Source organism: Myotis myotis, unplaced genomic scaffold (genome assembly GCF_014108235.1).
Source record: "Myotis myotis isolate mMyoMyo1 unplaced genomic scaffold, mMyoMyo1.p scaffold_m19_p_21, whole genome shotgun sequence".
Taxonomy (NCBI): Eukaryota; Metazoa; Chordata; class Mammalia; order Chiroptera; family Vespertilionidae; genus Myotis; species Myotis myotis.
Window position 1 is genome coordinate 11,265,680 of NW_023416326.1, and position 72,089 is coordinate 11,337,768.

A 72,089-nucleotide genomic window follows, 5' to 3' on the forward strand; every position below is an offset into this window, starting at 1 on the left:
CACTGAGCCACGCTGGCTGGGCTGGAGCTTAGTTTGTATCTTCTCTGCTAAATTTCTGCTTGTAGGAATCCACATCTACTACTTCCTCAGGCAGACAAAATTGTATTATCTGTTTCAGGACGTCATCGTTGTAGGAAAAGTATTCTTTTTCAATAACAAACCTCTAATCAAGTATCTGGATCACCCAAGAACAATGAGAAGGACACTCTGAAATAGGCCCCCTAATTAAGAAATAGATCAGGGGTGGGGAACCTTTTTCCTGCCAAGGACCATTTGGATATTTATCACATCATTCTCGGGCCACACAAAATTATCAGCTTGAAGAACTACAGATTGTCAGAACCAAGATGGCGGCATAGGTTAACGCCGGAGTTTGCTGCTTTGAACAACTACTTCAAAAGTGAAACCAAAAAACGGAAGGGACATCACCCAGAACCACAGGAACGCTGGCTGAGTGGAAGTCCTACAACTAGGAGGAAAGAGAAACGCATACGGACACTCAGAGGAGGCGCAGTGCTGAAGTCAGATTCTGAGGTGCGGAGTGCGGGGAGCGGGCTGGCGGCGGAGGGCGCGGTTGGCGTTTTCAATCGGGAGGGAGTCGAAGACTCTGAGCTCCAGATCCCGGCGAGTCTTTAGGGACCCAGACTCAAACGGGAGAAGCGGGACTGTCTGGCTTCGGTCAGAGCGAGTGCAGCTTTCTCTCTGAGCTTTGCAGCGGGTGCTGGGACTCAGAGAGGCAGAGCCCCTGGGGACGGGACTGAGAGCCGCCATAACTGCTCTCTCCAACCCACCCTGTTGATCCTGTGCGACCCGCCCCGCCCAAGCCCTGCACACAGGCATTTGCCGGATAGCCTCAGGCAAAGGCTAGATTAGCACCTCCCTAGAGGACAGAAGTTCTCTCACTGCTGACACAGCTGATTCTCATAGCCACTTGGCCTGGAGGTCAAACCCTCCCTGGAATTAGCTACAACAATCAAGATTTAACTATAAGACTGCGAACAAAGACCACTAGGGGGTGCACCAAGGAAGCATAACAAAATGCGGAGACAAAGAAACAGGACAAAATTGTCAATGGAAGATATAGAGTTCAGAACCACACCTTTAAGGTCTCTCAAGAACTGTTTAGAAGCCGCCGATAAACTTAATGAGATCTACAAGAAAACTAATAAGACCCTCGATCTTATATTGGGGAACCAACTAGAAATTAAGCATACACGGACTGAAATAACGAATATTATACAGACTCCCGACAGCAGACCAGAGGAGCGCAAGAATCAAGTCAATGATTTGAAATGCGAGGAAGCAAAAAACACCCAACCGGAAAAGCAAAATGAAAAAAGAATCCAAAAATGCGAGGATAGTGTAAGGAGCCTCTGGGACAGCTTCAAGCGTACCAACATCAGAATTATAGGGGTGCCAGAAGATGAGAGAGAGCAAGATATTGAAAACCTATTTGAAGAAATAATGACAGAAAACTTCCCCCACCTGGTGAAAGAAATGGACTTACAGGTCCAAGAAGCGCGGAGAACCCCAAACAAAAGGAATCCAAAGAGGACCACACCAAGACACATCATCATTAAAATGCCAAGAGCAAAAGATAAAGAGAGAATCTTAAAAACAGCAAGAGAAAGAAACTCAGTTACCTACAAGGGAATACCCATACGACTGTCAGCTGATTTCTCAACAGAAACTTTGCAGGCCAGAAGGGAGTGGCAAGAAATATTCAAAGTGATGAATACCAAGAACCTACAACCAAGATTACTTTATCCAGCAAAGCTATCATTCAGAATTGAAGGTCAGATAAAGAGCTTCACAGATAAGGAAAAGCTAAAGGAGTTCATCACCACCAAACCAGGATTATATGAAATGCTGAAAGGTATCCTTTAAGAAGAGGAAGAGGAAGAAAAAGGTAAAGATACAAATTATGAACAACAAATATGCATCTATCAACAAGTGAATCTAAGAATCAAGTGAATAAATAATCTGATGAACAGAATGAACTGTTGATTATAATAGAATCAGGGACATAGAAAGGGAATGGACTGACTATTCCTGGGGGGGAAAGGGGTGTGGGAGATTCGGGAAGAGACTGGACAAAAATCGTGCACCTATGGATGAGGACAGTGGGTGGGGAGTGAGGGCGGAGGGTGGGGCGGGAACTGGGAGGAGGGGAGTTATGGGGGGGGGGGAAAAAGAGGAACAAATGTAATAATCTGAACAATAAAGATTTAATTTAAAAAAAAAATTATCAGCTTAAAAATTAGCCTGCTCTATTTGGTCAAACATTTAATGAATTCAGCCCTAATGCCTTGGCAGGGCCAGACCAAACGATTTCAAGGGCCTGTGATCCCAGACATTTCCCACCCCTGAAGTAGATGATGTCAAAGTTGCTTCGTGGCTTTAATGAGTATAAATTTTCAGGGGGAAAAACTAAATCGCATTAATATAACACATAATGAACCAGAACTCTACAATAAATAACAATAACTATTAGACAAGGATTTCTAAATATTTCATAAATATTAGACAAGTATTTCTAAATATCAGAGCTAATGATAACCCCCAAAGAGTACAACATGGAATGAAAGAATTATTGTCAAATAAATCACTGTAGGATTGGAGTTGGTGAAGCTATCTACACGTGAAGTTACGAAGTACTTTGAGTACAGTTCTATCTGTTCTTGGTTTACAGCTTCTGACAAAGAACTCTTACAAACAAGAAGAGCACGGAGTGCCTGAGGAATTTCAAATAGTTAGGGTGCCTAATAAAACATTTAAAAACGGATTCCTCCAAAAATGAATTCTTGATCTTCCTCCAAAACCCATCCCTCCCTAATTTTCCTCATCTATGGAAATAACCGTCGCTTCCTTCCAGGTCTCCCCTTTCCCCTTAGGTTTCACCTGCCTGAAATGTCTGCTCCTTCCTCTTTGCTTAAAAAATAAATAAATTCTTGTTCCTCCCTCAATATCCAGTTCAAATCTCACGCTGTTTTCCCAAAGTCCTCCGTGATCACCCCAGGGTAGAACACTATCCTCTTCACCTCTGAATTCCCACAGCAACCATGACCAGTGCAACCCAAGGGCCATAAACATTTAGACTGGACCCTTAGCATCTTCCCGAACTCCGCTCTTCCTGTCACATCCCACATGCGAGGCATCAGTCAACCTGCTCATCTCTTCCTTAGACACACATGCAGAATCCTGTCACTGCTCATCCTCTTCATTACTTTGATCCTCCCCCACCCCCCAAGCCACCATAGACAAGGGCAACAGATCTTCACTGGTATTCCAGCTTCTACCTGTCCACCCCACCACCTTCTCCAATACACATACGCGCGCGCGCGCACACACACACACACACACACACACAGTTTTTTTATTGCCAGAAAAGAAAGGGATATACAGTGTGCCATGAAGTAGGGCTGATGAAGGGAAAGATTAGGGGTTTAAAGTAGAAATTAGCAAAAACTTCACATTCATACAAAAACCTGCACGTGGGTGTTTGTGGCAGCTTTATTCAAAACTTGCCCAAATTTGGAAGCAACCAAGATGTCCTCAGTAGGTGCATGGATAAATCAACTGTGGTCCATCCAGACAGCGGGAGGTTACTCAGCACTGAAGATAAATGAGCCATCAAGCCACAAAGGGAAAGGAGGAAGCTCAAGTGCCTATTACTCAGTGAAAGAAGCCTTATCTGAACAGGCTGAATAGTGGATGATTCCAACTCTATCAGATTCTGCAAAAGGCAAAACTATGGAGATCTTAGAAGAAGATCAGTAGCTGCCAGGGGTTAGGGGAAAGAGGAGGTATGGATAGGTAGAGGATTTTCAGGGCAGTGAAAAAACTCTGTATGACACTATAATGGTGGACACATGTCATTATGCTACATTTGTCCAAAGCCATAGAATGTGTACCACCAGGAGTGAACCCTAACACAAACTGTGGACTTTGGGTGAGGGCTGCTGATAATGGAGGAGGCCGTGAATGTGTGGGGCAGGGGGTATATGGGAAATTTCTCTCCATTTTTCTGGGAACCTAAAATCACCCCCTCCCCCAAAAAAATTAAGTCTTTAAAAACAAAAAATAGTATTTTTGGATAAAAATTACTTCACAGAGTTGCTGTGGAGGTTGTATTAATCTCAATACCATCTCTAAGGTCTTGGATAAACTAGCCAGCCTATATAGCAAGCTTTCAAAATGTTCACAAACCCATTTCTTTTTCTATTACTTCATTTCTGTTTTCGGTAAATGGGGAAACACAGCTATCTGGAGAGCGTGTCCACTCTGTCCTGTAACCTGACAGGTAGGAAATGCAGTCATTCTTGGTCTTCAAATGGAAGAGAGGGCACAGGCCTGGGTTGCAGGCTCCATCCCCAGTGTGGGGCATGCAGGAGGCAGACAATCAATGATTCTCTCACATCATTGATGTTTCTATCTCTCTCCCCCTCTCCCTTCCTCTCTGAAATCAATAAAAATATATTTTAAAATAATCTATATCTGTATAAAAGCCTAATATGCAAATTTTCCCCACAGAAGTTTGACCAAGAGACCAATTGCTCACTATGATGTGTGCTGACCACCAGGGGGCGGCGCAGAATGAAGGAAGGCCCCAGCTGGAGAAGGGAGGCCCTGGCCAGCAGCCGGAAGGCCCCGATCAGCCTTGATCGCCAGCCAGGCCTAGGGACCCTACCTGTGCATGGATTTCATGCACTGGGCCTCTAGTAATCATAATAAAGCTACACCACAGGTTGTGTAGAACAAGCAAAACAACCTCCTAAAGACCCAGAATATTATGGTCCTCATTACATTATGGGCTGTCTTCTCCCCAATATCATACCTACACATGTCGAGGTGTCTGAAGGACCAAATTATTCCAGGATAATTCTATCTCAGTAAATATGCTCATGCAGGTAGTATTTATTTTACCTAATATTTCCTGGAAACTTTGATTGTTTAGAAAGAAATCAGTAGGTCCTGTGTCCAGAGCTCCAGCTAGTATCTTTTGCTTCCTAACATTTCAGGAACCTTTGAGCATTTACTGATTACAACTCAAATTAAATGCAAACAGTCCAGCAGCACACAGAGACCCCATTACCAGCTTTTCCTGCCAGCTGAGAGGATAAGGAATAGAACGAGACACGTTCATCATTTGCTCTCCGGCAGCTGTGATTGATTAGTTTTGACTGGTACATCTTGCTAATGTGATGCAGCACAGTAAATATTAGGGCTTGTTATTTTTCCCAGGGCAAGGAAACCGCGGTGTCTAATGACTTGCTTCATTTACAGCTTTTGCTGCGATCTGCCAAAGTGACTCTGGACCCAAGTTAATCTCTTTACCAAGTGAATTTCATCTCTCTCTCTCTCTAATGCACACACACATACACACACACACACTTCAGCTTCTGACTTAACAACATATAGAACCAAACACTATAAAGGCACTAAGAAATCCCAGCTACCACACTGATTTCTTTCTACTTATCATTTTAATATAATTTTAAAACACTTCTATAAACAACCCAGCTCCTTTTGTGAGTCCATGAAGGGTTGTTGTACCAGATCCAATATTAGGTTTTAAATCTCCAGGCTGAATAGGAGGCGTTTTGCATCACAGCCCTCTAGAAGAACTATTATTAGGGCCGTGTTTCTCACCTTTTAAAAAAATAAAATGTCCATTCCCCAAAGGAATCTTTCATATACTGACTAACAACCCCTGGAGCACCTATTCCTGACTGAGATATCTAAAATGCTCACTAATTGACCTTAGTAAATTAGCTTAACCAACAGCTTCTATGCTGTAGTATTTCAACAGGAAATGGCAGAATATAACGTCTAGCTTTATCTTCCTCTCGTCTTCAACTCATACATTCTTCTAGAATAGGGTTTCTCAACATTGGTCCTGCTGACATGCTGGACTAGATAATTCTCTGGTGTGGAGGCATGGCCTGTGCACTACAAGATGTGTAGTGCATCCTTGGTGTCACCCACCAGGTGCCTGTAGCACCCTCCTCCAGTTGTGATAATCTATGTTGTCTACAGATGTCACCAAAGGTCCCAGGCAGGGGGGCAACACCCTCACTGAGCACCACTGCTCTGAGCCACCCTTACCCCCAAAGCCATCCCCACCCACCAGGCTATGTTTCTTTACTTTACAGTGGTCCCCAGACTCAGAAGTTACCTTCCACACTCTCTAAGGTGACCTATCCTTTAAGATAAGGTAACTACAAGTGTCTGGCTGCTGTGGCTCAGTGGATTGAGCGTCATCCCATGGACACAGGAGCCTTGGGTTCGATTCCCAGTCAGGGCATGTGCCCAGGTTGCAGGCTTGAACCCCAGTAGGGGGCGTGCAGGAGGCAGCTGATCAATGATTCTCATCATTGATGTTTATATCTCCCTCTCTCCCGCTCTCTTCCTCTCTATCTAAAAATCAATAAAAATATTTTTTTAAAAAGGTAGCTACAAGCACCTGTGCTACCTGATGAAGCTCTCAGAAGTGATTTCTTTGGTCCACGTAAATAGAGTCCCCAGATCACCATAGTCCCCACAGCTCTGATTACCCTACAGTTTCCCATGCTTCCTACTGACTTTGGTCATGTTACCTGCCTGGCCCTGTAAGAACTTACTTTCAAACCTAGACCTTCATATTAAGCATCAATTAGTGCTCCATGACACTATCAACTCATCACACTCTGAAGCTAATAATAATAATAATAATAACAACAACAACAACAATAACAACAACACAATTCTGGTACCAAATGTCATGTAACTTAATTGGCTCCTGTTGACAGAGTAAAGTATTAAACCACAGGACACAAAGTCATTGACACTGTCGCTAAAAAGATCGTTCATCTGGGTTAGGAGCTGTCCTGAATTCTTAAAGGATAGAGGCTCACAGAGGACACAATTCCTAATAAAAATTCATGTGCAGATGCCCACTTGCATACCAATCTATGGAGCTGTTTGCATTAGGCAAAGGATACAGATAATAATTTTCTGTGAACTACTAGGTAAAACAAAAAATTTTTTAACTCTCTTTAGTTTCTAAAAATAAACCCTAGGTTATTACGTCAAAACCGTTACGTCAAAGCAAGTGTTGGCAAAATACACTTAGGGGAACAGTGGCTATTCTCAGCTGGTTGGAGAAAAATAGCAACAAACTAATAATTAATAAAAACCCTTGGAAAATGCAATAACCTATCTACGCATATGTTACAACTATAGGTTAAATCGTTTCAAAGTAGTTCTACCTGGATCCACTTTGCCATAGGTAAGGAAGATTTTACAATTTTCCCAAAAATACAAATGAGATTTATTTTTAATTGCCAACATTTTATTGAAATAGCTTATCTTCCTTTTTGTTTTATCTCAAAAGTCTTTAACAGAGTGAAAAAGACTTTCTCAAGCTGAAATAAACATCTTAATAAAACGCAAAGGTGTGTTAAGATCTTTGTGAACGATCTATTTTTGAAAAAGTTTTTTTTATTCATTTCAGAAAGGAAGGGAGAGGGCGACACAGATAGAAACATCAATGATAAGAGAGAATCATTGATCGGCTGCCTCCTGCACGCCCCACACTGGTGACAGAGCCCACAACTGTGCATGAGCCCTGACCAGGAATGGAACCGAGACCTCCTGGTTCATAGGTTGATGCTCAACCACTGAGCCACCTTGGCCAGGCTACTTTTTATAAATATAAATTATATCCATGGATTATCTTACTTCTTTCCTTTTCCAAGTGAAATCATCCACATCTTGTTTCTATTCTTCCATCCAGTGCTTTACACTGTCACAAACTCCCCTCCCCGCAGAAAAACCTCTTGTGGGATCCTCTGGCATTTGCTAATCCTCAGCCACAGAGGGAGGTCATTAAAGTCAGCTCATTGACAGGAACATGAAATCTCAGAGGATTTAAGAATATCATCTATAAGGGGGAGAGATCAACCAAAGGACTTGTATGCATGCTCATAAGCCTAACCAATGGACACAGACACCAAGGGGGTGAGGGCATGGGTGAGGGATACGGGGGGAGAGGGGGGACCATGGGAGGATAAGGACACATATGTAATACCTTAATCAATAAAGAAAAAAAGAAGAATATCATCTAACCTCTTAGTGGAAATGCAGAACCCAAACTCAGGTGTATCTGACTCTGAGTCTACGGTCTTTAAGCTGATGATCCACTTTTTGTCCGCTTTCTCACACTCTCAGCAAAGCAATCCTGACTGTGGTGGGTGGTCCACAGGGTCCACCCAGCTCAGTTATTGATACATAATCATCCTAAAGGGTTATTTTTTAATTTATTTTGGCATTTTATTAGATGACCAAAACTTTGAGAATGCAAAAAATTAATAATCCCAAGTATGAGCAACATATATATGAATATGTATGGGGATATCACTACATATTAGAATGAATTAAACAAATTATATAGTATCAATCATATGCATACGATCTATTATAAGTATTCAATGATAAAAAGGAGGGCCTGAATGGGACCGATTTCACACTTTAATATGGCTGAGAGAATAGTCTTTATTCTGGTCTTGATTTCTCTTTTTTTAGCATCTTCTTTTTGTGTGTGTGTTTTTAATGAACACTATTTTTGTGCCATTCTAGGCTATAAAACATCGAAAAAACATTGGATTATGGAGCATCAGGACCTTTCTTTCCAGTTTCTAATTTTTCACACGCTGAAAGTTCAAGTATAAGACCTATCAGTACATCCAAACAACATTTACTCATGATGATGACTCAGCATCTGCCAATCACGATGCTCAATATATTTATGATCTCATATGAAATTACAGAACCTTGCAAGGTAAATATTCGTCTTGCTTGCCCTTTATAGTCGAAGAAACTGGTACTGTGTGAAATCTCAAGTCATGCAGCCACAAAACAGTGGAAAGGGCGTCGGATGCAGCACGGATTCCAAGCTCTGTATCCAACCACCAGGCAGTGCGCGGAGGGGGGGGTGTTTCTCTAACAACCAGCTTTGCACCGTGTCGGCTTCATGCTTCACATGCTACCCCAGGCTTATTCTCTTCCTCTGTTTACGTGGCATTCTGGGCTCTGGGCGAGGCAACTCCTCCCCACGCCAAAGAAAAGAATGCTTTATGCTGTTCCCTCTGGAGGGAAGAGGCCTAATGTTGTTGTTGGAGGAAAGTACAACTTCCGGATTAATGATCAACTTGGGAATGGATCGTCCGTTGGGCAAACATTTCCTATCAGGCGGCACTAAATGTTCCTCGGTGGCACTGCTCCAGAGGTGCTCTGCCTTAATTCTATCGCAATGGAGGCGACATTTTCATCAGTTTATCAATTTTTCCCACTTATGCACTTTATACAAGTGATATATTTATGTTCCACAACTTACTTGGTTTTCAATGGATAATGTAAGACCATCTTAGCTGTATAAAGTAAGTTATGAAATGACAAAAGAACTTAATTTCACCCCAAGTCCGACTTTCCCTAGATTCAAGGATATCGAAGAGACTTCAGGTGCTTCAAGTGGAAATCTGAACTTCTAGTGGGCAATGCCATCATTCACATACTGAAGAAGGCCCTGTCATGTGCGAAGATGAACCTGTGTGTGACCTCTTCCAATACGCTACGCTGAGCTTCCCAAGAATCAAAAGTAGACCCAGAGACATAGAAGCAGGAACAGACTGTTGAACCTAATAGTGAAGACAGGGGAGGGTGGGTGGGAAGAGATCAACCAATGAACTTGTATGCGTACATGCATCACCTATGGACACAGGCAATGGGGTGGTGAGTCTGGGGGAAGTGAGGGGAACGAGAGCCAGCTGGAAGAGGTGAATGGAGGGAAAGGAGGACATATGTAATACTTTCAACGATATTGTTTTTAAAATAATTTTTTTTAAAAAAAGAGGAAGAAGGATTTCGCTAATCTGTCTCCACTTCTTACCAGGTTCCTACAGAAAGCAATGGCGGGCACTTCTAAAACTGCAATTCTACAATATTATGAGGCTAACTGGCCTCCCTGAGCTAGATTTATAAACTCCGTCTTCTTGACACCACGCTAAGCCAACGGAATGAGCTGGCTTCCTAAGAGAGAAAGATTTCCTCTGTGGGTCTAAATGCCTAGAGGAATTACTACCTAGTAATTGTTAGGGGTTTTTTTTTTTATCTTAATTAAATGTGGTTTTAAAATTTATACTGAGAAATCCATTTTGCAGTGGAAATTTACCCTCTGGGGATATACTGAAGTTTTTTCCCCCCTCAATATTTACAAAGCTAGAACTCACATTATGAGGAATCCATTATAGTACAACTTTTATAAGCATGTGGGCACCCTTCTGCCAAAACCCACATACTTGGCTGGGAATGAATGCGTCTACTATTTACAATTCAGTGTTTCCTGCACCTGGAGAGATTCCTGTCCTGGGAGGCTTTGTAGAATATAAAGTACATCCAGTTTAAAAATAGGTTGAGTGAATCTTCTAAATTCCTGTCCAGGAAGAAGAGAAATGCTAACTATAGATTGAGAAATGCAACCTTATTTGGGTGATTAAATCATACCTGTGTAAACACCTAAAGTCACAGAAACTTTCCACCACGACCCAGTCAATTGTTATATTTTCAAAATGCTATACTTGCTGTGCGTTAGCTTATACTGTACTTTGTAATCATTGTAGCCCTTCCCAACCAACCCCCAAGCCCCCCAAATATTGCTCTTTATATAAACCGATAAAGCTCACAAAAATTGCTTCACTCGCTGAAAAGGGTAGGCGTGGATTAACACACAAAACAGGATAAAAACAGGAACTCGGGGTATTCTAATAAAAAGAAATTAGCAAGTATTCTCACTAAAGTAAAAATACTAAATTCCATTATCCTACAGCAGTCATTCTAACACTCAATGCCCCCCTATAACATTACATCATCTTTCTCACACATGAACGTATTTGATCTTTACAGCCATTCCTTGAAGATACTATTATTATTTTTTATCTCCATTTTACAAATGAGTAACCGATAACTCAGAAAGCTGATGTGCTTCTTTATTTTATTTTTTTATGTTTGATGCTCTCTGCTCATTTGAGCATTTTGCTCTCAGGAACAGCCCAGAACTTAAGAAAAATGGCCCCACAGATCAGTAAAGGCATCCTTCTTCAGCCATCTGGAAGGCTGCGAAACAAGTGATTTTTCTTTTTTTGCTCTTTTTCTCAATCAAATGATTTCAACACAATCTACTAGCACAGTGATCGGCAAACTCATTAGTCCACAGAGCCAAATATCAACAGTACAACGATTGAAATTTCTTTTGAGAGCCAAATTTTTTTAACTTAAACTATATAGGTAGGTACACTGTTATTAACTTCATTAGGGTACTCCTAAGGCTTAGGAAGAGCCACACTCAAGGGGCCAAAGAGCCGCGTGTGGCTCGCGAGCTGCAGTTTGCCGACCATAGTACTAGCAGATGGCTTCTGTTTCTGAACAAATAATGATAGGAAGCCACGCCCGTCTATCCACAAAGGCATTGATAGAGAATAATCATGGCTCCATTTAAAGGGCAAAGCAACAAACAGCAGTGCCCTGAACTCTAAGACACACTATTCCATCTTTTTATGGATATTTTCTTGTATTTCCCAGGATTATTCAGAAAACAATATGTTCAGAGACAAATACGTGATGAATGCTGGCTCTATTTGTTTTTATAAATTCCTCGGGATTTATAAATTATTCAGACATATGGGAAGAATTCAATACCATCACCAAACAGGCCTTAGGAAATGTTCTGCTGCAGAGCATTTAAACACATGCATCAGTTGCTGTTACTCTGCATGCTCAATAGCAAAGTGAAATTTATATTAATAAGTGCAATTTGCAATTGCCTCACAAATTCCTTTCATGTGTCAAAGGATTTCCATCCCTCCTCTTTCCAAAAGAAGTGAAAACAGATTTTAACAGAAGCTACAACCTTTTTTCCTGCCCAACCCAATGCCATCCTGTCATTAGAGGGTGTGAGTGATTCTAGCCCACACTTATGCAAAAAATCCTCATTCTTAATATGCCTTTACTGGGAGAAAGATCTCAGCAGATTTTTCCACATAGTCTTTAAAAATAAACAGCAACTCTTTATAAAATACCCACTAGGACCATGGCATTTTAAAACGGAAATACTTTGACAAATATTTAAAGAAACAGAAGAAGTTCCTAGGAAAATCAGGCCCCTTACTCAATAGCTCAAAATCAATTAATCAATAGATGAACTTGGGCAACAAGTATTCATCCCCACCACTCCCACCCCTCACACACAGCCCTCCTTGAAGATCACTTTTGCATAGGGGAATAAATGGTGATGAACACACACTACAATATACAGATGATGTATTATAGAATTGCACACTACCTGAAATCTACATAACTGTTTTTTTTAACCAACGTCACCCCAATCAATCCAATAAAAAATAAAAATAAAAACAGGTCACTTCTGCCCAGCTGGTGTGGCTCAGTGGTTGAGCGTCGACCAATGCCAGGAGGTCACAGTTTGATTCCTGGACAAGGCACATGGCTTAATCCCCGGTGTGGGGCATGCAGGAGGCAGCCGATCCATGATTCTCTCTCATCACTGATGTTTCTATCTTCTCTCCCTCCCCCTTCCTCTCTGAAATCAATAAAAATACATTTTTTTTAAAAAAGGAATCAAGCTCTTTGTCCAAGTCATCCTCTCTGCCAGGTTTCCTCCCCCGGCTTTTCTCAGGTTCCTGCAGACACCAGGGACAGAAGGAAATCTCTCAGCGTCCTCGTCCTTTCCCACACGTGGGACAGAACTGTGTATGTGATGCTCATTTCTGAAAGACTCTTGCCTGTTGTAGGTTATTTGTTTGGTCTGGATTCCACGTCCAGATGCCTAAGTTAGACGGGCCTCATTCTTGGGCCTGACCACATGTTTTGGTTTTTAAGCTGCAGCTTAGAAAGCCACGTCCTTGGAGTCCTGCAGCTGAAACGCTGTGGCTTTTCATCACAAACTCTGAAGCGGAGTTTCCGTAAACAAGACCTACTCTAGATTCTGGTTAGAAGCTCGCTACAATCTGTTCAGCAGGTGGATGCATGTGTGTGCTTGTGTTGTTAATGGCGTTCTCAGGACTTTGGTTTTCACTGGAAAAATAATGTTTGCTCCCAAATAATTCCTGACGCTCCATAAGGAAGATACAGTTCTCATCTCGCACGTCCGACTTTAAGTGGAATGCTTTGTGCACAGAAGTGGTTCAGCTTTTAGAAATGAGTCAGTGAGTCAATGACGAGATGAATGGAAAAAGAGGTGAAGTCTCTCCAATCCTGCTAGTTACAGTTCAGAAGTTACTATGCAAAAAATAAGGGAGGCAAGAGGGCAGTTGGGCAGTGAGGGCAGCGCTCTAGGTTAGAGCAACTTTAGAACCAAATGCAATGAGTGGCACTTAATGGGCTCTTGTTTTTTGGGGGGGAGGAGGTGGTGGCTGTACAAAACAACACTGTATAACTGGGGAAACTGCCGATAATATAAGCCAATGATATTACTATATAATGGTATTATGGGTATGTAAAAAATATCCTTTCTTCTTTGATAGGTACAGTGAAGTATCTGGAATAAAGAGGATGTTTAGTATTTATTTTTTAATATCTTATTTAAAAAGAAGCAAAAATAGCAGAAGATTATGACCTATGTACATATGGGAAAGAAGCTACTGAAAACAAAGGCATGGCCCTAGCTGGTTTGGCTCAGTGGATAGAGTGTTGGCCTGCAGACTGAAGGGTCCTGAGTTCGATTCTGGTCAAGGACACATGCCCAGGTTATGGGTTTGATCCCTAGTGGGGGGCGTGTAGGAGGCAACTGATCAGTGATTCTCTCTCATCATTGATGTTTCTATCTCTCTGTCCCTCTCCTTTCCTCTCCAAAATCAATAAAAATATATTTAATTTTAAAAAGAAGGTGTTCATGTCCAGTAAGTAAATCCTCATTGAACATCATCAATAGGTTCTTAGAAACTGGAATATCTTTTAAAGAAATTAAGAGAATAAATATGTACATATGAATGTATGTATGACACACTATCAGGGGCTTAGGATAATTCATTCATCTTAACCCATATATTTATTCCGCACAATGACCTGTGAAATGTGTACTGTTATCAACCCATTTTACAGATGAGAAAACATAGTCACAGTTCAGTTGGCCTGAAGTCCCAGTAATATTAAGGGCTGTGGCTAAGTTTCATATGTAGGTCATCTCACTCTAGACTGAAGAACAACTTAAACTTGGGGTCTAAAATGCTTTCTGGAATTGAATCAAGACACACTGTATACCCCTATGAAGAAGATCATTCTCTATAGCTTTCTGAACTATAGATTGTCAGAAAAATGATATCCTGTATTATTCAGAAATTGGTTCTAAAATCAAAAGCATCTATATATATAAAAGCCTAAACGACCATTCGACCAGTAGCTATGACGTGCGCTGACCACCAAGGGGCAGACACTCAATGCACAGGCATGGAAACATGGAACAGACTGATGAATCACAGAGAGAAGCGGGGAGGGGGAAGAGGGAAAGGCAGGAAGAGATTAACCAAAGATCTTATATGCATACTAGAGGCCCGTGCACCAGTGGGGCCCCTCAGCCTGGCCTGTGGGGATCAGGCCGAAACTGGCCGTCCAACATCCCCCAAGGGGTCCTAGATTGCAAGAGGGCACAGGCCAGGCTGAGGAATCCCACTGGTGCATGAATCCATGCACTAGGCCTCTAGTTGTAAAACAGAATGTCTCAAGCTATTAATACATTGATATTAACATCAGTTGATAGACTTTAAAATTTTATAATTTACTCATTCAAACAAACATACTTTAAAACATCAGCTAAAAATTTGTGTTTTTAATTCTATCACAGGTAGAACTTTTTCAAAAATAGTTTTTATTTTAAACCCAAACGATATACTTTTACAAGAACTAAAACCTTTTTCCTTAATTAAGTGTATACCAAAAATAGCAATTTTTGCTTTCGTATCTACTCCTTGGAAACACAAGCACCGCCACCCTCACCGCCGTTACTCTCCATCATTCCTTTTCAAACTTGCTTTTTATCTGGAATTGCACAGTGACTTTTCAGTTGGATACTTAAATCCCACTGTTCATCATGAGTCACTGCACAAGGGACAGTAAAATTGGAAAGGGATTATTGTCATGTACTTAGCGATTTTAAAAATAAACTGTAGTCCTTCTCAGAAGGCTAATCTTAGGCAGTAACATGAAATCAACTTTTGGAAGAGGTAGTAATTTATGTAAATCAAGGACTAGGAAAGCAACAACCATCTTAAGGTAAGTTTAGCAGCTCCCCAAGGTGAATTAGTTGCCTCTTCCAGGTAACTATTTTCCTAACGTACACATAGCAACGATTTTCACCTGTAGATTCCCCGAAAGGGCATAGTCACCTTTACAGTCACCTTTTCCTTTGTTCGACCTAAGCCCACGAGGCAGAATGCTATCAAATAAATCACTTCTATAATTACCAAGTGCCTTTGACTTCCAATAAAAAAATGACTGAGGAAATTAATGAAAGAAACACAAAGGATTCTAACACCCATGGAAACTATGCGTTAAGCTTCTTGGCCCAGTAGGCTCCATTACAAAATTAAAATAGGCAATCCTTTGTGGAAACCAACGCTCATCATTTCTTACTAGAAGTCAATTCAAGTCAAATTAGGAAGGGCGTTTACTTCAGGGAAAGTAGCTCCAACTTTTCACTTGGGACACGGCATTTACAAAGCAAGATGGTGGATAAGACCTCCTTAATGCTTTTTTTATTGATTGATTTGAGAGAGAGAGAAACACTGATTTGTTGTTACACTTATTTATGCATTCATTGGTTGATTCTTGTATGTGCCCAGACCAGGGATCAAACCCACAACCTTGGTGTGTCGGATGATGCTCTAACCAACTGAGCTACCAGGTCAGGACTCATAAGACCTCCTTAAATTCTGAGTTGACTATTCCCACTTCATTCCCTGCTACATCTCTTTCATTCTTATAAAAGTAATTGCTTTTTTGAAAATCCAGCAACATATTAAAAAATAACATGTTAAGCATTTGAGGGTACTTTTCCCAGCCATTAAAAAAAAATCTAATTTAAAACCATTTTCAATGACAACATTTCATAAAAGAATCTTGAAAACAATCCCTCAAGCCAAATACCTTCCCGTTCCTAGGATGTCTTCGTCTCAAAGAGTTCTCAACTCATCTCCACTAGGCCCGAGCTGCTGATGTTAGTAAACATACACACACACATCAATTACTCCTCCCAGGAGGAACTGCATTTCAATAACAGACTGGAAGTGGAAGGTGGGTCCTTCTAGATTCAAAGACAGAAGCCTCATATCCAGGAAGCAGCCACTATGACTGAACCATGAGTGAGACATCTATTCTGACCAGAGGGTATTGCTCAGGACCTTCTCCAATCATACAATGTGGGTCACCCACTAATTATCGTCAGCTCATTATCCCATCCAGCATGGGACCTACTGGGGGAGTCAGATTTTGCTTTGGCTCTGTTTGTCGCTGTACTCTCACTCAAGGAGGAAGAGCGTGAGAGCTCTGAATATTTCTGAGATGTAACAGAAACAACAGGAGAGGAAACGGAGGAGCCGAGGAGCCAATGAAGGTTGAAACGGGGCACTAGGACACACTGCAAAAACAGAATAAACGGTCACACTGGAATTCCAATATCCCACAAATAAAACTTCCTCCACCGATCCGGTAAACAAAAGCCACATGGGCCAGCGTGTCACCAGCAGACTGCCAGATGTTCCATTTCTATCTCATCACATTTCAAGGGATATGTCAAGTGAAAAATGGAAGTCAGTACAGAAATGGACTTTTTAAAAAAATCTAACATGTTTAAAAAAAAAAACAACGATGCTGATAGCACTTCAGAATGTTTTCCCAACCATAAAAAATCTAATAAGAAACCTTCAATCCAACACTCATAAAAGAAACTTGAAAAGCCCCTTCAAACTGACTTAAAAACAGGAGTCAGTACAAAAATCTACCAGTGTGCTTCATAGAAACATATTTTACAGTCAACTCTACTGAAACAATTCTATTCTACAAAATAATATCTTTCTACCATATACCACATAGACTTTGATTACTGTTCTTTTACACACTCTGCCTCACTTCCAGATTTTTCTCAATGGAAAGGAAGATGGGCATTCAGAATCGTTGACATTGATCTAAGATTTGGATTACACAACTCACAGCTGAACAAATGGCAGCATAGTCTAGAATGGAGCATACAAAAACGCCAGATGAAGTCAGAACACAAGATGGAGTCCTTGCCAACTTCCTGCTGCGTCACCGGACTTCCCTCAGCTTTTGAATAGAATGACACTGACCTTACACACTGGATGCCTGAGGGCACCTGCAATTGCGTTCAAACCCTGAAAGATGGCCATTTAGCAGCAAAAGTCAGTTTGGGTGGGTTTTCTTTATAAAATTTTTTGAAGCTTTTCATTTGTGTTCTGTATCCAGTGAGGGGAAAATTCAAGGTTCTTCTCACTTCTTTCTTACCCAGGATGGCAAAGTCACTCACGCCAAAGCTATAAAATGTAAAAAGGTACCTGCCTGTCATAGTCCTGTCATCATCACACATTTTTGGTGAATTATCCTGGGATGGAATCTGATAGGCTGGGGCATGCAAATTTCAACTGTGATAAAAATGTTTAGCAAAATCTCTTGGAATAATCATCTAAAATTTTTGTAGAGTAACAACAAAAATTATAAATTTAATTCTCATGGATGCCACTCAAGTTCAAAGAATTGAAAATCCTATATAATAAAAGGCTAATCTGCAAATCAACCAAACAGTGGAATGACTGGTCACTATGATGTGCACTGACCACCAGGGGGCATACCCTCAATGCAGGAGCTGCCCCTGGTGGTCAGTGCGCTCCCACAAGGGGAGAGCCACTCACGGCTGGTGAGTGCAGCAGTGGTGGGGGGAGCTTCTCCTGCCTCTGTAGCAGTTGGACATCCCCTGAGGGGTCCCAGACTATGAGAGGGCACAGGCCAGGCTGAGGGACACCCCCACCCCAGAGTGCAAAATTTCATGCACCGGGCCTCTAGTATATGAATAATCTGAAAAGTCATTCTTCTACATGATTTAAGTAGCTCATCATGATGGCCCCCAATTTTTATTCTCAGTGAAGTTCAGTTAAAATAAAATCACAATTCACCAAAATATCAGTGAATCCTCCTTTTTGAAAATTGGTTTGAGTATAGATACCTAAGAAAATATGATTTTGAAATGTCGTTTAAAAGAGAACATTTGAACAACATATATCAGATTTCACTTTATTTGTGAACTCTACATTTTTGCTTTATCATGATGTCCTTTGAAAGGACAGAGGGCATTTTCATCATCAAGGAAAGATTCCCTCTAGTGTCTTCAATGAGGAAGTTTTTACTCATCCCAGCAGAGGACTAACAGTCACAATCTCCCATCTGGAGGTGAAAATGCAGAGAATACAGGAACCAGAGATCAAGTTCTGAGCTTAACCATATCCAGTGAGTGTAAAGGACCTCCATCTAGGTTCTCAGATTCCATAACTCCCTTCACTGCACTGTGTTTATCAATGTAACTCACATCCAGCCAGGTGAGGGTTATAGCCAGGTGATAGGCTAGTATTCACTTCTACAATGATTGGCAATGATGTGTATGACCTGGAAGTAATCCAATAAAAATCTCTGGCATTCGAGTAGGGAGTTAGTAAGTAGTCCATCTTGTGAATTAATGGTGTATCCACAAATTTAATGTATTACTATCCAGAAAACGTGTTCACCACAAGCTGTTATGTGAAAGTCTTTTAAGAGTCTGTCAAGTTTGTGTGTGTTTTTTTTTTATTCTGGAGCTGAAATTAAGAAATCAAGCATGTTGGTATACGAGTAGATAATCTTGCCATGGGAGCTTTTAGAAACTGATTCTTCCCAACCCCCCCCCCCCCCCACCTCCCTAACCCTCCTAAATAGTCTAAGACATTCATTCAATTTGCGTTTTGGCAAGTTCTTCTCACCCACCCAATTTACAACCAAGAACCAGGGTGAGTCAGTTCAGAAACCAGGCTCATACGGGAAAAATTCCTTTATCTGCCAAGGCAACGCTAATAAGCTTTTGTTTACACCCTTTTGCTGGTAGTTACCCTGGAACTCAAGAAGCTACCCTGGGTCTCTAAGGAAGAACGATAGGAGATAAGATTGGTCATGTGTGATGAAATGCTGAGTGGTCTTATAGAATCCATGAGTCATACCATAGATACATCCATCCTAACTTTCAGATATACAGCACTTGGCTCCAATAGTAATGATGAATAGTAAGACATTTTAAAGAAATGATGTAATAAGCTTGGTATCAAGATTTCATTTAGCAATGGGCACAAAAGATAGTAGGCACACAGATATTATCTCCATTTTCAATATCTTTGCCAGAGATGCACTGCTACAGTTTAAGGTCTTACTCATTTTTCCTTCCTTTTTTTTTTTTCTACTAGAAGAAAATTAAGACGTTTATTTTCTTTTTATGAAAAAACACAGGGGCCCTAACCGGTTTGGCTCAGTGGATAGAGCGTCGGCCTGCGGTCTGAAGGGTCCCAGGTTCGATTCCGGTCAAGGGCATGTATCTTGGCTGCGGGCCCATCCCCAGTGGGGGGGTGTGCAGGAGGCAGCTGATCGATGTTTCTCTCTCATCAATGTTTCTAACTCTCTATCCCTCTCCCTTCCTCTCTGTAAAAAATCAATAAAATATATTTTAAAAAACAAACACAGGGAATTTATAGTGTCTAGACATCTTTGATGTTCATCTCTTCTTTCTCATCACCTTCACTGTGCTCCCGCACAGACCCCTTCCACACCCAACACTAAAGGGACCAAATGCCAACCGTGGAGACTGAGCAAACATTCTAGGTACTGAAGGCTCCATGGACATTTCTTTCCCTTGCGCCGATGCCTAGTTCTCCATGGAAACCATTTCCTTTCCTTTTCTTCAGCAAACATTTTTTGGTGTACAAAACGTAGATTTCTGACAACAGATTTTCAAGAATCAAATCCAAGATGGCAATTAGAGTCACTGACCCCTGCAGAAGCATTTAGATGATCTAAACCATGCAACGTAGGTATGTGTCCTCCCTATCGCATTTCATTTCAGATGGATGTACAGGGCTCTGTGGGTTTCAAAGCAAAATGTAATGGTTAATCTATTTTTACCTCTCAAGGTCTCTGAAGTACAGGAGGGAACACAATAGTAAACAGAAATTACTTAATAAGTCAACTGCATGTCTACCCTTGAGAAAAATGTCTTCAGTATTACATCACTCTGATTACAAGCCAGCAACTCATCAGACCTGATTAATTAGATAAGCATACCATATTAAGTTTCATAATAGTACTTAAAATAATTTTAGGACATACCAAAGATTCCTATATATTTTATGTCTTCTGAAATATTAAAAATAGAAATGAATTAAGAGAACCTTTTCATTTTAAAATTCCAGAACTCTTAAAAGTATCAAATTCAAAACCTAATACGAACTACCATGTAATCTATCTATCTATCTATATATATATACTTATATATAGATAGATAGATAGATTTGTGATTAACTAAAAAAATATTAAAGCATGGCATATATGTCTTCAGTCATCATACTTAGATAAATGAGTGATTTTTGGTTTTGGAAGAAATTCCTCTCTTATCCTAAAATCAAAGTTTAATAATAAATGTGCAGAATTATCATGGATCCTCTCTGACCTGAGTTCATTGCTTTCTTTTTCCTTTAGTATAGATACGGTTCAGGACCACACTTAAAATTTTGATATGAAGCACATCTAAATTAGGTATAAGAAAGCACTTACCAACTTTTATCAAATAGCTTTCAACATCAGTGCCCAGTCTCTTGCAGTGGGAATTTTAACAGTAAAAGTTAGAACTGCCCAGAGTTAAAACCAGGCAGGAAATAGTCCTGGGTGTGGGTTCTTTTTTTAATATCTCTGACCCCCCGTGTCAGCCTCCTGAGAGAACAAAGCTGCCCTTTACAGGTTCCCAAACCCTTCACGCAAAGAGCTTTGTGCCCAGAAACCCTGGTTCTGCCGTTCTTTCCATCGGTCCTAGCAACGTCAGTCTCTGTGGATTAACTGAAGTCCATCTGATGGGTTAAATAACACTTCTCGGATTTCAAATGTATGATGATAACATAAGTCACACCTTGGGAGGATAAGGGGATAGGAAGATCCATATTTTAATAGGTATGTTTTCAGTCAAACGGCATTAACCATTAGAAAAATACTTTAATGGCCGAGTCCAAAAACTAGAAGGGAACTTGGGGAGAGGTGGTTTCTAGCACAGCCCCCCTCAAATCAAATCACTCGCTGACCCAGTCATTCACCAGGAATTCCTGAGATTCAAGGAACCCTATTCCCACCCCCAGTGACACTCCATGTCAAGGGTCAGAATCCCCAATTCCCCACCTCCATGCACAGACAAATGGTCCCCATAGGAAGGGCCTCTGTTCCCATTTAGTTCAGTTCTGCAGCATTTAAATAAAGTGCTATGTGAGTGGGGGAAGAGGCACCGGTTCTCACATTGACCTGCTGGTGTGACACAATGACGTGCTGCAATGGATCGTGGGAAACGGGTGGAGGTGCGATGAATAAAAAGGAATTGCTCACCTATGCAAGCTTATTTAGTTCTTCTTCATCTTGATGGCCCCAATTTTAGTCAAACCCTGGCACGTCTTGCGGGCAGGTACGTGGTGCTGTGCAGTGAAGGTTAAGGGCCGCAGATGGGCAAGGTGAGAGGGGGTCCAGACCCTCCTGAGTCCACAGCGACCCTTGCTCCCAATGTCTCTCCACCAGCCCTAGAGCCTGCCCTTCAGCCTCAGGAGCACTGGAATTTTGGAAGAAGCTGTAGCCTGGCAGAGGTCATCCCAATAGCTCTCATCTTACAATTTGTTGAAACCATTTTATCTGCAGAGATATATGCATCCCTATGTTCGCTGCAGCATTATTCATGGTGGCCAAGACGTGGAAACAACCAAAGTGTCCTTCCATAGAGGACTGGATAAAGAAGATGCAGTACATCTACACAATGGAATACTACTCGGCCGTCAGAAAAGATGAAATACTGCCATTTTTGACAACATGGATGGAACTTGAGAATAACATGCTCAGCGAAATAAGTCAGGCAGAAAAAGCTAGGAACCATATGATTTCACTCACAGACAAGATATAAAACTAAAAGCAATGAACAAAACTTGAAACACATACAACAGTATGGTGGTTACCAGAGGGGAAGGGAGCTATGCAATCAGAAATCTTTTGAGAGAGGAGCCTTTTAGAAGTGTTCATTGATTAGAAAGAATACAAAAGTGGTTCCAAAAGTTTAGTTAAATTCATCCACAGAAATGTGCATAGTTATAAAACCAATACTATTAATGTTCATAGTGTATTATACTGATCAAGTTGAATGAACATATTAACGGCCAAAAATATTTCTGAGACCTAGAGGGTCAGATTGGGGAGACAGAAAAAAGTGAGTTCTACTAGAGAATATCTCATTTAGACTCAAGGTTGACATCAGCCCCATTACCTTTCACTTTGACTTTGAAAATTCCATGAAAGAGAGTATATGAGCCATGTGTACCTACATCTACAGTTTGCTCAAAAGTTCAAAAGCATAAGTGTTCTAAGATTGATGCACTCATTTCAAAATGTTAAAATTCTAAGAATTCAGAGTATTCTCTTAAAGGTTGGGTACTGGGTAACTCAGAAAACCTCTAAGGTTATTTAACTCAAGAAATGCACCTGCAAAGACCTGAAGATAATTGATACTCAAGCCCTGTGACCCATCTCTAAACCGGTGGCCTCTTTTCCACTGAAACACTCTGAAATTCTCCACAATGGATTGTCTGGTTGTAGTCAAGACATTCTAGCAATGAAAGAAAGCTCAGCTTTCTATTAGCATCTGGTCTAGACGCACACCTAGTTTTAGGCTGCATTCCCGTATTTCCTTGAACAAATTAGTATTCTTTTTTTTTCTCTGCTGTTTGAAGTTCCCTGTGCTCAGAATTCTGGCCATAGCATACAAAGGTACAACTTAAGAACCACTCATATCTATCAAATTGGCTCTCAAAATCTTTCAAGTGAAAAAAAAAAAGTGCTTGATCTGGGAAAAAAAAAAAATCAACTCAATAACTTTCAATCCCCTGTCCATCAAATACCACATTCTATTTCAACGTCTTCCAAATATGTCAAACTATTTAAAATGAGAACAAGAGTGTCAAACCTGATCACTATCTCCACCTGTGCTACTAACTTTGCTTGCAAAGCTATTGCACAAACTCTGATAATGTATAATACCATGGAAGCTGGCACAAAAGAAATTGTCTTTAAGATTAAATAAATGATTATTTTTTTCTTTTCATTTGAGGCAAATAGACCCAGTTTTTATTGCTTCTAACATAATGAAAATTTTGTATCTTGATCTTGGCAGTAAAATGCCAAAAAGGCATATCTGTAGAGAGAGAGACACAAGACTGCCCACTTAAGACTTGAATTTCTTACTGTATGTTAATTATACCTCACTAAGAATATATGCAGTTCCTAGAACAAATGGATCTTTGCAAAATTAACCAGGGTCTCAGTTTCCACATATGCAAAATAGTGATAATAATGCTACTTTCATTTCCTGGTTATAGAATTTTTATGCCATGTGAATAGCTTATTTTCTGTACAATAAAAATCATGCTAACACCACGTGTCATTGGACTTGAACAAAGCTTAAAAGATTTTATTTTCAATCTCTTAGAAATGTCTGCATAGTTATGATTTCCTTTGCCTCCTTTCTTCTGCCCATGGTCATACATACAGGTGTTACCAACAATATATATACACTTCAAATAATTATTAATTCCAGTGCATTAAATCTGAAAAGAAACAGCAACTGAGCTATCTATCAGCTGTTAAAGTGTGTATACATTCGGGGGGACACCCTGTATTGCTCCCATCCACTCCGACACCTATTCAGCCAAGAGGAACTGTACCTGACATCTGTCAAACCCCTGAGATGTGAGGCTGCCGTGCCCCGGGTGGATGCCAGGCTCTGCCTCCTGGGCAGGGCACGGGAGAGCAGACCTTGTCTTCCTGAGCCTTCTTTTCAAGATAACAGGGGCCTGAAACAGAAAATCCTCTTATCAAGCTTTGTGTCCTAGATGATTCTCTGGGTCATTTCTCTTGTGTTCTCACTCCTTTGTCCAAAAGAGAAAGAGCTGGAAAGCTGAGCTGGAAGGCTTCCCTGGTGACAAAGCCTCTCCCCTTAATTTGGAAACTGGGGCCCACTGTGAGAGCAATTCCGTGCTGGCGGCAAAGGATTATGCTGGAGGCTCTAACATGGAGAGTGTAGTCACTTCCTGATGAGTAATATTCATAGCTATTTTTCTTGAGAATGCTCCCCTTGCTAGTCCTTTTTCCCTCCGCAACCCTCCAACAAAAAACTAACACATAATAGAACAAGATTTAAGGACAGTTATGCAATGCTTTCTCACAAAGAGCCGAACATTTTACACCAAATCAGCTTGTAAGATAAGGTACTCTCAGCACTTTCCTTTGAGCGAGATAAAGGTGTCTTCCCACGGCAGCAAAAGTCTTTAAAGAACTTGCACATCGGATGCTTAGCGATATTTTCAAAATGGTCTTCCCACATCTTCACTTGGATGTCTAAGAGGCATCCATCTCCACTTCCAAAGCCTTATCCCCTCCCCACAAACCCTTACATCACTATTGGTATCAACCCCAAAAATCTGGCATCATTCTTGAGGCCTGTTTGCCTGTTAGACCCCACACCCAAGCCACTGTTATCTTCCTCCGACAGCTGAAGACCTGAAGCCTACAGAAGCTCAGTGACTTGCCCAGGACTCTTAAACTCGCAAGTGAGGGACTGCTGAGAATCAAGCCCAGTCCTCTCCAGCACAAAAGCCCGTGACGGACAGTGAACATGTCTCCATCAGTTGAGCTTTAACCCTGGCCTGAGAATGAGTCATCCAGCCAACCACTAGAATAGGAAAGGTGGTATGGGACATGCACATACTCCCAAGATTGTTGGAGGTGATGGAATTGTGACTCTAATACATTGTCTAAATGCTGACAGAGAATTGAACCGGCGACCTCTTGGTACATGGGTCGACACTCAACCACAGTGCAACACCAGCCGGGCTGTTTTGCAGTTTTCTGATCACAGTGACATGAGGACAACTTATCAAAGACTTCATTGGGGCTCCTTCTCCTCTATGTCCCTAGATAAACTCAGGCACAAAACCTTCCTCGCCACATTGTCTAGAAGTCAGATGAGTGGATTTCCCAATGCTCTTACCAGAAACGACAGTCACAGACATCCTCCGGTCTGCCTTACCCTGACCCCGTCTCCTTTCATAGGACTTTCCAAGTGAGGCAACTGTCCTCAGATTTATGAAGCTGGGGGAAGATGCCAGTGACCCCGTTCCGTTCTTTCTTCCCTCCGAATCCTCAAACACAAGCATTGTTGAACTGTCTCAAAGATGCTATCTGTCTAAACTGTTTTGATTCGTGGCCCCCAGTGTTTTTATAACACATACTCTACATGATGTCAGGACCTATGGTTCCCTGAAAAGGGCTTAGGGAAGCCACTCAGTCCCTGAGCGTAAACATCGCTCACAAGCATTGTCGTAGGTCAGCACCTGTCACGGGCACTGCTTCCAGAGTATCTGGTGGCTGCCCTAAATCTTCTTAGTCTAATTTCCCGATATTTAGCTGCATGATCCTGTTAGGCTTTTGGGGGATAGTGGCCTACAACTTTTGTGGAACGGTTTGGCAGAATACGTTTAAAGAACAGTCATTTTCATGACTCAGAATTCTTCTACCATACTGCATGACAATGATTGGTAATGCTTTTGTGATGACTCTTAAATGTTCTGTCACCATTCCCCCACTAAAAGAAGCAGCCGTCTCTCCTCCTTCCTTGCTATGTTTTGATTTTGCTCACCTGTCCCCAGGAACAGGCCCTCTCAGTGAAAGCCACAGGTCTGGCTGCTATTCCTCACTTTCCTATGTGTGGGAGGAGTCCAATCCAGCAATTACTTAAAGCTGCTGCTAAGACAAAAACCAATTTTAAGAACTTCTGTCTGTACACTCTCTTCTTAAATGTCCCCATCACGAGTTGTATTGAATAGTGCCTATCACCATTCTCTCTCTCTCTCTCTCTCTCTCTCTCTCTCTCTCTCTCTCTCTCTCTCTCACTTGGGTTTGGTAAGCATAATATCTAAGGGAAATGACAAAGGCAAGAAAGAGTTTTGGTTAATCTATAGTCTAATAACTATAGAGATTCCTTTTCTTTTTTTATTTTCTTTTTTTTAATCCTCACCTGAGGATTTTTTTCATTGACTTTTAGAGAGAGTGGAAGAGAGAGGGGCAGACTGAGAGAAATATCATTGTGAGAGAAACACACCGATCAGTTGCCTCCTGCACGAGCCCTGACCAGGGCCCAGACCGGGAAGGAGCCTGCAACCAAGGTACGTGCCCTTGACCAGGTCAAATCGGGGACCCTTTGGTCTGCAGGCCAACACTCTATCCACTGAGCCAAACCAGGTAGGGTTAGAGATTCCATTTTCGTAAAATATAGCAAAATAAAGAGAATTCCTAAAGAAAAATACAATCGTCCACCTTTATCCACAGGGGCTATGTTCCAAGACCCCCAGGGTATGCCTGGAACTGCAGATAGCACCAAGCCCTGAATGCACACTGTGTTTGTTTGTACACACACACCGAAGATAATGTTTCATTTAGGAATAGAGCAAGTTCACAAAGAGAAAACTGGTTCTTACCATACATCTTAGCAACTTCCGCACAGGACTTTCTTCTTCCTCATCAAGTCGAGGACTTCACGGCTCCTCTTGGGCATATTGAGTCGCCAGCGTCACTCCTGAGTGCTGGGCCGTTACAAAGTAAAATGAGGGCGGCCTGAACGCAAGCACTGCGATACCCCAACCATCGACTTACTAACCAAGATGGCTCTGGAGTGACGTAGAGCGTCTGTGGCTGCGGACGCTGGTTCGCATCCCGGGAGGAACAGCAAAACAACGCTAGATTTCATCACGCCACTCAGAGTGCACTGCAATTTATAATGCGATTTGAAGCATATGGACTTGTTTACTTCTGGAATTTTCCATTTAAGATTTTCGAACCATGGCGGACCGTGGGTCACTGAAACTGCAGAAAGCAAAACTGTGGACAAGGAGCCATTCATGTAATTTAGAAAATGAAGTAAATAGAACAAGGAGCCTTGATGAATATCATGGGGTAACGATATAACAACAGTGGCACAGACTCGTCACCAAATACCAGTATGTGGGCACTTTTTTTTTATTGATTTTTTACAGAGAGGAAGGGAAAGGGATAGAGAGTCAGAAACATCGATGAGCTGCCTCCTGCACACCCGCTACTGGGGATGTGCCCGCAACCAAGCTACATGCCCTTGACCAGAATCAAACCTGGGACCCTTCAGTCCACAGGCCGATGCTTTATCCACTGAGCCAAACCGGTTAGGGCTGTGTGCACTTTTTGACGATCCCGGTCCCACTAACAATGGGCGTCTGGATTACTAAGTCTGGTTGTGAGCAGAAGTGACCTGAAAGTCCCAGAGGCCTGCGACACAGATTTTCATCTGCCGCCTCAATGAATGTGGAAAATTAGTGCTGAGATGACAAAGTCCAGAGGGAACCCAGAATCATGGCTTAAAGAAAGGTGCCACCCCGGCCAGTTTTGCTCAGTGGTTGGAGCGTCAACCCACAGACTGAAGGGTCCCAGTTCGATTCCGGTCAAGTGCACATACCTCGGTTGCAGGCTCTATCCATGGCCCTGGCCAGGGTGCTGTGGGAGGCAACCAATAAATGTGTCTCTCTCACATCGATATTTCTCTCTCTGTTTCTCCCCCTCCCTTCAACTTTCTCTAAAAATTGATGGGAATAAATGTGCTCACCCTAACTGGTTTGGCTCAGTGGATAGAGCATCGGCCTGCGGACCCAAGGGGCCCAGGTTCGATTCCGGTCAAGGGCATGTACCTTGGTTGCGGGCACATCCCCAGTGGGGAGTGTGCAGGAGGCAGCTGATCGATGTTTCTCTCTCATCGATGTTTCTGACTCTCTATCTCTCTCCCTTCCTCTCTGTAAAAAATTAATAAAACATATATATATTTTTTTTTTTATTTTTTTTTTAAATGTGCTCAGGTGAGGATTAACAACAACAAAAAAAGCTACAGCCCTCAGCTCCAAGAAGGATCCTGGATAAGGCAGAAGCGTATGGACTGCAATCTATAGAACAGGAAAAAATGTGAGCATGACTCCAACTGCCATCTCAGATCCCGGGGCTGCGTCTATAAATACAAATGTGTAAGTTAATTACTAGCACGCCTTCCTTCACTGAATGAGTCAGTATGATTGGAATCCAAGCCATCCAGCCCTGCACTGCCTCAGTGACAGTGGAAACACACTCTTCTGTCGCCCAGGACAACCAAAACATGTGCTCACCCACAGTCTTGCTGCATTCCTAGAGAAATACAAACCCAGCTGAACACAGCACTAAGGCCCAGGGAAACTTGGTGACAGGTATATTCAAATTTTTTTTATTGATTTCAGAGAGGAAGAGAGAAATAAAAACATCAATGATGAGAATCACTGATTGGCTGCCTCCTGCAGGTCCCCACTGGGGATCGAGCCCACAACCCAGACATATGCCCTTGACTGAACTGAACCCCGGACCCTTCAGTCCGCAGGCCGATGCTCGATCCACTGAACCAAACCGGCTAGGACCATATGTACGTAAGACTATGTTCTCCAGCTCAGCACCTGTGCACAACATAGATTCCTAAAGATCTGAATTACATGTGTTTTCCAGCACAGAAGGGTTGTGCTTACCTACGTGTGTAAGAACAGTGATTTTCAGGATGGAGTGGGGAATGAGATAGTAGAACATGAGAGGAGGCATAATAGTAAAATCATCAAGGGAGAAATTTCAAGCCAGCTCCCATACTCCCCCCCACCTCCCACCCCTGGCCCCCGCTCACCGCAGGGGCGGTTGGTGTGCTCTTAGAGTCTAAGGACCAGGTGGGGTTTGGGGAGGAGGGTGCAGGGCCTGGGGCCTCAGGGGTTCGGGGCCGTCCCCACGCCTTCCCCCACTGGGAACTCCTGAAGGGAAGGGAAGCGGGTTTGTGTTCCGGAGGATTGTTTTAAGAGGAGGACTCCTGGGGGAAAATACACGGACAGAATATTCAGCAGAAGAGTCTCAATGTTCCCGATGGAAATTGGACCAACTGTTTCCTGAGCATCGTTCCCCTTCGCACTCGCGTTACATCTCAGGAGAGAACAACGCGTCCAGACTTTCCCACCTGCCTCTCACCTTCTAGGTAAGAGCGGGCGCACCACACCGAACAGAACAAACCCTCACGGGGCGGGTGGGGGTGGGGGAGGGCAGTAGGGAGGGTTGGGAGGGAAGGACAGCTAAGAACAGTCACACCGAGCAAAGTGTCCTCAGGCACTGCCAGACATCCCCTGGGGACAAAATCAACCTCAGCCTGAGAAGCACCGCTGGAAAGTGGTGACTCTGCTCTCACCTATTAAGTACTCATTTCAGAATGTAACAAAGGTCATGTCATCGTGAGTTCTAAAGGGTCTCACTGCTTTCGCTCCGAAACTCCGCCCGCACCCCCAGGCATTGCCTCCGCCACCAGACCCTGACAGTCACGCACCGCTTAAAGGTGGGGCTCCGTTCTGAGGATGTGTGGTGTGTGGACGTCACAGCGAGCACTGACACACACCTCGACGGTGTAGCCTACCGCACACCCAGGCTGTACGGTCCGGCCTCGTGCTCCCAGGTGGCAAGCCGGGACACACATGTCACTGTACAAACAACCTGAGATGACAACCAAGCACAAGAGAAAATGATGCCATCAGGAGACCCAATAAAAAGGAGATGGAACCCAGCCCGGGTGGCTCAGTGGTTGAGCGCCAAACCTATGAACCAGGAGGCCATGGTTCAATTCCCAGTCAGGGCACATGCCCAGGTTGTGGGCTTCATCCCCAGTGGGGGGCGTGCAGGAGGCAGCTGATCAATGATTCTATCTAATCATTGATGCTTCTATCTCTCTCTCCCTCTCCCTTCCTCTCTGAAATCAATAAAAACTTTAAAAAATAAAAAAAGGAGATGGATGAAGCTGCTGTCGTCGGCATAACACGGCAGACTGTTGTTTCACAGTAAACTTTTTTTTTACAAGTAGCAAGGGATGAAAAGCATACTACAGTAAATACATACATCAGTAACATAGTTTATTGGCATTATCAAGTATTATTGGACTTTACCTATTTGTATGTGCTATACTTTTATGTGACTGTCATACAACTGGCAGGCGGGCTCAGCTACATAAAGTTAAATAAATCAAAATGAATGACCAAAACCTAATAAATATTTTGATAAAATAACTCAGGTATGAGATGTTAGTACACGTAAGCCATGTTCCGTCCCATTCAGAGAAATGCGATGTTTTACTGTTCGTGTTTTTCTTGACAAAATAGGAACTTGAATGCCACGCCAACTCTCAGGGACCGAGGGCCTGCTGACCAGGCCTCAGAAAGTCACAGGTAGTTTTTCTGTTTTAAAGGCACTCATGGTATTTGCACATATTTTTACTGTATCTTAGAAAGAGATGGTGCTGCCTTCAGAGACACGGTCTTCTCCAGTCTGAATCTTTACTGAATGTGTCCTCAACTGACCAGACAGGAAAAATCAGAAAAGTTGTGCCAAGAGTCAGAAAAAAATGTCATTCAGATAAGCACAAGGACATGTGCCTAAAAAAAGCTCTGATTTATTTCAGGAGCTTACGGAGGGGGTTCATACGCTAAATTTTTCAGTCCATAAATTTGGTTTAAATAGAACGTGGACAATAGGATAACATCAGTCCGAACCTCAGGACCTTTCCACTCCAAATAACTGCCTACAGCAAAACCCCAGGTTCCTTCCAGGGATTGTTGGTCAGCAACCTTTCTGAAGAAACCACTCTCTCCTGAAAAGCTAAATGTAAATCATTAAGGGCAGCTCACAGAAATGTTGGTTAGTGTTCCTCTCCTGGCACCCCACAAAAAAAAAATGCACAAGCCTGAATTATGCTTGCAAGAAAAATATGTCATTGGTTTTGAGTTTTAAGAAGCAGTCAGTAAGAATCAGCTGCCAATCACCCCAGACTTAGTCTCCTCTGGTTGGTATTGTCTTGTTTTGTTTTGTGTTTAACTTACTTTTTTTTTAACTGAATGCCTAGGGCAGTGGTCGGCAAACGGTGGCTCGCGAGCCACATGCGGCTCTTTGGCCCCTTGAGTGTGGCTCTTCCACAAAATACCACGTGCGGGCGTGCACGTACAGTGCGAAGGTGACTTAAAACTTTAAGTAAAGTTTATTAAGTTAATTTTAGGGAACGTTGTGGAGTGAAAGAAGATGTAGTGTCGAGGATTGAGAAAGGCATGTTGAGATGGTTTGGACATAGAGAGAGGATGAACAAAAGGAGATAGACAAAACAAGTATACAAGACGAGTGTGGATGGGAGAGTTGGAAGGGGTCGACCTCAGCGAACGTACCTCCATCAGATTGAGGACGTTTTTTAGCAAAGGCCAGCTTAGGAGTACCCTAATTAAGTTCCTAACAATGTACCTCCCTATATAGTTTAAGTTTAAAAAATTTGGCTCTCAAAAGAAATTTCAATCGTTGTACTGTTGATATTTGGCTCTGTTGACTAATGAGTTTGCCGTCCACTGGCCTAGGGCCATGTATAATTTTCCCCAAAGAGAAAAGTACATCAACTGTACTGACTTGTATGATTTACCATAGCTAACCAACCAACTGTAAAGAAAAAAAATTATGATAAAATATAGTGTTGAAAAGATTTTAAAAGCTGCTCTGGGAAAATCGGGTCATCAGTCTGGGTAATTCCACTTTGGTTAATTATTTTAGTCATTGTCTGATTATGGACATGTGACTATTTAATTTGCCAACTGATTTTCCTAGTGTGTCTACATTGATTTTCTATAATTTCTTCCTTTATAAAACAGAGATGTGTTGCTCCTCCTCATACAGAGAACATAAAGGTGGATTTAAAGCATCTACTCTGAAAATATATTATGCAAAATAATTGAAAAAATGACCTTCTTACATGGTGTATTCAGCACATGATTGGTGTCTCGTCTCTGTTACATACTGTCCTTCCTTCTTTCCTTTGTTGCTTTCTTGGCCTCCCTTTTTGTTTGGGGAGTAGTAAAAGGTCTTAGCCAGAAGGCCAGAAAGTTATTCCAGTCCTGGACTATCACATCCAAACTACTCGACATCAGACTAATCTCGGGTCCTCACTTTAAAACACAGACGAATGCTAGTCCCCCTTTGCTCCTTTGTATAGCTTTGTGACCAGAAAAAGATAATGCATGTGAAAAACACTCTCAAATTGCAAAATCCTATATAAAAATGAGATGCTATTAGCAATGTGAATGTAAAAGCTAAAGAAATTGAAGAGAGAAAAAAAGTAAGAGCTCAGAGGCTATTTGGGCCCGTGAATAATGTGCCACGGCCGCCAGCATTTATAAATCCGAGGCCACCCTCCATTTTTAAGGACTCTAAGTAGCTTAAGTAGCGAACACTTCTGTTTGTCTAACCCCACGAGCATGTATCAGTCAAAAATCACTGGCATAATGTCCCGGGAGCCTGATTCTCATTCCGTGAAAGCCTGGGGGACCCGCAAGGATAAAAATCTGGCCCATGTTTATGCCTACACTCAATTATGTAACAGCACACATACCAAAATTTTCCAAAATGTATTTCGGAAAGGCAGGCTGCAAAGCCAGGTCTCAAGGAGCAAAGTTAACACGCACTCATGTCCTCGCCTCCAAGGCTCTCGGCCCCTAAAGGTTCCCCTACTGGCATCAACGCCACGAAATTCTGCATCGTGCAGGCTTTGCGTTACATTTGCATTGTATGTTTGTGATTACCCATCAGCAAGAGTAACAGCATGTGGGGAAGGGCTTTTGAGGGGAGAACGGGTTGGTTTTCAGTACATTAGTGGGTGCGTTCCGATTTTGATGGCTTCTCCATCTCTGTGCAGGCAAGGCGGAGAAGAGGATCGAGAGTAATCAGACAGCAAGGACACCCTATTCCGACCTCGACCTCAAGAGGCTGCTGTGAGGATCAAGATGCAATTCTGCCGGCAGGCGGTGAGTGAGCTCCCGTCAATGTTGCTTATTTTGTACTTTTAAAGATAGAAGGCAGTAAGCAGAAACAAGGACAGAGAGCGGCCGGCAATAGAAAGGCATCTCCTCAGAGGGCAGCAACGAACAGCTGCTGAGTCACAAGCAAGACGGACAAGCAGCAGCATCGCCCGGCGCCCCAGCCCCAAGGCCCTGCTCAGACTTTCCTGGCTCCGCTCCCCGAATGCATGTGCATCGTGACAATTCGCCGCTGTCACCTGAGGCCCGCTCAACCCCGAAATAACCAGACACGCTAGTGGGAGCTATTGGTTGAATGTCAGTCAACCGGATTTGCCTCTGAGGAGACACTGACAAAGGAAACATTCACCAAATGAAAGAGCCCTTTTCTTTCTGATGTAACCGAGCCTCCACACTGTTCGCTTCTTCCTTGAGTTTCAACAGATCCCAAAAGATACTGTCTCTAACCTTCATGTGATAAAAAGAAGGAAAATGTTCTTAGTGATACAGGGTGTGTACAGCACTCCAGAGTTCACAAAGCATTTTATTTCACATTTACAAGAGGAGAGAATAAAAGGAACAGCTCCAGGAATGGGACCTCATGGTTTTCATATATATGTATATATATTAGTATATACTCTTTTTAAGTTCAAGAACCACCCCGAGAACCTCCACCACAAAGGTGTCCAGTAGAGGGCAGAATAGATTCAACATGGAAAAACCTAAGGTTAGTTTATCTAGCCACTCGCAAGCTGTGCAATATGTACAAGGGATTGCATCGTTTCCTTCTTCGCCACAGAATGGAAAATGTGTGTCATTTTAGAATTGAACAATCCCATTTACCTAAAAGCCAGCTGCAACGACAAAAAACAAAAACAAAAACAAAGGGAACTCATCAAAAGCTGTAGCCTCCACTTTACATAAGTCTGCCTGTCTTTATACAAGACCGTGATACGACAACTTTTTGACAAAAAGTTTTCTTGGTCCGTAGAGGATATTGGCTTAACTCTTAAAATGGCCCATAGGTACAGAAATGATAAGTCACTTAGCTCTATGCTGGATGCTCTATAATTCTCAGTGACAGGATCTTGCTACATTAGCTTATCACGTGTCTAAGCTAAGGAACTCCAAGTTAATCCTTCAATGATGTTTCTACCTGGAGCAGCTATGCTTCCCCAGAGTTCCTTTCTCACACATACAGATTACCAACACGGTTTTGCATAGCACTTTAGCCTTTACAGAGGCCTTTCACACCAGAGCCAGGTAATATGCAGTGAGGTTGGCAGGAAAGACTCGTTACTCTTAACACAGAGGAGAAACTGGGACTCCAGGGGATGTGATGGGATTGTCCCAACATCACTTGGCGCTTGGTGATTAAGCCGCCGCTCCAACCAGTGCCCCGACACAAGTCCAGCTCTCTCCCTGCCACCTCTCAGAGCTGCGGGCCTTCCCACTCTGCCAGGGGTCTACCCTCCCATGTTCTACGTGAAAAATATACGGAGGTTTTTAGTGGCGAGAAGAAGCACGTCTGCTTCTTACACATATTTAATAAACAGGTACTGAATCATCAGAAAGTGAAAATGGAAGCAGGAAGTATTCAGCCAGGTTCTTTTCAGAGATGACGAGTATGTGCTTCACAAAACTGACATTCTTCCGTGTCACAAAGACATTGTAAAGTATTTATTACTGAAATCTAAATGGTGTTCCTTTCCATAACGAAGCACATGGCCAAACTTGGAGCTCCGACTACTGGCAGCAGCACCCTAAGAAGACGGTAAACTAGTTCCGATTGTCTGTCTGTTAACCGTTCTCGTGTAAGGCAGGGCGAATATGTGCAGCCTAGTCAAGACCATGCTGTCAACTTTACTGTCTGCTTAGACGCCGGGTGGAAAAGCCACGCGAATATTCCACTGATCGGTTCTAATAACGTTATCGGAAATCAAAGCATTTTGTTGTGGAGGTTACCGAGCTATTTGGCCTCGCCAATCAAACCATATAAAGGCTGCTACAGCAGAGATGATTTTTGAAGAATGAACACATCAAACTTAATTCGAGGAAACCGCTAACTTCTCCTCCCCCGACCCCCCTTTTTGCTGGTTATTAAGTGTTCTGGTAAGTTCTAAGCCCACCAGGAATGAGTCACGAGGAACTCCTGCCTCTTGCATGCATCTTAAACGGGAATGATGCTGGCGCCTTGCAGCAGCGAGGGCTCGGTATTCCCCTCCCTCCCGCCCCCGGGAGATCTGTGGTTTCTGTTCTGGAAAGAGGCAGCCGAGGGCTGCTGAGCTGAGCAAGGCTGCGCCCCACCGACAGACCCAGCCACGTGCCCATCGGTGACAAAAATGCACACCCGGCAGCGCACTGCCTGATCGGTCCCTGGCTCCCGTTCTGTCCCGTGTTCCCAGCTGCAGGCGGCCACCCCCCCCCCCCCCGCCCCGTCCTGTCACGGTGCCTGTTCACTGCGTCCCTCCGCTCATTAAACGGGGTGACAGAGGAGCAGGTGAGGGTCTCCCTGGGGAGGCGACAGTATTCATTCGAAATAAAGGCGATAGCGCAGTGTTCGCGGCGAGCGGCCTTTCCCTGCGGGGAACTCTCCTCCCTCCCTTTGGGGTCAGGAGCACGCGCGCGGGGGAGGGGAGGGAATCGAAGCCCGAGCTCCCCCGCCCGGCCTGCAGCCAGCTCCGCGGGCACCGCCCTCGATCCCGCCAGGCCGCGGCCAAGGTCGCCGGCGAGGGCTGCCCGCGAGGTCCCGCTCGGCACCCACACGGGCCCCGGCCGCCCACCGCGAGCCGCCCGAGGGCGCATGGAGCCCGCGCCGCGGACGTCAGCAGCGCCCTGGCTGCCAGACCCTGCGAGCGAACGTGACCGCCGGGGGCTGGCGCGAGCCCCGCCCCCTGGCCCGTCTGCAGGTGGCCAATCGGCGCCCCTCGGAGGCGGGGTCCACGTGGTGAGCCCCGCCCCCGCGCCGCCGCCTGTTATAAATGCGGCTGCTGGCTCGCCCGCCGCCAGCAGCGGCGGCCCGGGCGGCGGGACTATAATGCAAAGTGCCATGTTCCTGGCTGTCCACCACGACTGCGGATCCATGGACAAGAGCTCAGGCAGCAGCCCCAAGAGCGAGGAGAAGCGGGAGAAAATGAAGCGGACCTTGTGAGTACGGCTTCCTTCTCTCCCCGCCGCCCGCCGGCGCCGACCGAGCTCCCCGGGTTTGCTGCAGGCGCTGTGCCTAGAGGCTCGGCTTTGACCAAAGAAACTATGTAGCCTGCGTCTCTGCAGGGGAAAAAAAAAAAAAAAAAACTAATGTGCAAAACTTTAATTGGCTAAATAAGGTTAAATCCGTGTGGCCTGTGTTTGGATGCGTGAGCGAAGGGCTCTCGGGTAGAGTTGAGGAACTGAAGACATTTCTTGGTTTCAAAGCTGTGGGAGAGGCGGGTGGGAAGTTGGGGGTCGGCTTTTTGTCCTCCTGCGTCTAAGCGTATCCCCTTCATTCCTATGTTGCGTTTTAAGTTCTGAGCAGCCTACATAGCTGCAGGCATGGAGATATTTTTGCTGGTTCTGAATATATTCTTTTTAAATCCACTTTTTTTTTTCATCTTTAACTTTGTCATTTAGTGGACCATCTGCTTCAGATGAGTGTTGTGGCCGCCTGCAGCTGGGAACACGGGACAGAACGGGAGCCAGGGACCCTCATGGTGCCCAGCTCTGGCTGGTCCAGTGCCTTCTCCTCCGAGGGCAGAAGGGACATGATGATCACTGGCTCAAGCCAGTCCCACTGGCATTTCAAGTGTGAAATGTCTAGGGATTGTAATTAACGTTGCAGAAAAACTGCTGCCTTTTTCAGGCCAGAAATACCATCTGCCTTTTGAACTATGCAAACTAAATTTATTAAACTAATCCTAGTAATTTAGGTAGTCCTTCCCTTAGATATAAAACTAATAGCTATGTTCAGATGGATGACAGAAACTGTGTTCAACACAGAAGTGCAGGGATTAAATGAGTAAGGCACTGAAAAGAGTTCTTGTTTTGGCTCCATTCAGCTTGTCTCTATTTCCTGGGAGGCTTTAGAAAAAACACCATCAGCTGCAGTAGCAATTTCAACTGTTGCCACTTTAGTGAATCTTTTCTTTTCCTTCTTCCTTTTCAGGTTAAAAGATTGGAAGGCTCGTTTGAGCTACTTCTTGCAACACTCCTCCTCTCCTGAGAAGCCCAAAACTGGCAAGAAGAGCAAACAGCAAACCTTCATCAGGTGAGCTGGAGGTCTTGTTCTTTGCAAAGCTGGTGAGCTGTCTGCTGCACTGGAAACGGGAGCCGGGGTTCTGAGGGGCTTAAGCTCACGTGCACATCTTCTCTTGCAGGCCTTCCCCCGAGGAGGCACAGCTGTGGTCAGAAGCCTTCGATGAGCTGCTCGCCAGCAAATGTAAGTTAGCCTCTTGAATTTAATCCATCTCAAGGGTCCCCAGAGACTAGAGAGGTTGTGTCCACTCAACAGAAGAGCAGCGTGCCTGAAGCTGTCCCTCTTGACAATCACTGCCACGCGAGGCCCATTTTTCTCCTTTATTCCCCAGTGCTGGACCATGGAAGTACATGGTTGATTCATTCCAGGTGGCGGTGAAAATTAACCTAAATAATTTACAGTGGCAGTTGCTCTCTGTTAAGGTTGACTCAGCTTTTCCATTGCATACATGTTTGCAAGAGGCATGGTTCCCAGAGCATTGAGGGCTCCCTATAAATATTTGCATTGACAGCAAAAGTCCAGTATTTATATCTTTGGAACAGTGTGCCAACTTAAGCATTTTTCCTACTGGCATCTTAAGTCTTTAAAGAGCTACATTCTGAGGATTACAAGTTGGAGTGAAATCTAAGATACTGCTATAATCTAGAAATAATAACATATGGGTGCAGGGGAGTGAGAGTCCTAGGGGAAAGAATAGAAGGGATTATTTGATCACTTAATTCACATTCTGCATGCCTTCCTTTCAGATGGTCTTGCTGCGTTCAGGGCTTTTTTAAAATCGGAATTCTGTGAAGAAAATATTGAATTCTGGCTGGCCTGTGAAGACTTCAAAAAAACCAAGTCACCCCAAAAGCTGTCCTCAAAAGCAAAGAAAATATATACTGACTTCATAGAAAAAGAAGCCCCCAAAGAGGTAAGGAAAAGAAAGAGTCCCATTTTAAGCATATTTCGAACATTCTTAGCACCAAAATGAAACAGAAGAGTTGGAGAGAAATCTCAAATTAAAAGGGATGGGGGTGGTAGCAATGTGTTTCCTCTAATCCTAGCTTTGAATTAAGTTTCTTCAGTCGCTAGGCTGGTGAAGCTAATCAAACATTACAGTTTGGGGGGTTTTGTTTGTTTTCAAACATTAAATAGATTCCAATCTCTTAACTCTGAATATGGAATAAACCACTTTTCTTTGTTGTATTATTTCAGATAAACATAGACTTTCAAACCAAAACGCTCATTGCCCAGAACATCCAAGAGGCTACAAGTGGCTGCTTCGCGACGGCCCAGAAGAGGGTGTACAGCCTGATGGAGAACAACTCCTACCCCCGGTTCCTGGAGTCGGCGTTCTACCAGGATTTGTGTAAAAAGCCCCAGATCGCCGCCGAGGCCCATGCTACATGAGATGACAGCGAGCCCCAGCGTGGAGGACTTTCCATTTTGTTCCTAAGGGGGAAAGGCTGCGACCTTCCCCGAGGGACTGACCTTGAATTCAGCCTGGGTGTTGGGGAGATGTCACTCAGATCTGTTGATTCAGAGTTGGGGAGCGCACTGGGAAGCTGGCAGCCCCCAGGAGAGGCTTGGACCGGGGTGGCCTCCGTGACTGTGACTGTGCAGCACACGGGGAGCGCGTGGTCTGATCCGGGGGTGTCTCCCGCTGGAAGGGCAGGAACCTGGGAATGGAAAGAGAACGATGAAATACTGTTGGTCCAAAAGCATTTTGTAAACCAATGGGTCTGGGATCCTGTGGCCTTAGGTAGCTAGCTGGCTGTACATCTTTCCCAAGGTCGGTCCACGTTGCCACACAGTGGTTTTAGTTTTAGTTTGTTTTCGTGCTAAGTAATGTTAACGTGTTTACTACGTGCAAGCATATCCAAGTGCTCATGACTGCAGATCATCGGTCCCGTGGTCTCGTAACCCTGAAACTGAAACGGTCTGTGTTTTTACTGCCCCTCAGTGTGTCCCAGAGTGAGTGCTACTGTGTAGGAAATAGTGTCCGTTGTGAGTGCCAAAACGTCCTGAAGGCAGCTAAACTTTGAAGTGGTCTTTGCATACTTTTAATAAATTTATTTTGATAAATAATGTCATTGACTATTGGGTCCAGATGTGGGTGTTTTTTGGTTGTTGGGTTGGTCACGGGCAATATGGCGGAATTGGGGCACACACCTCCTTTTTGGCAAAGACAACGTATCAGAGTGAGAAGAGTTGGGGGAAATGGTCCTATCTCTACAAGGCTTATGTAAGTCAGACACTATATGATCACATCCCCAGAGTCACCCTGGGATCAAGCTTTCTAAAAAAAATCAAGCTTGTTAATAACGAAAACAAAAGAACATGGACCCCCAGTCCTGTTTGTGTGGTTCTGTTCAAGACCGGCTAAGTGGGAGACCAAACATAACGTCATGGAGGCAGCAGGCCAAAACCATTCACGTAACTGAGCTTCTCAAATGAAAAGAGACGGACGCTAAGCCAGGTGAATGCAGGCCAGGCTGTTTGATTTCCCTCGGTTCCAAGTTCCCCTACAGAGCGCTGGCCTGAGCTTCCAAAATGCACACCTGAAGTTGTTTGCCCCCATGACAGGTCAGGAGAAAATCAGAATTCTGGCTGTCCTGCCTGCATGTAGCCAAGAAGAAAATGTGAGAGGGAGGGGGGCGGTGAAGCAAGGCGAAATTGAAAGGGGGAAGGGGAAAAAAGTAAAAAGAAGGGGAGCCCTCCTCTGGGATTCGGAAACCTGAGCCCAAGAAATGACACCTCAGCTCTGACCCTGGGAGTCCCATCTCCTCAATTGACACATTCCTGCCTATTCCACTGATTCCTGGGAGGGAGTGACACTTTTGTAAAGCACTTTTTTAAAAAGAAGAAAAACTGACCTTATCACTTAAATTCTTTTTTTTTTAGACATTCTTACTCTTCTCACAGAGTTCATGGTTTTTGTTTTTTGTATTTTTATTGACTTTTAGTGGGAGAGGGTGAGGGAGGGAGAGAAACATCGACATGAGAGTGAAACATCAATCAGCTGCCTTCTGCACGCCCCCCTACCGGGGATCAAGCCCGCAACCTGGGCATATAACCTGACCTAGAATCGAACCGGCAACCTTTAAGGTGCAAGGGATGATGCCTGACCAACTGAGCCACGCTGGCCAGGGCTTGTCCCTTAAACTCTGTTTTCATTGTGCTCGAGCGGATTTTCACCTGCATTAGACTTTCTGGCACCAACAGGCACAAGCTCCGTGACGGACGTCGCCTCACTCATTCCTGTGCCACCAGCAGGCCAGAATAATATATTAATAGGTGCTCCATGAATGGTGAAAGGGTCATTGAAAGGAATATTTCTTTGGAGAATAAATATGTCAGGTCTGCACAAGCCTGAATTTGGAAAGGTCTTGGCCAACAGAAAAACCTGGGAGTCAGGCCATATATCCAAGTTGTCACCAAGCCCTGTGTCATTTACTTCCCATCTCCAGCCTGCTTTCTGTCACCACCCTGGTCACAGAAGCCACCATCTGATGCCTGGAAGACTGCTTAGTCTCCCCTCACTCCCTCCCCTCCCCCAATGTGCCTTCTGCTTTTTAACTCTAGGGATCCTTTCAAGACATAAAGCTGCTCTTGTCTCCTGTGGCTTATAAACCGTTGACAGGTTTCCCAAGCAATTTAGGAGATAAAGGTACGATCCCTACTAGGGTCTAACACCTTCATGGTTTGACCCCTCCTTCCGTTCCAACCTTGTCCCCAGCGCTCTCTGCCAGCCACGCTGGCCTACTTCCGCCCCCTTGTAGGTGCCATGCCGACTGGTTTCACAGGGCCTGGAATGCTACTCTAGTTCTTACTCATCATGCATCTCTCACTACAATTGTCACTTCCTCCGGGAAGTCCTCCCTGACCTTCTCGCCAAGGCCAGATGCCCTTGGAGACATTCTCAGAGCACCAGGTTCTCTCACTGAGAGCCCCTGAGTAGAGTTCTTGTTCATTGGTAGCTTTGTTTGGTCATCCTAGAGCAGTGATGGCGAACCTTTTGAGCTCGGCGTGTCAGCAGTTTGAAAAACCCTAACTTAACTCTGGTGCCGTGTCACATATAGAATTTTTTTGATATTTGCAACCACAGTAAAACAAAGACTTATATTTTTGATATTTATTTTATATATTTACTTTATACATTTAAATGCCATTTAACAAAGAAAAATCAACCAAAATGAGTTCGCGTGTCACCTCTGACATGCATGTCATAGGTTCGCCATCAATGTCCTAGATCTTTCCTCGCTTTCCAACAGTTGATGCCACTATTGGAAGACTGTCTTTTTCTGCTCACTGCTGAATCCCAACACCCAGCACCATGCCTGGCACACCCGGTGAGTAAACAGTCAAAGGTCTGATGAATGCATTCTGGTGAAATAAGAAGCATCTCCCAACAACACAAAGAAACAGGGACAAGGTTTCAAAAGCCCCATTGGCACCAATGTCTGATAATATCTGCAGGGCTTTTTCCTTTGGCAAAAAAAAAAAAAAAATTCTTACTAAGCATCTTCTCTATAACTCACGATTTGTAATAGAAAGAGAAGCCAGACTACAGTCACACACACACACATACACACACACACACACACACACACACACACACACACACAAAAGAAACAGAGTTTTGACCTTTTTCGGGGCTGCTAAGTGACAGGCTTGATTCAGAATCCAGGTGGTATATGTTCCAATGTTCTCTAGTGGAACGCGCTGAAATAGATTTAAGATTAGAAACGAGATACCTCCACAAATAAATGTTACGTGATGTTTCTCAGGGGATCCACAGTCAGTTCATTTTGACAGTATTTCCTTTTTCGTATATTTTAAGCCCAGGAGCATTTCAAAGGACAGTCATTTCAGACAGTGCCCCGGGGATGGAGGGAAGAGAAGAAATTGTCTATTTATTATCGGTCATGTGAGCAGAGGGAGGCGATCTGTAAGTTTCAATGGGTTGCCTCAAGTGACACCCGAAATTTCACGGGAAACAGGTCTTTGGTAGAGGGGCAGTTGATTCGTGTGTTTACCACAATATTTGATGATGCTCACCTCGAGGGGCTGGAGAGTGAAGAGAATGTGTCTGTATCTGGACGGGGTAGAGTCTAGGAAGTGCCCACCCTGTGCCAGGCACTCTCCCAGTTCTAACTCTGTTTTCCGACGTTAGCCCAAAACTGCAGGTTAAGACGGACTGCATCTGACTTTATAGGTTGTTGCCACTGTTAAATGGCTGACTCTGACCTGTGCGGAGATTCCCGGGGTCTGGACCAGATGCTCTAGAAAACCACTTCCCGTATTTTTGTCCATGGCAAGGAGATGGAGTTTACCTAACTTTTGGCATCCCAGCTAAGGGGCAACAACCCAAAGGTGGCAACAGCCCAAAAGAGCCTCTCCTGGAACCCAAAGGGTTAAAAGAGGAATCCCTGGCAATGGTAAGAAGTACATTCTAGCCTAAGGCAGTAGCATTAGACAGAGGCATTATGATAACCATCTTGGACCCATGATCCAGCATGACAAGACCACAGCATACGTGGAGGATGAGGCCTAAAGTGGGCGTAGCTTGGGATCAGGTGGTAGAGGGCCTTGAATACTGAAGGCTAGGATTTTATTCTGAATCAATGGGATACCAATCTCAACTAAAATGTACAGAAACACCTTGGGCTGCAATAGGAAGGATGACTGGAGGCAGAAAGATGAGTTAGGAGACGCAGTAATAGCCCAGGTGAGAATGCCATGGGCCTACACCAGGATGGTGTCACCAAATAACGCAGGGTCACTTTACAGCAAATTACACATCGCCTACTCCCTGCAGAGCACTGATGTAAACCATACAGGGAATACATATAAAGACATGGAAAACACATTTCCTGTCTTCCAAGAAGCAACGATTAAGTGCCTGATAAGGTACAAAAATTAAAACATAAGGTAGGCTCTGATTGCTGATGACAAATACCTTTAGCTGGAATGAATCAAGAATGGTGAAGACCCATTTTTGATGAGATTTAAAGAACGAGTAGATTTAATACAGATGAAGGGGAGAGTCTTCACGGCAGAGAAACCGTTTAAATAAGGGGGGAGGGGAAGCAAGATGACATCTTGCATTGCGCTATGATATTTTGGGTAGGGATGTATATTTGAAAGCTATTTTCTTGATTTTTTTTTTTGGTAAATATTTATGAAGGTTTCTCTGGGCAAGAAAGGTATGAAAAAGCAGAAGAAACGGTCGTCTACTGAGAAGGAAAGGAACAGAAAGACTGGAAGGTCAAAAATCACAACTAAAGACAATGTTTTCTTTTTCTTCCAGAGTTCTGTAAGCTCATCAGCCAGCCTAGTCATCCAGCCCTATGACATCGTCCTCCGGGCTATCTCAGGCATCTCTCTCTCCTTTACGACAGCCAGGTGCTTACTCACAGCTGTCATCCTCTCAGCTAGATCCCAAGATGTCTCAGCGCCTGGGTCCTGCTTCTCATTTATCCCCTAGTCTGTTGTTTCTCACGTCACTCTTACGACCAGAAAAAGAGATCGCCTCTCTGGAGTCTCTCCAATCAAGGTAAACTTCTGTACCTAAGGCTCAAAATGTTCCACTACTTGTTTGTTTTTCTGCCCTTCCAATTATTTCTCACCACTGACCAGTAATACTCGTTGCTAGATTTTCTTATTGTGCTTAGATATATTCTCTCTCTTATTATTAAATCCAATTATTTTCCTTCCTTAGAACTGACCTTTCTTCCCTTAAATTTTATTCATTTTTCCAGGCTCTGCCCAAGCTTCACCTCTACAAAATATTGCCAAGTGGGTGTCCATTTTATCTTCCAACGAAAAGGTCAACAACGGGACCATTTTAGCTTATTCTCCTTAATTTTCAGAGTAATGGGTAAGGGTCCAGACACGGAAGATACTCAGCACCCATTGGCCATTCATTAACATTGGCCATTCATTAGCTCATTGATTGATCATTTGATTGATTGACTCACATACTGTTTAGGAAAAAATGCATGCAGTGATATCATGCTTTTCATTTAAATTTGCTAAACTCATTTGCAAAAACAATTTTTCTTTCAGGAATCTACATAGGTTTTTATCTTGGCTCTACATTTTTGCCTTGCAAATGTAGAGAAAAACACACACACTAAACTATGTGGATCTTGGATAAGATCCTAACATTAGGTCTTTTTGAATCCCAAGTTAATCTGATATTTATATGGCTTAAAAAGTGCACTGACCTATATGGAAACTTCCCTTAGGAGGGAGGCTGGATGTTTGCTTAGCTGGTGTATATCTTAGGCATGTACGGACGTCATACCAAAATCAAAATAATGAAAAGGAGGAATGCGCCAAAAAGGAGAAGCAACTATTTGCTGCTGCCTGCTTTGGGGTAAGAAGGAACATGAATTTTTTTTTTCCAATTCCAATCTCATAAGCCTATTCCCACTTGCATTCCAAATTAAACTCTCAGTCTTTAGCTTTGATATGCAACCACAGGTCATGTATGCCTTGTGCATTTTGAAACTGCAATATTAAAAGAACTGAGAAAAATATGTAGTCTGAGGAAGGCCATGATGAAGTCTGAGAAAGACCAGATATAAAGCTCTGGTTTGAAAAGCAGGTGGTACTTAGCAGACCTTTGCCCTGCCTGCTGGGAAGTTTACAATATTAAATCTCCACTTGGCACAAAGCAGTGCATTCTCACACAGGGTGATAGCTTACAGACGGGGCCATTGAGCATGAAGTTCTGCTTCTTTCTAACTTCTTCTCATTTCTGCTTTCAGATTCCAGAGTTGGACAAATCCTATAACATTCTACAAAAGTGCCCATAAGATAATTAACATTGTAAGAGAGGCTAATACCGATCACTCCAGAAATAATTTTAGTTTTAGGAAAAGAGTCCATCATCCGTCCACTATTGAAGATGTTAATTTCAGTGACGTATCACTGAACTGTGACATCTTCTTAAATCCAGAAACAGCACTGGACACAAAGTCAGTAAAGCAGTGCTGTCCAATAACATATAATATGTCACACATGTAGTTTTAAATTCTATAGCCACATTAAAATATGTAAAAAGAAACAAGTAAAAATAATTTTAACAACATGTTTTCTATAACCCAGGATCCTGAGACTACGACCATTTCAATGCACAATTCATATAATAAATTATGGAAGAGAGATTCTACTTTGATTACTATTGTCTTCACAACCTGGCGTGTGTTTTACAGGAGCCACAAGCAGCAAGGGGCAGCCTTTTTGGAGAGCACAGCACCGAAGGCTGAGTCTGAAATGGCAGAATAAATTTACCCTTCCTGTCTTATTTTCTTCCAATCCCAAAAATACACATTATAGCCAATGGTTCTCAAAATTCTTTACCACTGTGTCACTTTTTTAGGAAAAGTGTCCTCTGTGCGCTGTATATAGGCAGTTAAGCTAGATGGTCTGAATTTAAATCCCACCTCCACCCCTTCCTGGTTAAGTGACCAAATGTGGACAAATCATGAAACCTTTTAACCCCCTGTCTCAACTATAAGACAGTGTGGTAAGAGAGCCCCGTACAGGTTTTCTTTTTGCTTTTTATATTTTTTCAAAATAAATGGATAGATACATGTAAAGTGCTTGTGACAATGTTGGCCAATGGTGTGGAATGGCAATATTATTTATTTAAGTGTTAGCTGTCAACACTACTTTGTATAATTGTCTAGACATGATGGTGGTGAGTAAATATTGTTGACTGGAAGACCACTAACTCTCAATTAATATAAAAAGCCGGACCTGAGAATAAGTTTCTCAAGGGAACTGGAATTAGAATTAATCAGAATTAGAATTAGAATTAGAATTAGAATTAGAATTAGAATTAGAATTAGAATTAGAATTAGAACCTGAACTAGAACTAGAACTAGAACTAGAACTAGAACTAGAACTAGAACTAGAACTAGAACTAGAACTAGAACTAGAACTAGAAGTGTTGCCTTCATGCATTCAGCCACATCCATGCAGGTACCCGACAAGCAGTAAACAAGACAGTCGCTGCCATCAGGGAACGACCGCTTCAGTGGGCTGCCCCTACAGAGCTGCCTTGTTTGCATCTATCATTAGAATGACTGTGTCCACAAGTATCAGAGAATCCCAATCAAGTTGACTTGAAAAATACAGAAATCGAAAAACAGGATCCACGCCAGCATCGTGTCATCAGAGTTCCTGTGTGACTCAGCACCTCCTTCCACTCAGTCCTCTACACTTCAGCTTTGTCAACCATCGTCAGCAAACAGGGTTGCCACCGGCAAGTGGAGCAGTGGAGACAAAAAGATTCCCCCTCCAACCGCAGGGAAAGACGTCTCTCTCTGAAGTCTCGTTGGAGCAACATGTAGAGGTCCAGAGAGATCACGCACTGTTGAATTAAGCCTGCGTTTCTGGAAGACTGTTGGCCAAGGGCACGGAATCACACTAATGCCAGTCTCTGTTAGTCCGGGGGTGCGATCATGGCTAGCTTTGGGCTACTTACTGAAGGAAATGAGGGTTTTGTGAATGAGGAGGAAGTGGGACTGTGTGGGCAAGGAACACGGTCTATCACACAGTGTTAAAAGGGAACTTGTGCTTGTGTAATTGTTCTAAAGTCACTGAAGAGGCAGCCCATGACTCAGTAAGCACATGGGGGTGGGAGCTGGGTGGGGACTATCGAAAAATGGGTCACAGTAAAATGAAATCCAGGATGCACATGACTTTTGTCCTGGCTGCATGGACTGTTTGTCTTCCTCGGTTCAAACAGGATTGGAAAGAATTAAATGAGCAACTAAGTATAAAACAAGGAAATCAAAAGTTGACTTGCAGCTGCACTTCTTACAATATTACGTCAAACTATGTGTGCAAGACAGAATGTGACGAGGATGCCATGCTAAATAAAAGAGAGACTTCTCAAAAAAAAAGAGAGAGATTTCTCACCCTGTGGCACTTACATTCCACTTCAGTCTAGACCAGCGGTTCTCAACCTGTGGGTCTCGACCCCTTTGGCGGTGGAACGACCCTTTCACAGGGGTCGCCTAAGACCATCCTGCATATCAGATATTTACATGACGATTCACAACAGTAGCAACATTACAGTGATGAAGTAGCAACGAAAATAATTTTATGGTTGGGTCACAACATGAGGAACTGTATTTAAAGGGCCAGAAGGTTGAGAACCACTGGTCTAGACAATGAAGAAGTGAGCAGACAAGATCATTCTAGATTGCGACAAATGCTCGTGAAAGAAATAAGCTGAGTGGTGCGACGGGGGGAAGCCTGGGTGGCCTGGGAAGGCACATTCTGTCTGTGCCCCGTGACGTCAGATGCTCCGTGAACTTGTGCTGACTGGTTAACTAAACCAAAGCCCGGTTCTGCATTGCAGTAATATGTCCTCTTTGAATAAAATACACGCACACACAAACTCGTTTTCGTGAGGTCAGAACATCCTCGGCATGTACTGCTTTCTTGCCTGAAATGCTTCTCTCTTCTCCTGATTGAAACATCCTTATTTTTCTTCAAATCCTTGAAGAATTCGATTTCTTTAAAATTTCACCGGCAGCCCTGGCCGGTTTGGCTCACTGGATGGAGCGTCGGCCTGCAGACTGGGGAGTCCCGGGTTTGATTCCGGTCGGGGGCATGTGCCTTGGTTGCGGGCACATCCCCAGTGGGGGGTGTGCAGGAGGCAGCTGATCGATGTTTCTCTCTCATCGATGTTTCTGGCTCTCTGTCCCTCTCCCTTCCTCTCTGTGGGAAGTCAATAAAATATATTTTAAAAAAAAAATTTTTTTCACCGGCAAACCCCCTGCGGAGTAAAGACTTCCTCCTTTTGAACTCCTGGATTATTTTGTTCACGCCTCCGTTCTAGCATGTTTAGTGAGATCATATCTATCCCCAAATATTAATCTTTTCTCTTCTGCATTTGCTTGTAGAGACAGGCCCTTGTCAATCCGAAGCACGCTCACTGCTTGTTCAAGATGTAGATTTGTTCCAGGACAGGCAAGAGAGCGCTATGTCTTGGTCAGGAAGCAGCACAAATTATATTCCAAGGTGATACAATGGGCCCAGTTCGCTTATGTAGAAAACGCACTGGCTCTTTTTTTAAAAAATATTTTTATTATTTTTTAAAATCTTTATCGTCGAAAATATTACACATGTCCTCCTTTTTCCCCCATTGACCTCTTTAGCACACCCCTACCCCAGGCCTTCATCGCCCTATTGTCTGTGTTATGGGTTATGCATATATGTGGAATCTAACAAACAAAACAAACTGAGAACAAAATATATCCAGAGACATATAAGCATGGAATAGACTTTCAAACCTCAGAAGGAAGGCAGGGGAGGATGGGTGGGTGGAAGAGATCAATCAAAGAACTTGTATGCATATAAATATTTTTATTGATCTCAGAGAAGAAGGGAGAGGGGGGAGCGAGGGAGAGATAAACATCAATGATGAGAGAATCATTGATGGGCTGCCTCCTGTACGTCCCCCACTGGGGACTGAGCTCGCAATCCGAGCATGTGCCCTGACCTGGAATTGAACCGTGACCTCTTGGTTCATAGGTCGACGCTCAACTACAGAACCACGCTGGCAGGACCGCATTGGCTCTTCTCAAGTCCATGCATACCCTCCAACCCCACCAAGGTCACGTGGAGAAGGGAAACTACAAGTCGAAGGTGACTCAAGCCTGTGGACCTTCCGCAAAAGTCCAGAGAACAGCACTTGTCACTTACAATAAAATCAGCCATTCTGCCCATCACTTGGGGTGTGTGGGGGCTTTCCATGCCCCAGGACACCCCCTTCTCCATGGTGCTATATTGGAAAACCCCTAGTCAATGGCCGGGAATATGCACAGGCATGCCTCCCACACTGAAACGAATGGAAGTCATTGTCACCTGGTGGCAGGTGATAAAGGAGAAGGGGAAGGCCACACCCCAGGAAATGAGAGGAACTACTCAACCACCATCAGATTACATGTACATGTGTATCTATCTTTTCATCAGGCTGTGAATTCCTCAAAGGAAGTAAGGAAATATATACATATTTCCAATATATAGCAGAGAGGGAAGCATTTGGCAGAGGCTTAATAAATGTGGTTAAATGCACAATAAGCAAATCTATCCCATGGCATATGTTAGAATTTGCCAAAACTTCATGCTTGTATGTTTTTATTTTATTAGGAAAAAATCCTTAGATTATTTAAGACAAATCTTAAATCATTTCTTGTACTTGCATTCCAAATTTCTTCTTATCCATTCCCTATTACTCACCCAAACTTGGGCAATAAAATGTATGCATACTTTCTCCATTTCACAGACTGTCTGGCATGGATGTCATGCTTGTTGCTACCTCATAAATATGCTAATAAATGGCCCACACTTTCCTGGTCCAATCAGGGCAAAGCCATTCTCCTCCTCCACTTCCCCACCCCATGCCAAGGGTCAACTCAAGGTGAACACGTGCTGGGCAACAGACTGGATCGCATGGCCCAAGAAACAAGATTGATTCAGATAATCCCCCAAGGGATGGCAATACTTCTACGTTAACTAGAGTCTGGAAACACGAAAAGATTTTTTAAAAAACTTGAGTGCAGTCTCATATATCTTTAACCCTTGTCACCCTCCTCGGCAGCCAACTCTTCTTGGAAGCCAAGGACAACATAAAGAACCCATTCACGCATCTCAGTGTTGAACAGCTACCCAACCAAGTCCAAGAAATAAAGCAAGCACTCCCCAGGAGCTGGAAGGAAGTGACTAAGTAAGAGTTGGGAAATGGTTTGCAGCATCAAGAATGGCAACTGGGACGGAAGAGTGACATTCCACGCCTCCTCTCTGGGCAGGGCACACAGGACAGCCTATGAACTGCCCTGAAAGATAAACCCAGCTGGGCCTTAATAAGGCCAGTGACAAAGAACGCTGGGCAGTGAATCTGACAGCTAATACTGTGAGTGAGGCTACTGATGACGATGATGAATGAATAACCTATCTGGAACTCTTCGCTAGTGAAGTAGAAGCCACTGAAGAATTAATCGATTCAGGTCTCAGAGGGAACACCTTCTGCATAACCCAGATAAAAAAATAAATGGAAAGAAAAGAGGATATTGTTAAGGCTGACCAACTGATTCCCATGCTTAAACAGAAATGGTTTGTTGTTTGAATTACAAATAAAACATCTAAAGGCCATTAAAAATGTTGATAAAATTTAAAAAATGTATGTTAGGTATACTGTAAACATAATACATACAAAACAGGGGCATTTCTTTTGTAATGGATAATGTTTTAAAATTTTCTTGCTTTGTTGTGAAGTTAATAATGTAGAGTTTTAAGTGCCAAGTTGCATAAAATTATGGCAGGTGTAGTGTCAATTAAGTTGACGAAATTGGTTGAACTTCCAAATGAATTGATTTTGTTTTCAAATAGTGTGTGTGTGTGTGTGTGTGCGTGTGTGTGTCATTTGTATCAGACTGGAAGAGCCTGGGGGAGGAACGGTGGCTACTCAAATCTCTTCTACTATCATTGCCTAGAAGAAAACATAAAAACTTCAGTTGATGTCCAACTGGTGCCTGAGGGGAATCATGCAGCTTGGAAATCTAAAAATAGTCTTTTCAGTGAAGCCTCATCTCCAAAACGTGAACTAGAAAAGTTGGTCAACAGATCACTTCGGTCTGTGTTCTAGCCACAGTTATCTGGTGGCTCTAGTTAAGCATGAATCAAGATTGGGTTGGATCAGCTGTTGTCCCTTTATTGGTTTTATGATGAGAAATTTAAAGATAGATTGATATATTTAAAAAAAAACAATAAAAAAATAAAACCATCCCTGGTTTTGTCAGCATGAGACAGAAAGGAAGAGGGAGATGAGAAAGAGAAGTTAAAGAAGGAAGAAAAAGGAGAGACTGTCTCTGTTGCCAGGAAACATCTCCAGCAGAGGAGAGCCCTGTGCTTGGTGCTGGCAAAAGAACACAAGTGTCACCCACATGTCCCCTCAGAGGCCACCTCGCTGAAAAGGAAGAGTAGCTCCATCACAGAATAGCTGACCATCTTCTAGAGCAGGGGTGGGACACGTCCGGCCCTTGAGCCATACAAGGCCCACAAAGTCACTTGGTCTGGCCCTGCCAAGGCATTAGGGGTGAGTTAATGACATATTTGACTGAATACAGCAGGCTAATAATGTTTAAGTCGATAATTGTGCACGGCCTTCAAATGATGTTATAAATATCCAATGGCCCTTGGCAGGAAAGATTCCCCACCCGTTCTAGAAGGATAGCTTAATTTTTTAAGTTATCAACAATGTGCATCACCTTCTCCATGACAGAAGCTCTCAAGTCCAAGGCTGCACTTGATCAATTTGTGGAGCAGGTGGCTCACTTCAGGAGGTGCAGTTTGATCGACAGCATGCCTTGTCAGAGCTTCCCAGTCCTCCATCAAAGCCTAAACACTGAAAACTCGTGTCCTAGAAAGTAACGCTTCTCTACACGATGTCCAAGTACACAGAGCCCTATTAGGACAGCCACGATCGCGAGGGTACATCTCATTCTCCTGCCTCATCTCTCACGTTCTGTTCCCCATCTGTTACCGTGACCTGTCAGCATGCAGTTCTGCGGGGCAAGTAGGAGGGACACTCATCAGATCCACACTTCACAAAGAGCAGCCCAGAGGTGACTAAACTGATAAACCCAGAGTCTATAAATCAGGAGGGCTTTTCAGCTGCCGAGATGTTAGCTGGGAGGCGGCGGGGGAGATAACAGATCTGGGAAAATATTCTGAAGGCGTTGCTGTTGGTTATGACGCTTTTGTTTAGAAGGAGCAAATCTGGCTCAAATAACTCAAGCCAAAAGGAAAAAAAGAGGGGAAAAAAATAAACGTATACTCTCGGTGTTAAGTGCAGTCACAATCTGATGCAGAAAGCCATCAGGTGTCGGCTTCTCTGTTCTCTCAGCTCCGCCCTCCTCTGCATTCACCTTAGTCCTCCAACTGGCTCCCTCACAGAGCCGGTCCTGACCTCACATTCTCCTGCCACGGGGTCTGGAAGAAGCGGGGACACCTCCCATCACTCCCCTAAATGAGAGTGGGGGTATTCTTCCCAGCCCCTCACTTAACATCTCCCCGTGCACTTAGGTGGGAGTCACAGGCCCACTGTTAAAGCAATCACTGGGAACAAGACTAAGGGTTGGCTGACTGGTGGGGGGCCCTGCGTGCGCCTGAGGGTGACGTCATGTCAGTCTCACCCATGCCCATGCTCCCCACCATAATGGTTAAAATATATATTTTTTTAATTCCCCAAAAGAAATAGCGAGATGTTGGTAGTAAGAGAGAAGCAGGCAGGCAGGAGCTGAGGAAGACAAGAGGATTCATGCCGGATTCACGTTAACAAAGACGTATCGAGAGTCCTCAAGACAGACATGGAGAAGGCTGGTGCATTGCAGCATTTTAGAATGAGCCCGTTATTTTTGATCAGGCAGACTGGAATCTTCCTGCCGCTGAAAAGAAAACATGAGTGTAGCCCATGGTTTGACCTCTCTGCCTGGCCTGGAGGCATCCCTAAACATGACAATAGCAAGAAAGCACAATTCCAAAGTATATGCCACCTGCTCCTCATGTTGGGCAAACAGACAGAAACAAGACTGCCTGGGATGTAGGCCAGGATATGAAAGTGACATGCTGAAGGTACACTCTATCTCCACAGGAATATTGTGAAGGCAGAGGTCAATTCTGAGTAGGGAAATCAATGCTTTTCCAAAGAGATGGCATCTGAGTTAGGCCTTGAATTAGAGGTAGGAAGTGAGGAAGAAAGAATGGATGTAAGGGAGAGAGAGAATGGGCCATACAAAATTATCAACTTAAAAATCAGCCTGCTATTGCCCTTCCTCTCGGAAATGAATAAAAATATGTTCTAAAAAATAATAAAATAAAAGATGAAGGGAAGGGAAGGGAAGGGAAGGGAAGGGAAGGGAAGGGAAGGGAAGGGAAGGGAAGGGAATATGAGTAAGTTTGGAGGAAATATTCCAGGCAGCTTTAGCATAGACAGAAGCATAAATATAGTATGAATGTATCTAGGGACTAGCGAGAAACAAAATGTGTTTAGTTGTTTAAGAAAAGAATCAGTAGCCATTAGCAGAACACAAGATTAGAAGGCAGGTCTGGGTCAGATCTTAGAAGGCTTTTAATGGCACCACAGGGGGCTTTCAAAGAGGTAGGGGGTCTAATTTGTCCCCACTTGAATGCGGATGATGAGACTGAGTCTGAGAGAGTCCCTAAGTTACCAAGCAACTAAGTTACAGAGTCAGACTAGACATGGGACCTGTGGAGAGGCCTGCTCTGCCTCCCATGCTGCTGTGCTTTCTCCAGGGGACCCTGGGAGCCACAGAGGGGCCTGGTTACACAGGACTTTCAATGCCAGGCTCACATGCTTGACTTGACGTGTTCTGGGGACAGAAGTCCCTTCAGGGATGCACTTGAGGGAAGAGACCCTGAAGCTACATCCAGAACCACCAAGAGACGGACCAGCAAGATGGAATCCCATAGCACATATTTGGAAAGCTGTACATTCAAGTTTAAAAATCTACACTTGATAAATTCAGATTGTGTAAGGATGGAAGTAACAGTGCATAAGGAATAGAGCTATGACGGTTATGTGACCACAAGATCAATGAACGCTTAGTGTTAGGTAGCTGGTAATAGTGAATGTCCTATTTGGCTACGTTATCAGAAAATTAATGTCCAGAATAAGAAGATCTGACTGCTTACTGCCTACACCACTCAGAAGAGTGTCCAGTTCCAGGTGTTAAACCTTAAAAAAGGGTGCTCTAGATATACGCTGGAAAGGTTTAAAACAAAACAACTAGAATGATGGTTAAAAACCTAAAAAAAAAAAAAAGTGAGTTTTTTTAGAAAGCTTGAAATTTAATAGGAGAGAGTGAGGAGGAAGATCGATTTCAAGGGCAGAATGAGGACCAGCTGTAGGACTGCACACGGAGTTTGGCCAAATGTACAGTAATTCCCCCAAACAGAGGCATCTGTAAACACTAAGATTCATGCTCCAGATGTGCGAATAGCTAAGGGCTATGCTAAGTTTGTTGGGGCTAATTGCTATCGTGGGAAAAAATTTTGCTTACAGGGTTTTAAGGTCTCTAAGAAAAATAGCTGAGTTTATAATTTTATATATAAACTCAATGGTCATTATAAACTTTCAGCAGATTCAGAACAAAAAAATATATAAATTATAGCATTTAGAAAAAGAGAAACTTTATTTTAGCTCATTCAGTCCTGACATATTTTATTTTATGTCTTCCTTTTCTATTCATCAATAGAGAGCCATATAACATTATCTATAGTCCACAAATAATGGTGAATGATGCCATATTTTGATAATTTATAAATCACCATTTTCACCAACTGTAAATTAATAAAATAATTTACACAGATGGGAATTTTCAGTTACTCTGTATTCCCTCTATGGGTCTTATAAATACAGTTGCTGCTTTTTAAATCATTAGATGTGTAGTGATGCAATATCAAATACTCACCACACAAAGTTTCTTGTTTCTCATCATTTGTATCTGCTTTAAGGAAAAAGAGCCATGGAATTGCACTTTTTTAGTTTTGGGGGAAATAAAACATTTCCTTTAATCTCTAGTTAGTACTATGCTGTCTTTTCAAAAAAATATAGAATATAAAAATCATTCAATTTTAACATAAATCACCTGACATTTTTACCAAAAAAAAACCCCTTCTAGATCATTATATTAACACAATATTTTCTAACTTGTTTTCTACACATTTGTCTAATGTAATGCTTATGTGATGTATCACATCTTAAACTGCGAAGAATTTGACTATATAACAAATGCCTACGTATTAGTCATCAGTTTATGTGCATGATAAAATCAATCCTATTATTTACTATGCTGATAATTAGAGCTTTTTGCTAGCTGGTACTTCTGCATTTAGAAAATAAAGTGCTATCACTCTATAGCATCTAGATTAGGCCCTTAGGTACCCACTGAAACAGGTTCAAATTAGACTTAAAATGCACCTAATTAGGTTCTTATTCTCTGTAAATTGCTGATTCAAGGAGTATATAAATCATATTTTAAAACCCACATCTCCTGCATCAATCAGAAATCCAAAACACGTTAAGGACAGAACCCATGCAAATTTATTTTCTATACCTAAGAAAAATACCAAGAAGTAAAATCTGTGGGCAGTGTTCAATGGTTTATGAGCTATTTGATGAAATAAGGTATCTGCGGAGATATAATTTAAAGCGCTGTAAGATACATTACAATGACAGCTAAATGAGTAATGACAACGAATTCAAAATTATTTTGATGAAATCATCTCATATGCAGATCTCTTTACATCACTGATTTCTCTTTTGGTCAAACAGACTCCTAAAGACACACTGTGTAAACCACAGAACTATCTGTTAGACCCGTCAAGACAGGCTCATCACTCCTAGGAAGTACCTCTTGGTGTCTCACCAGCACCTGTTCCCACAGGCCTTCGTGACTTCCACTGTTAGACCCCTTACAGAGAGGGAATCCTGCAGAAACGGGCAGAAGACTTCTTCAGTTGCCTTTGAGCAACTGTAGTCAGGTGTGTGTGTGTGTGTGTGTGTGTGTGTGTGTGTGTGTGTGTTTAATGAGCACATTCTGTTCTAGTCTTATTTATATTTAGAGGGATTTTTCTCTTACTGCAGCTCCTCAAGGATTAATTTTATTTATTTAGTTTTACTTGCCCGTGACACGTAGTTTAGAGGATGGTCAGACTCGGCTCTCCTAAAACAGGGATGACTTCTGCAACACAGAGTCCAACGCAAACAAAGCAATCGATATTTCTGTATCCAGTATTTATGTACACGGCTAAAAAGATTTCCAATTTTTTTTTCCCTCCCGTGTTTAAGAGCAAAGTAGGGGTTTCTTTCAAAGGGATAAACACTGTTGCTAAAGGAAGAAGTTGCTGGATTACTGAACATCAATAAAACAATTGACATAGTTTAACACGAATAAGAGTTGTTCTTGCCATAGCCAGTTTGGCTCAGTGGATAGAGCATCAGCCTGTGGACTCAAGGGTCCTGCGTTAGATTCCGGTCAAGGGCATGTGCCTTGATTGCAGGCACATCCCCAGTGGGGAGTGTGTAGGAGGCAGCTGATCGATGTTTCTAACTCTCTATACCTCTCCCTTCCTCTCTGTAAAAAATCAATAAAATATATTTAAAGAATAAAAATAAAAATCATCATTCTCCCCTTTAAAAAAATAAAAAAAGAGTTGCTCTCATCCTGTGACTTCTCAACTGTTTTTATTTATTGTCAGAGTTGCATATTTAAATTTGTCTTATTACCAGCTACTATTAGAGATGATCTGTCTTGGCTTCTTTTCTTTTTCTTTTTCTTTTTTTTTTTTCACAAAGCATTCTCTAATTCAAATGTCCTAATAGCTATTAAGAAGCAAGGATGCAAACCAAATTATTCACTCTTAGAAAGTATACTTCGATTCACTTCTTGCAAAAGAGGACAGTCCTTACCAATAAATTCATACAAATTGTTTTTAGAATAGGTTCTCTTTAGTCAGTAGCTTGCTAGAAAGGTATAAATGTATACACCAGAGCCCGGTGTTGCTCAGTGGTTGAATGTCGACCTATGAACCAGGAGGTCACAGTGAGATTCCCGGCCTGGGGACATGTCCGGGTTGCGGACTCGACCCTCAACAGGGGGTGAGCATGAGGCAGCCGATCAATGATTCTCTCTCATCGCTGGCATTTCTCTCTCTCCTTCTCCCTTCCTCTCTGAAATCAATAAAAATATATATTTTTAAAGTATACAACAGGAATTAGTAATAATAACAGAAATCCTCAACATACAGAGTGGATTAGCTTGTTCTTCAGGGTGAGGGACATCCCAGGAGGAATCCACTCTACAGTGTGGTTAGTGAGAAGCAAACCCCCAGAAAGCAATCAGACTCTGTCATGGACTGTAACAGGCATGACAATGAGAGCGTGAAACTGTAATGGGTGCAAATTCTAAGTAGAGATCCCAAAAGAGAGTCGGGAAAATCTGAGTTGAAAAATGAAAATGAGTCCTGTGTAACAGTCCCAGATAATGATATCTGGCTAATCAGAGAAGGAAAGCGCTTCAGGATATCATCGCTTCATACAAGTGGCCTTTAAATATTCCATTTCCTTTGTTTCTTCCCTATTCATCAAATTTCTAAAGTAATTTTTTTTTTCGTATTTTCAAATTTCTGAACAATTTTTTTTTTTTTCCTGAGTGGAAATTTCCAGGAAGAGAGAATACTTTGGGCAGAATCTGCTTTTATAAATTAATAAATCTGTGTGTTCCACACAAACCAATTAAGGGCTTCTGAGACTTAAAAACCAAACTCCCAATCCTCCATCTACCTCACTGCTTCAGTTTCATCTCTACATGTGGATCGTTTACAAACTGCACAAGTAGTGCTCACATCAGTACAATCTCTACCTGGATGGGATACTTACATAAGACCTGGAGACTTTTTTTTTTGTACAGTAAAGGCTCAGCTACATAGAAAGTTAAAAGAACTTAGAACTTTCAAGGTCCCCCTTATGAAAAAAAAAAAAAAGATGTAAAATTACAAACTCTTGGAAGGGAACAGATATTGCACATTCTCTAGGTGTGAGGCATATAAAAATAAACAAGACAGAAAGGTCACATTCTATTTGGAAAAAAATCAGACACAGGCATAAAAAATTAGCTGGCCGTGGAATGCATAATGCCAAAGCAAAGGGCCTCTGTGTGGGCTGGGGGTTAGCAGGTTCTCTCAGAAAAAGCTGGGATCTTAAGGGAAGGAAAGGAGTGGGAAAACAGGCAAGGAAACCTATTTACCCAGGTAGGAATCAAGGATGCACACAGCTTGCTCCTGGAGAAGACGTCAGTATTTTCGATTTCAAAGACTCCGTGGAAGAGAAGTGTTGAAAAGGAGGTTAGGATATTGTAAAAGCCACTGAATATAAAGATTTCAAATTTAGTCCTTATCCAACTGTATTTGAGGACAGGAACTATGACTTATTGTTTGTAGTTTTCTGCTCGTCTAGCTCACTGCCTCTTGGGGAGTAGGAACCGTGTGTGGGGGGGGGGGGGGGATTAAAGTCTTTTAACAGAGACATGACATGAGAAAATAATTTCTTATAAAGATTTACCTAGCTAAGCAAGATGCACGAGAGAGAGAAGAGGCTGATGATAAGCAGGCCACCTATGAATTAAGAAAGTTGTTTTAGTAGGAGGTAAGCACTTCTCACGGGTTTATATTTCAAGGCAAGATGGTCCTTAAGGTCAGCACACAGGACGATGCTCACATATTAATTAACCCAGCACATGACCGTGGGAACACAAGTAATTACGAGGTTTGCAATCATTATCAGCAATAGCATCTAAATCGCCGCCAAACAGTTCTACCAAATTTAGAAAGTGTGAGGACATACTAGTATGTCCACTAACTCCCACAGTAAGATTTTCCTTACTAAGGAAGGGAAGCAAAAATACTTTCAAGTTTCCTGTGGCAAGTATCTCTGAAAATTTAAATGATCACTATTGATACTTTATAAGAGGCCGAAACTCTTTTAAAATAAGGTTTAGATAGGAATATAGGCTTCATTGGATATGCAAGGTACAAGGTATGCGAAAAGCTTACACAAACGCAGCATGTTGGTTTCAGACATCTGGTTCACAAAAAGGAAAAAAAGGGCCCAGGCAGTGTGGCTCAGTGGCTGAGCATCAAGCTATGAACCAGAAGGTCACGGTGTGATTCCTGGTCGGGGTACATGCCCGGGTTGTGGCTTGATCCCCAGTGTGGTGCGTGCAAGAGGCAGCCGATCCATGATTCTCTCTCATCGTTGATGTTTCTATTTCTCTCTCCCTCTCCCTTTCTCTCTGAAATCAATAGACATGTATAAAGGGAAAAGAAGGAAAGAAAAATGAAGACATTTTCTAGGCCAAAGTGGGTATTATCGTTGCTGTGTATTTAAATCACCAATTGTACAAATGAGTTTCATATATTGGCTTGGCTTTCACCACTGCCTTCTAATGGAAAACCAGACTGCACTTCAGTCCACCAAGCGGGAGGTTAAACAAGCTACAGGCTGCCTCTGGGAGGACAAGAAGCCAAGAGGCACTTCTATCACTTCTGAATCACAGGGAGGCCTGCTTTCAAACAAGATTTTCCTCTTTGGGACCATTTTAAATAGTCGATCAGTAGGCGATAGGGAGGAGCTAAGAGAGGAGGGCCTGGGAGTATTAGAAGCTATGCAGTGAGTCATCCCATAGCAATTTGTTTCTGTTGCAATGTGCAGAAGAATGACTTCTAACTGAACAAAATTCTTTCAAGGCTAAAGTCTGGTTTTGGCAACAGGTAGAGCGAGCTGAATGCATGGAAGAAAGGAACGGCCATCTACTTAGTGATCTTGAGGGACACCAAGAAATCCCACAGAAACCTAGGTGATCCTACTAACCAATGTCGCTCCCGTAGATTTAATTTTAAAAAATCTAGAGTTTGGGAACAGGAGGGGGAACCAGCAAAGGAAGACTGGGAAGCAGGGGGCTGGTCCATCAGGAATACACAAGAACAGACGGTGTCCTGGAAATCAGGTGAACTGAAGGGCTTCCAAAGAAGGAGGAGGAACTGTCCGCGCCGCTGCCTGGTCAAGGAAGTTGAGAGCCAAGAACGTAACACTGGATTCGACAAAGTCCCCAGTGACCTTGACAAAGGAGGCCTCTGCAGGGAGGTGGAGAAGACATTTTGACGTGAATGGGTCAAGAAATGGAGGGGAAGAATGAGAGACAGAGAGTGGGCCACAGCCCCTGTAGGAGTTTAATCGTTAAAAAAAAAAAAAAAAAAAAAAAAACAGGAGAAAGAGGCGGTGGTGAGTGGAGGGAGATGTGGGGACCCAAAGAAGGGGCTCCTACAGGGAGAGCTGTTCCAGACGTTTCTGGGTGGGGATCAAATAAAAAGGATGTGGGAGATAAAGAGAGAGGACTGCAGGAGCCATGCCCTTTACAACGTGGGAGGGGTGGGGCCCGGAGGACAATTAAAGAGGATGATTGTTTTAGATAAGAGTCCTGGGTGGAGGCTCTCAGCATATTAATTGATCAAACAGGCAGGCTCTCTGAGTTCTGATGACAAAGTCTCGCTGAGCACTTGGAGCGCACCAGGCACTGTTTTAATCACTTGGCATATGCTGTGTCTCGTCCTCCAAACAACTCGAAGAATTAAAAAAATCGAGCCCGCAGCTCATTCGTTTATTAAATCCCTGAACAAATATTTACTAAGATCCTACTGTGTCCCGAGCCCGATACTGCCTGTTGGGGAATAAAAAAAAAAATGAACAATAATAAAAATTTTTTCAAAAAGGGAGAATCTCTCTTTTTTTTTTGAAGATAGAAAATTTATTTTATTTTATTTTTAAATTTTGATTTATTGCTTAAAGTATCACAAAGAGTATTACATATGTCTCCTTCCCCCCCCCCCTTGACAATCTCTCTTAAACATTTTGGAAAATATCCACCCAGACCTTTTCTATATGTATATGTAATGTATGCATCATATATAATTAGGGGTATAGGATTGTACATAAAATTTTAAACAAATGAACAATAAAATGATAAGGTCAGAATTGTGGAATGTCCATGAAACACCAGGCTTTTTGCTAATAAATAAAATAGAGACAGGTGAAAGTCCTATGTCCTGCAAGATGATATTTGACACATGCAACATTTTGTTTTCCAGAGGGATTTCTATCACACTTACAAAAAAAAAAAAAAAAAGGCCTTACATGATAAAAAAAAAAAAAAAATCAAACTGCTCAACCTAATTCTGTTTGAAAATCCACATGAAAATCCCAAGGATTTTAGGACCAGCATTTTCGTTATTTTTTAAATTACACCCAACCCTCACCATCAGCACTCCTGGCTTATTCTGAGCTATTATCTTTCATCTTTCACTTCGCTCAGTCAGTTCCACCCACTCCTCATCATTCTCCTCAGCAATCTTGTCAGAAAAAAAATCAATTTGCTACTTCTGCTGCTCTGAAAGTGGGAGACCCAGCAGTTCTTCCCTTTTATGGAAGAGAAATGAGGGTGGAAATGAGCTCTCCTCTGAGCATCCCTCGCAGAGGCTGGGCGCATTTCTAACACAGGTACCGTGTCAGTTCAGACCATTTCCAGCAAGCATGTCAAACTCGAGGCCCACAACGAATATTTTTGCGGCCCAGCCAATATAACGGTATGCAAGAAACGTTTTCATAAAAATTTCGTAACTTAATTTTTACAATACCCTGCTATACATCATTATTAATAACAAACTATGACATTCACTAAGACTGATTACTAAAATCGTGTTGCATTCATTTCCCTTACGTGCCTTATGCACAGACGCACCATTTCTCTCCACTAATACCAGCAGCGAATATTTTAGCAGCCAATGGCCATGTCCTTAGTCTTAGACTGACTTGTTTGGTGTGCACAACAGGAAATATTTCGCTTTCGGAGAACAAGAAAAATAGATTTATTTGCGTTACGCTTATTAATTTCTGCAGTTATTCAGTGACTGGTAAGTTAATGTTCAAGAAAAAATATTAATTTTTATTAACATGTTCTATTATTTTATGTTAATGATGAATCATTTATTTCAGCCCCTTGTATTCTCTGTCGAAATAAGCCCATGTTCCTATGAAAATTGAAGCTTTTGTCTTTTTGCGGCCCCCCATAAACTTACACCTGTTTATTTGGTCCGTGTTAGCCTTTGAGTTTGACATGCTTGATTTACAGCGACTGCCGCACTTTTAATCAAACCTCATTAAAATGGAAATGTTCGTTATGATTTGAGAGCACTTGCTTGTTGCACATGAGTTTGCTCACTGAAAGCATTTACTTTTCAGGTAATAGGACTAAAATAAATGCTATTGAGGAGAAAAAGACTGGAAGTAAAATAAGATGTTAGATCTATAGGGAGCTCTCAGTCTTTGCTGTTAAGGCAGCTTAATGAAGGCTGGGGCAGCCAGTATTTAGTCACCTGGGGGAAGGGAGGGAAGAGAGAGTGTCAACATCTGAGCATATGGGATATAGTCAGTAATGTTGGAATAACTATATATGGCGCCAGGTGGAACTGGAACTATCAGGGGGAACACTTTGTAAAGTATATGATTGTCTAACCATTGAAACTAATACAAAACAATACTAAATGTAAACTGTAACTGAAAATTAAAAAAAAAAAAAAAACATATCGTCAAGATTTGTAAATTATACCCCAAGCCTTGGAATTAAAGATTAACCTCTGAAAAAAAGTGGAAACTGTGAAATTAAGAGGTGGACTATTTTTATTTATTTCTAAAGGCAGCAGCCACACCCCTAAGTAATAACTTATCAGGAGGAGGCTGTAGGTTTTCCTCTATGGGAACAAGATGAAGACCAGTGGGGACTATTTCAGCCTTTAAAACGGCGCTGATAACTCTCTGTGTCTCTAACGAAAAGGACAAGACGACAAGGGGAGACACAGAGACTCGCCCCTCTGCGTCCCGCCGCTAATGTTCTGGAGTCAATGGACTAAATGGACTTATTGAGGGAAACAGTAATGACTCTTGAAAGAAGTCAGTTGTTCAAGGGAACAAGGAACAGAGAAGACTCCCAGGGACCCTGGGAGATGCGCCCCTAGGAGACATGGAGACGTGCAGAGACAATGGGAGATGCGCTCCTAGGAGGCATGGAGACGCCCAGAGACGCTAGGAGATGCGCTCCTAGGACACATGGAGATGCCCAGAGACGCTAGGAGATGCGCTCCTAGGAGACACGGAGACGCCCAGAGACCTGGGAGATGTGCTCCTAGGACACATGGAGACTCCCCCAGACCCTGGGAGATGCGCTCCTAGGACACATGGAGACGCCGAGAGACCTGGGGGATGCGCTCCTAGGAGACATGGAGACGCCCAGAGACCCTGGGAGGACAGCTCTTAGGAGACAAGGAGACGCCCTTCCCATGCCCAGTTCTCACCCTCGCCTGCACACGGAATTCAATCCCTGGGGGTCGGGGAGACTGTAAAAAAGTACCCGGGCCTGGGCACCAGCCCTAGGAACCGAACCCGGCCACGTGGGGTGTGGCACGGCCTCAGGCCTTTTTAAACCTCTTTGAAGGTCACTTACTCTTTTCCATACGGTCCTGGGCTGCATCGCGACGTTTTGGTCCATGACAGACAGCATATAACGCAGGGGTCCCCTAATATTTTAAAGGAGCCCACAAATTCCTGGGGAGCTCTGACGTCGTAGCAGTCGACCCTGACGTCGCCGTGGGCCCTGACGTCGGCCCTGACGTCGGCCCTGACGTCGGACGTCGGCCCTGACGTCGGACGTCGGCCCTGACGTCGGACGTCGGCCCTGACGTCGGACGTCGGCCCTGGCGTCAGCCGCACGCAGCAGCCACCCTGACTTCGCTCAGCTGTCCTGACATGGGTCGTCACAGACGCCCTGACGTCGTCGCAGCCGTAAATCAACCTGCGATGAGGTAGGGCCCTAACACCTGGAAACGGTCCTAGACGCTGTGTTCCTGGTTTCTGCACGCAGGACACTTTTTACCATTATTTTAGCGTGTTCCCTCTCCTTCAAGAGAAAGGTTGCCGTGAAACAGTGCGGTGCCCCGCCATGGCAGCCTCGTCCATCTCCGTCGTGTGTGTACCGAGTGTCTGGTTGCATTTTTTTTCTCTTGGGCTTGGATTCTCTGTGTGGTTTCATCAATTTAGTATAAAAGCCTCCGCGGGCAGTGTTCGTAAAGCCCACGGTGGTGTCCAGTGATGTCCTGGGCCTTCCGGTCCACTCCTCCCCCCCCCCCCCCGCCCCCACTCATGACTCACCTAAAGCAACTTCCGGCCTGCAGGCTCTGGGCATGCTCAGTGCTCCGCGCAGATGTGCCACTTGTTGATCTTTGATACCGTATTTTTACTGCACCTGTTCTATGTGTAAATATGTCTGGATCCACGAATGCCATTATGTTACAGTTTCCTACGAAATTCAGTACCGTCACGTGCTGTGCAGCGAGCAGCCCGGGAACAACAGGCCCCACCATAGAGCCGAGGCGTGCAGCCGGCTAGGCCTTCCAGGCGTGCAGCCGGCCAGGCCTTCCAGGCGTGCAGCCGGCCAGGCCTTCCAGGCGTGCAGGCGGCCAGGCCTTCCAGGCGTGCAGCCGGCTAGGCCTTCCAGGCGTGCAGCCTGCTAGAGACCTTCCAGGCGTGTAGCACGCTAGGCCTTTCAGTCGTGCAGCCGGCTGGGCCTTCCAGGCGTGCAGCCCGCTAGGCCTTCCAGGCGTGCAGCCGGCCAGGCCTTCCAGTGCAGCCGGCTAGGCCTTCCAGGCGTGCAGCCGGCCAGGCCTTCCAGGCGTGCAACAGGCTACAACTTCCAGGCGTGCAGCCGGCTAGACCTTCCAGGCGTGCAGCCTGCTAGAGACCTTCCAGGCGTGCAGCACGCTAGGCCTTCCAGTCGTGCAGCCGGCTGGGCCTTCCAGGCGTGCAGCCCGCTAGACCTTCCAGGCGTGCAGCCGGCCAGGCCTTCCAGGCGTGCAGCCCGCTAGGCCTTCCAGGCGTGCAGCTGGCCAGGCCTTCCAGGCGTGCAGCCCGCTAGGCCTTCCAGGTGTGCAGCCGGCCAGGCCTTCCAGGCGTGCAGCCGGCCAGGCCTTCCAGGCGTGCAGCCGGCCAGGCCTTCTAGGTGTAGGTGCACGCCGTGGGGTCTGCACTGCAGAATCACCTGTGGACACGTTCCTCATGGTCCATACCCCCATGGTGAGCAGTACAGGACTATATAAGCCTTTAAGGGTGTGAAGAGAGTTCCGATTACACAGGCGGTCGCCAGCTTAAGGCAAATTCATAAAATAAAGTCGCTGGACAAGATTATTCAAGGTCTCAACTATGTTAAAGAGAGAAAAAAAAATCAGCGCTGAGAAATTTCTAGTTTTAGGTTTTTCCCCTGAACTATTTTTCCATAGAAAAATGTGCCATTAGTTACTTTCTAACATAGTAATTTTTTCCTGAATCGCTTGTCAGGAAAGAGGTTGAACCAGAATGCAATCACGTATCAACGGGCCAGGTGACCTTTAAACATTCATAAGGCGCACAGACATGTTCAATATGGCCTTGCACATTGAGTGGCAGAATAACCCAGGGACCTGTAAACACTGAACAATGCCATTTTATGTCATAATCTCCCAAAGCCTGATACTGAATGTATTTAAGCCTCTGCACAATGTAACCCATTGATAATTCTACACAATGTAACCCATTGATAATTCTACTACTTTTTAAAAATATTTTTTCATTGATTGCAGAGGGGGAGAGGGAGCGAGAGAGAAACATCAATGATGAGAGAGAATTATTGATTGGCTGCCTCCTGCACTCCCCACACTGGGGATGGAGCCCGCAACTCCCGGCATGTGCCCTGACTGGGAAATGAACTGTGACCTCCTGGTTCATAGGTCGATGCTTACCCACTGAGCCACACCGGCCGGGCTAGAACCTCTGACTTTCATTTGCTCTGTATCTCAACCCCCAGCCCCGCCAACACACACACGCGCGCGCGCACACACACACACACACACACACACACACACAACTGTATCATCCTTCCTTCCAAGGTGTTGAAGGGATTAAGTAAGATAATATATGTAGGCACTTTAAATCATGCTCAATAAATGGTGGTGATAAGTTATGTTAACTGTTTAAACCTGTGTGAAGTGGGATAAACATATGGTGGCAGAGAGAAAAGGGAAGCAGTCCCATACCCCAAAGACAGGCCAATTCCAAGAGCTCCGATTTTGATGCGTCCCCACTCAAACAGGGGTTACATCCCAGCACATATAACTGTCTGACATATAACTGTTGAGTTGGTTTATTTGCAAACCATTGGTCTAGTGGAAAAAAAAAAAGTCTACGGTGAAATTAGGGTTCCCCTCAGAGGCCTGACTCCGATATTTGAGCAAGTTCCCCAGCTTCATCTCATCTTTGTTTTCCTGCTCTCGGGGATCAATCATGCTCGCCTCTGCTTAGCCAAGACAACAGTCATGAGGGGGAAATGAGATACGAGCAAACCTCCCATCGTACAAGTGGAGACGAAGACATGCACATTACAATGGGGTCTGTTTTCTTTCTCTAAGGATATTATGAAGCCGAATAGGAATAACGATAACCACCTTTCACGAGAATTAGAAATAATACAGGTATCGTGCTTGCGCAGTGACTGACATCAAATAAGGGGCCAATAAATTGCAGCTATTATTTTGATGATGATGTTGATGACGACAACGACTGAGGGACTTTAAAGCGATGTCTGCCTCCTGTAAAAGGACGTTGACAGAACAGCTGTGCAAACAGTGGCCAAGTTCCTCAGGATTAATAGAAAATGTTCACGTCTCCACTGTCAGGAGCCCGCTGTGTCCCTGTTTGCTAAGTGAGAACATCATGAGCAATGGCGATTAGTCAGTCCTGTCCAGCCTTCCTTAGGACGTTATAAAATGTGGCATGCTGGGAAGGAGCTGCCACCGTTGCCCTTTAAGACTCATACTGTGGTGCTTCATCAGAATTGCATTACAAAATAAATAGGACGTTTACTTTTATCACCACGCCCGTAGAGTCATGCATGGGGTAGAAGTCAATCAGCCACGGAGAAACTCCCAGAGAAAACCATGTAAAATATCTCTTTGCAGGATTATCACAGGGGCAGTCTGATCATGGATGATCTTTGTGAAATGTCTCCAGCTTTGCTTTATATGTGAAGAATATTACGCTCAAATAACATGTTTTCATCGTGTTGTTAGCTTATTTGGTCTTCATACTGCCCCCCCCCCCCCAATGAGAGCTTTAAGGTGGTATCATGCTCTCTGTTTCACAACTTGAAAAATTGACATGCTGTAAGGTGAAGTGACTTCTGCAGAGTCAGAGATTAAGACAGCTATCGTCCAAGTCCCTGGATCTAGCTTCTTTCCGTTGCATTCTGTGCTTTTCACCTATCTCTGGTGCTCGAAGAAAAAATGTGTCTGCGCTAGCCCATTTGGTTCAGTGGAAAAAGTGTCGGCCCACGGACTGAAGGATCCTGGGTTTGATTCCCTTTAAGGACACATACCTCCGTTGCAGGCTCTGGTAGGGGCGTGTGCATGAGGCAGTCAATCGGAGCGTCTCTCTCACATCGATGTTTCTCTCTCTCTTTCTCTCCCCATCCCTTCCACTCTCGCTAATCTCTAAAAATCAGTGGGAAAAAAGAAAATGTGTCTAAACAATCCATCATTTTTTTTTTAATGACCACAAATAATACTTTGAGGTGAGTAGAATACACATTCTTCTAGGGAGTCGATCCAACCTTACTATTAGTAATATATAAGATGAAAAAAACTTGCCATCTCAGAAGAAAAACGTCCGTAATCAGTAAAGATAAGAACGAAACAGTCAGGCAACTGAAGCTTTTGAGCTTCAGGTCAAAAGTCTGGGTCCCAGGCTAATTCTGGCTCTAAGTATTTGTGTGACTTTGGATAAACTCCGTATCTCTCTGGGGTTCCAGTTTTAGCATCTATAAAATAAGGGAGTGGGACTAAATGTAGCTGGCAGATGTTGACGTTACCATAGTTACAAATCAGCGGTTGACCACATGGGAGCTAATCACCTCGTTAGCAATAATTTACTAACATAAGAAAACTGACAAGCACCCTGACCCGTGTGGCAGTTGGCTGGGCATCGTCCCCTGCCCCTCGGGGTCACTAGTTCGATTCCCAGTCAGGGCACCTGCAGGGTTGCAGGCTCAGTCCCCAGTGGGGGGCATGCAGGAGGCAGCCCAGCAGTGTTTTTCTCTCCCTCCCTCTCTCTTCCTCTCTGAAATCAGTAACATTTTTAAAATAAATAAAAAAGAATTATACACCCGAAACCTATATCATTGTATTGATCAATATCACCCCAATGAATTCAATTTAAAAAGAAAAAAAAAAAGATTAGCAAGCTAAGTTAAGACTAATAACATTTATAGTAGCATTCTGTATAATAATCTACATTAACTGTTCTCATGAATAAGCTGCAATAAAATAGGTAGTTGGACCAGCAAGTGTCTCAGCTTTATCAAGGTCAAAATTAGAGATGAGGAGATCTATTCAGAGAGCTAACTGGGGGATGTCCTGGCCTCTGCACTGTTCTCATTCTGAGAGTGCCTGTGCTTAGTTCCTCCCGTGGGTCCAGCGCAGTGAGGAGAAGCAGCCTCGCTCCCGCATCCTGCGCCTCGGGAGATCTAAAACCCATCAGTCGGCCACCGACTCAAGGACCAGCATCTCCAGGGTAGAGTGAGGCTGCCTTCCCTCGCTTCCCACACAAGTCCCCAGAATGTATTTTTCACGATTCGTTTTTCCTCTTAAAAACATCCCTGAAGTTTCGTCAAACCTGGTTTTACCAGACCTCCGTCCCATAAATTCTCTTTTTCCCCCCTCATATAATTGCCATTTAAAGTGATCAAAATTCCTTAGGAAAAACATTTCCTCATTTTATAAGTTTATAAATATGGAAGGAACGCATCTTTTTATCTTGCATTTTTATGAATATCCTTTTTCACCTTTTATTCACTGAGAGAAATGAAATAATGATCCTATTCCTTAGAAGTTCCTGGAGAAAGACCATTAAATGAACAACAAGAGATCCCTAATGCCGAAACCGGTTTGGCTTAGTGGATGGAGCGTCGGCTTGTGGACTGGAGGGTCCCGGGTTCGATTCCGGTCAGGGGCATGTACCTGGGTTGTGGGCACATCCCCACTAGGAGATGTGCAGGAGGCAGCTGATTGATGTTTCTCTCTCATCGATGTTTCTAACTCTCTATCTCTCTCTCCCTTCCTCTCTGTAGAAAATCAATAAAATATATTTTTTTTAAAAAAAAGAGATCCCTAATGCATCCCTGGGGAAAGAAAGACCATTTCAGGTGGGTGAAAAGCAACCTTGGGACAGATCTAGAGAAGGGATCTTTTTTAATATCGTGTGTCCTGATGTTTCTTTCAATAGAAACTTTGCAGTAGTGTAATTTTCTTTTCATTTCATGACATTAAGCTTAAACTGATTCTTTAAAATAAAATTAAAATCACACTTTTAAAGGTTTGCAAAAAATAGAGACAAAGAAAAAGAAAAAACAAACCAACAAAAAATATATGGACCAAGATGGACATTCTTTTCCATTCTTAAATTACGCAACCTTTGTTTTGGTGTGGTGTGTTTTGTGTGGTTTTTTTTCATCAGTAGCCCTGGAGGACTTTGTCACTAATGGGCGTGGCATTAGGGAGGGGAGGAGATAGAGAAAACTGTTTTTAGGTGGTTCGAATTCTCAGTAGATATCAAAGAGAATATAGATACAGGTATCTGTTATTAACTACAAAATTGTGCAAGGAGAAAAAAAAGGAAAATAGAGACAGAAGAGGGAAAGGCAAGTAGAAGGTAACCTGCAACGTATACTGTCGACAGCCATCGTCAAGGCCACGCTAGTCCAAATGCGATCCGCCTTTGCCACTCTGGATCCTTGTGATGTCACCTCACTTTGGCAGTTCACCAAGTCGGGAACACTCGGACAACTATTTCCTTTGTGTTCCAGCCCTTGGGGAACTGGCCATTTCAATCATTTATTTTAATTAATAATGCCTTCAGTAAATTAAGGTGTTACACCTTCCCAATAACTTTCACATGTTAGTAGCACTTCTCTGCGTCCTCATTAATTTTTGTTGTCGCAGAGTGTCTTCATTTGGCTTCTCTCAGAAGCTGACCCTGAGATGAGGGGCCAAGGGCACACAGTTATTTTATTTATTTTTTTTTAAATATATTTTATTGATTTTTTTACAGAGAGGAAGGGAGAGAGATAGAGACATAGAAACATCGATGAGAGAGAAACATCGATCAGCTGCCTCCTGCACATCTCCTACTGGGGATATGCCCACAACCCAGGTACATGCCCTTTACCGGAATCGAACCTGGGACCTTTCAGTCCGCAGGCCGACGCTCTATCCACTGAGCCAAACTGGTTTTGGTGGCACACAGTTATTTTAGAGGTTGATACCAGGAAAGAGTGGAGGAGTAGAGAAGTGGAAGCTAGTGTCCCCTGAAGTTGAGAGGGGACAGATGATGGCGTTGGTATTGGCTGCAGAGAGGGAAGGTAATCTGAAAAGGTTTGGAAGGAAATAAATTTATTTCAGACTGACCCCACTTACATAAATAACTCTCTGCCTATAACGTTCTTTGAGCCGAAGACAAAATGTGTATATTATGTTATAGTCTATGGTCGCATAATAACGTCCCCTGTTGTCATATGTTTACATGTTCAAAATGTCCACTTTAAAGATGATATAATATTCGTTCCTGCATTTGTATTTCCTATGTATTGCCTCTGATATTTCTTGAATGATCAGGATAGATATGGAAATGAATTTGAACATTGTTAGAATAGACGTGTGTGTGCGAATGTGTTCAATGCTAGACATATGTCCAGAATGCAGTGGTTAACTGAAGAGCCATCAGAGCAGGGCCCACAATGGGGAGCATCTTACTTAGGTTGTGAAGTTCAAATGGATGAATACGAAGCAGTGAGGGGTGCCAGCAGGAGGCGGGACCTGTGGAAGGCACTCGGGCATGACGATCGTTAGACAAAGAACATAAATTGTTCATGTGACACCCCTCCTCCTGTTGGATCTTTTGACTGTTGCCCTCTGTTGATGTTGCAACACACCTCTGTGCTTCCACCTTTCTGTTTCCTTGGACTGTTCCTTAAATATGAGCAGCTAAACCTGAAATTGCCTGACCACAAGAAAGGCTCATTTATCAGGAGCTCTGTCTTAACTCTGGAGTGCGGATGGCAAAATTTCTGCATAATGAACCAGCGGCCTCAATCCAAGACAGAACCTGCAGAGTTCTTTTCCTTCCTTTCCTTGCTTCCTGTTGAGACTTCCGGCCTTTTCCTTGCCAGCATCTGAGGCGTGGTTCCGAGGCCAGGCCACCAGCTTGGAGACCGTGCAGGCTCAGGATGCTAAACAGAGCGGAACACCAGAATGAAGACTATAAATCATCTCGTATTGTTACAGGGTTCTATTTCTAACTGCTTCTTTCTCAAAGAAGAAAAGTCCCTTACGAAACTAGAAAGCAAGTGGTTGCCTTTTATTTAAAAAATTTAAATGACCTTCAAGACTAGCTTAGTTTTTATTTTCTATTCCTAAAGCATTTTAACCAATATTTTTGTGAAATAAGTTTCAAGGTTTTCTTTCTACTCATCAAATCTTCAAATTAAAAGGTGCTTGACAAGAGAAACAAAAAAGCCTCCTAAACTCTTTATAAATTGTTCTTATACAAATACGGGAAAGCAATTTGAAGCAAATTACTTTATAAAATTATACAACAAACCAGATACAAAAAAAGTTGTCAATACATATGTAGAGTGTAATAAGAATTTGAAGCAAAATCATAACATAAACCTATTTGAGCTTTAACTCAGTCGAATATTGGGGAGGGGGGAATACTATATTTACCTATAAAGTTATTCAAAACTCAATACTTGATTTAGTTTATTAGTCATGTCACA

At 43.3% G+C, this 72,089-nt stretch overlaps 1 protein-coding gene and 1 long non-coding RNA gene across 2 annotated transcripts; both read left to right on the forward strand.

Moving 5' to 3' along the window:
- The first annotated feature begins 36,294 nt into the window (after nucleotides 1-36,294).
- Nucleotides 36,295-39,612, forward strand: RGS2 (regulator of G protein signaling 2). Its single transcript, XM_036355035.1, has 5 exons — nucleotides 36,295-36,449; nucleotides 37,444-37,545; nucleotides 37,655-37,716; nucleotides 38,280-38,446; nucleotides 38,731-39,612. Exons 1-5 carry the CDS (start codon nucleotides 36,340-36,342, stop codon nucleotides 38,923-38,925), a joined length of 636 nt encoding a protein of 211 aa, XP_036210928.1. The 5' UTR covers nucleotides 36,295-36,339; the 3' UTR covers nucleotides 38,926-39,612.
- Nucleotides 39,613-43,706: 4,094 nt separating this feature from the next.
- On the forward strand, nucleotides 43,707-47,155 carry LOC118678705. Its single transcript, XR_004974983.1, has 4 exons — nucleotides 43,707-44,074; nucleotides 44,280-44,316; nucleotides 44,809-44,899; nucleotides 45,294-47,155. It is a non-coding gene; the product is annotated as an uncharacterized LOC118678705 (long non-coding RNA).
- The last annotated feature ends 24,934 nt before the right edge of the window (nucleotides 47,156-72,089 follow it).

Coding starts and splice junctions, on each gene's coding strand:
- RGS2 (XM_036355035.1), top strand. CDS start 36,340: ATGCAAAGTGCCATGTTCCTGGCTGTCCACCACGACTGCGGATCCATG. Junction 36,450..37,443: donor GAGAAAATGAAGCGGACCTT/GTGAGTACGGCT, acceptor CTTCCTTTTCAG/GTTAAAAGATTGGAAGGCTC. Junction 37,546..37,654: donor AAACAGCAAACCTTCATCAG/GTGAGCTGGAGG, acceptor CTTCTCTTGCAG/GCCTTCCCCCGAGGAGGCAC.